General features: G+C 38.6%; 1 protein-coding gene and 1 long non-coding RNA gene across 2 annotated transcripts; both read left to right on the top strand.

Annotated features, from left to right (window-relative positions):
* Window positions 1-249: 249 nt before the first annotated feature.
* Window positions 250-4146, top strand: igf2a (insulin-like growth factor 2a). The gene is made up of 4 exons (XM_051115386.1): window positions 250-445; window positions 770-902; window positions 1649-1824; window positions 2625-4146. The coding sequence occupies exons 1-4, from the start codon at window positions 386-388 to the stop codon at window positions 2856-2858; spliced, it is 603 nt and encodes a 200-aa protein (XP_050971343.1). The 5' UTR covers window positions 250-385; the 3' UTR covers window positions 2859-4146.
* Window positions 4147-13856: 9710 nt separating this feature from the next.
* Window positions 13857-26917, top strand: LOC127167788 (uncharacterized). Its single transcript, XR_007828025.1, has 4 exons — window positions 13857-13891; window positions 14196-14452; window positions 23078-23223; window positions 26092-26917. It is a non-coding gene; the product is annotated as an uncharacterized LOC127167788 (long non-coding RNA).
* The last annotated feature ends 45172 nt before the right edge of the window (window positions 26918-72089 follow it).

The following is a 72089-nucleotide window of genomic DNA, read 5'->3' as shown; positions in this document are numbered from 1 at the left end:
AATAGTAAAATCCATTTGAATCTCGGCTGAAAGGCTGTTTGTTTATTTATAAAACTGTCACAAAACAAGTTCTCGTTCAATGAGTCGGCGAGTTGTTGACTCGAGAACCGTTCTTACTAATTCAGCGTACTGATTCTGCAGCGGTTAAAAAAAAAGATCCGACTCAAAAGAACCATTCGTGCACGAATCGGACACCGCTACTGGGCTGGGGGTGCGAGGGGCGGGTGTTAGTATAAATTACCTCTCACTACATATGCCTTGCCTGTCCTCTGAACTTTGAGACAGCCACAAGCATCACTCAGAGAGATGCAACAGACTGGAAATTAAACAAAGCAACTCTTTAGTACAACAGCTAGTAAACGTCGCTTTCCACAAACCGCCTACCATGGATGATTACCATCTATTCTGTGCATCGTGCCGAAAAACGGGGGAAAGACAAGCAATGGTAAGAGAAAGTGGCAATGACATGACTGAGGTTGCAGTGCTGTGTTTCAGCATGTTTACGTATTCGCATAGCTTCATCGTTTCTACGTGATTACAATTGCATGTTTACGAAGTTAGGAGAAAAGTTTGGAGAATCATCATTGTTGTAAGCGCAGCCTTTGCTTGATTGTATCACCGATAAGGATAATAGCGTCTCCACGGTTACTTTGAACTTTTTTGTATCACTCTTTGCGTGATTGCAATCAGCACAATCACATCAGTAAGCTCTGTTAAACGATACGGGTCTATGAACTGACTCATACTCGAATCTGTTTTCATTTCACAGATGCGCTCACTGATACTCTTCATTCTGTCATTGTTCATGGTCACATCCTCCGTAGCAACCGGGGAGACTCTTTGCGGTGGAGAACTAGTGGATACTCTTCAGTTCGTGTGTGGAGCAGATGGGTTTTATATCAGTAAGTGTACCTCTTACAGTGCTGTGTGATGGTTGTCAGGAAATGTAAACATTTACATAGCCATTTGTCTTGTAGAAGTAATCACAGTATGGCATTGTCATCTGTCTTTTCTTTCAAACTGCTGTTTGTATAGTTACATGTGCACTAATGCCTGTCACAATGAGGGTGTTTATTAATGAGGAAACGCGCCTTTTCTAGCAAGTATTCTAGGCTATTAGTGCTGTTAATTGCTGTTAAATGCCATTACTTGGGGGAAGCAAGGAATTTGTGTCTGTAAGTTATTTAGTTATTTGCAAAAGATTTCTCTTTCTGTCTTTCTGTCTCCCGTCCCCTGTATTCCTATCAGATGACGGTGGACTTCCCCCTTTTGTACCTCTCCTGCTGTTCTTTATCTTTTATCTCTGTTTAGTAGGCAAATGGCAAGGTTAAAGGATCTATTTTGCTAGCTATTCACACATCCCTGGGAACACAGAACAATATTTGTTTTTCTGTGTACTGTTCTTTGTGACATTTTAAAGTCCTTATCAAATCGGTTGGTGCCAGAAATAAAAAGGCAGAGTCACAAACAACAGGAAAGACAGAGAGGTTCTGTTGATGCAGTCTCCGATTTCAGAAATCCTAGGAACATGCCAGCAGCCACATGTGGGATTTGGTGAAATATAAACAATAGGGTGTGAATTGGTAGCGTTGGTCGCTTTCCAGGGGAACCCCGGAGTTGATCGCTTACCTTCTCTTCCCCCACCCAGGCAGGCCGAACAGATCAAACAGCCGCCGTCCTCAGAGAGGAATAGTGGAGGAATGCTGCTTTCGGAGTTGCGAGCTGCGTCTGCTGCAGCAGTACTGCGCGAAACCGGTGAAGTCCGAGCGAGATGTTTCCTCCAGCTCGCTGCAGGCCTACCCAGCATCGCAGGCTCTTCGCAAGGTACATGGAGCTGCTTATCTCCCCCTCCCCCCGTCGAAAGCCCAGTACAATGATTTTGCTGAACCCACAAACACAGACTCAGACTAGACAGGCCAGTCAGACACGCAGCCTGTTTTTATCACGCCAAAATCAATATTAACCATGTCTCCTCTCTCACAATCGCTGAGCGACGGAGAAAATGACACAGATCATCAGAAATCTGTAGAGTGCATTAAAGATGATGGACGCACAGCCCCGCGGGAGATAGTTAGCCACACAAACAAAAGCCCATGGTAACACCATAAAACTCTATTGGACAGCATGTGCAATGATGTCATTATTCCAAGCACCAAAACAAGTACAAGTGTTATGTCGCATTCTGGCAAATTTTTGTGCCATGTGCTCTTGGCATGGAAATATGTTAAGCGTTGGCAAGACAGTTGGCCAGCTGGCCATGGCTTGGATTTGAAAATAACAAAAACAAACAACCCAACAACAACACAATAGTCAGCCCCACTTGAGAACAGTACATTCACACTGTAAGTTGAGGAGGGGAATGTTTCTCTCACACCGTTCAACAAATAATCATTCTGTCTGTAGAGTCTGACCTTGGTCAGTCAGTCGCTGGAATGTGTTAAATGTACTGGGTTTTTCAGACACTTTAATCCAAAGCCATTTACATTTCATCAGTTCATGCATTCCCTGGGAATCAAACCCATGACCTTTCTGTTCAGCTGAGTTTCAAAACCCCAAAGTCGTTCGATAACACGACAACAAATCAATGAATTACAGAATCCACAGCGAGTTCTTCTGTTTTGCAGGACATCCCAGGAGCGTCTCTTGTGAAGTATTCCAAATATGAAGTATGGCAAAAAAAGGCTGCCCAGAGGTTAAGGAGAGGGGTCCCATCCATCCTGCTTGCCAGAAAGTTTAGGAGGCAGGTGGAAAGAATCCAAGAACAGGAGCAAGCCAGTTTCCACCGGCCCCTCATGACCCTCCCCGACAGACACCCTGCCATCCTTCCACACATCCAGATCAACACGTCCCACAAATGATGGCCAGCTTTCCCAAACAGGAGCAAACAAGGGATTATAGCCAAGTCTTGGTCAGTAGAGGCACTTTTTTCATGAATCATACCACTCGCCCACCGTCTTTCTCAAATCCAGATTATGAACACTCTGTGTGTTATCAGCCTTCGAAACACTAGAAGTTAACGTTGAAAGTGAATGTAATGGGACAGGAGAGATGCCCATAACTGATGCTGAGGAAGCTGCCAAAACGCAAATGTCAAAAGTCTGCCATCTGCAAAAGCGTTTATGGTTCTGTCTTGCTTGCACCATATTGTACGTGTCATATTATAAGGAATGAATTGATCGAGATTAGAGTCCTTTACCTGCACCTTTAAAATGCCACACCTGTGGCATAAAGACAGAAGAAGAGTGAGGAAAATGTTGGCTGGCTGTGCAAAGCCAAGGACTGATGTTAACAGCACTATTTTTTATGGACTGCTAAATATGATAACGTTACGGTGCTAACTTGGACTCAAACAGAGTTTGCTAAAGAGTTTTTCCGTTTTAGGAAAAAAAAAAAAAAAAAAAACGAGATTGTATTCAAAAGACAATTCAGTAAGACTGGTTGTTTGGAGATGAGCTCAACCAGGAAAAACTGTATGCTTGGCTGTTCAAGATCCATAATCTGTGCCCTGGAGAATGAAGGTGAAGCCTTTGCTATCAAACGACATAGCGTTGCAATGGAAGGCAGAAAACATTACAAAAATATCTGATATCATATCTGAGGACATCTGCAATCAAGTCATCTTGGACTTTGGGCAAGAGCAGTCGTACTTGCTGTGAGGTGTCACATATTGTATCCATAACATTCCCGTTTCCAGTTTCTGCCATTTTATCTTTGCAAATTGTCTTCACTGTTATTTAGACAGTATTTTACACATGTACACAAAAGAATCAATCTTTTTAAAGGGAAAATCAGCAATAACCTCTTGCATATTTTCAACATACAATCATAGTATTCCAGTGCTTTTGCTTTAAAAAAAAAATACTTGAATATGTATGAATAGTCTCATTAGATGTTGTCATTGACCCTAGTATGACCAGTCTTGCAAATTGAGCCACCAAACATTTCCTTAAAGTAACGGCACTGTATCAAGGCATTATTTATTTTGATGAAACCCATAAAATTCAGTCCCAACGAAAGAATACATGCACAACTGGCAGTTGGTTTTTTGTATATTATCTTTTTTTTAGTTGTTCTGCTTATGTATGTAGATGCTATGTACCAAAAAATTTTATGTCTCCTTTTTTAAGTAAAGTCAATGGAAGCTTCTGAAGTCGTCCTGACTCACTTTTTTAATAGCTTGTTTTACTGCATGTTGCTTAATCTGAAATAGGTGGATGAGTCGATAGCTTTTGGAATGCATTTGGAGCGGCAAAACAAGTGCATACGTACACTGGCAGTGACCTGGCTGCCCTAAGGGAAGGGTGAAGGCTGGGGAACACTAATCTTGATGATTTGCTGACTAACCTTGACGAAATGCCATAGGTCAGCTTAGAAACACACAGGCTATATATCACCTGTGCAGCATGAAAAGGTGAGCCTCATTTTCAGTGCCCTTAAGGTTTACATGTAGGTGTCTTATTTTCGTTCCAAGGTCTGTTCATGAAGATATTGCAATTCACAAATGAATCACAAATCAGTAAGTTCTTATCAACTGGAGCATACAGTGCATCCGGAATGGGAATAGTCTCTTGTAAGTGTGAAGAACATGGTTAAAAGTGTTTAAAAGTGGGATTTACCAACACCTTTATCAATACAGCATGAGAATTAAAAAGTAGTTCATGCAAAAATAAAAATTCTGAGATCATTCAGTCACTCTAATGCCAATTCAAACCTGTGTGACTTCCTTTCTTTTGTGGAACATAGATATGTCCTATGAATGTTTCAGTTGTTTTGTCTGTATAATTAAACTCAATGGGGTCCAAAACAATATTATATATAGACAAAAGAGGGAGTAAATAAATAAAAAGTCTTATTTTGTACAAAGCCCCACATATAACAGGGGAAAAAAAGATATTGTGAGCATGAAATAAGAATTCCCACAAAAGAAGATATTTTCCTTATGTCACCTGCAGAGCTTCATAGGTTTGCAACGACATGAGGGTTAGTAAATGTTCATTTTGGGTTCATTTAACAAATAGTCTGCTTGTATTTGGTCATCAGGTGATTAAAGGGTCATCAAAAACTATTAAAAATCTCCTATGAACAGTTTGAGTGTTCAGGTGTCATACAGGAGCAGCAGCACTTTCTGTGGTTACCCCGTTTATCCACACACCTCGCTCCACCCCAAACCCCAGGAAATTCTACACGCCCGAACCTGTTCCTCACAGTCTTCTTCATACCTTATGAATATTTGCAAAAGCTAAACGCCAGATATTAATTTGCCTGACTTTGTGCCTTGGGGATGTTTATGTAAGACTTGGAGGGTTTGCGATGTGATTTAAGGACAGGCCTGTTTTCTCCAAAGCCGTGGAGCTATTAACAATATGGGGGAAAGAACAGGAATGATACCTGAAGGCTGAACTTCAAAGGCTGCGATGTTCTTCGGTTTACTCTCTGGCAGCTGAAACGATCCTTCAATCTATCAGCGATCCGCTTTGTCGTTTATCTGTTGTGCTACTCTTGTTCGTGTATGTGTTGAATCGTGGGAACCTAAGGATGTTTTTGTGTACATAAGTGAGATGATTTATATTCTTTGTGGTTGCTGTGTATAAAAACTGTGTACAAAATCAGGTTAATGGTGGAGTGGATGATGGTGCTTGTGTCTGAGATCATCGCAAGCTTCTGTTCAAAAGATGTCTGGAGGAACAGATTCACACTGACACAGTGTGCCTGTTGTTCGGTCTATTGTGTGAAGCGAAGGCTGCAACTATCGACGTCCCACTGAGCAAAATATCTGCTCTCGAATGTGAAGGCTAAGCCAGAAATCAGTCACAAGCAAACAAACGACCGCTAAATAGCTGTGAAATGTTTTACAAGTACACACAATTGTAAATATAGCTATTCCAAAAATATAGCAAAACAGACATTTACCTTTCATCAGTTCTCATCACCATCTGTTGATGGGTTGTGACGTCTTTCACAGCTTATGTACCGTGCAAATCTTGCAAATATGACTCCATGATCCAACCAGTTTAACATATGATTAAAGTATATACACTGGCATTCAAAAGTTTGGGGTCAGCAAGTTTTTTTTTTTGTTTTTTTTTAAATGAAACATTCATTTAGCAAGACTGAATTACATGCATCAAAAATGACAGTAAAGACATTTATAATTTTACAAAAAAAAAAACCAAAAACAAACAAACCTTACCTATATATTAAGCACTTACAAGCACTGAATCAGTAAATTAAAACGATTTCTTGAAAGGGGTCATTGAATGCCCTTTTTCCACAAGTTGATATGATTCTTTAGGGTCTTAATGAAAAGTCTATAATATACTTTGGTTAAAAATTCTCAGTGGTTGTGTAAAACAACACCCTTTTTACCTGGCCAAAATTAGCTCTGCAAATATCATCCTGTTCTGGTCGAGGCTGCTTTAAATGTTAATGAGCTCTGCTCGCCCCGCCCTCTCTTCTCTCTGTGGAGTGACGAGCCTGTTTACTCTAGCCGCATTTAGCCGCTAAACTTGCTAACTAGCACGTTATTCAAAAAGCTGATTGCAGAGATTCATTAAAAAAAAACCTTATACTCACTTCTGCTGTAGGTGAAGCTGGATCACGAATGATTTGCATGAACATAGACGCATTCATGTAGATCGGGAGGCACATTCCCTTCACAAACAAATGTAATCTACTGCATCTTCAGCGGCTCAGATGTCGGGAGTAAATGACGACCACTATGTTCATTATTACATCCAGCAACACAACACCTCAATCGCTCAATCAGAGATATTCTTGTCTAACTTACATCCCTGTTCCAGCATCGAAACAATGGAGGTTGAACTGTGACAGCTGATCTGAGGTAAGGTGCTCATGTCAATCAACTATCGTGGGAGCGGCCTCTGTCGGTGTGATGCCACAACTACAGGCATCTGAGAATGGCTCGATTTGAAAAAGGGAATATTATTTTTTACAGATTAATTAAAAATCACTGCATGGATTTTTATTATTATAGGGTAAATTTGTACATTCACTGCCAACACACATTAATTTTCAAACAACATGAAAAAGTGAACTTTGCATCCGATGACCCCTTTAAAGATCGTGTAAAACTGGAGTAATTGCTGCAGAAAATTCAACCTTTCTACAAAAAAGTAGGGCTGTCAAATGATTAATCGCAATTAATTGCATACAAAATAAAAGTTTGAGTTTGTTTAATAAATGTGTGTGTACTGTGTGTAATTATTATGTATATATAAATACACACAAATTAATGTATATATCCCTCTGATGCATTGTGGACACTACAGTGGACAGCTATTTGGAGGCCATTTTGAACCATTTAAGATGTAGCATCATACACCAAACACCAACTGGTGAACCCCCAAAGTGCTGTCTACAATTCCAGTTAATGTTATCTTTGTATCTTTATTTTGTTTTGAGATATTACATAATATGTATATTACTTATACAAAATGGCGGCAGGAAAAGGAGATGCACCATGTGCCTCAGGAATAAGTGTTAAATTCTTTTATTCTCAGAAAACCAGACAGGTTCAAAAAATATTTTTCAGCTAAATAGGATCCCTGGTGAAAAAAACAGCATATGCTGGTTAGGTATGTTTTGATGCTGGTTTAAAGCTGGTCCTTTGCTAGTTTATGCTGTTCCTTGACCAGCAACATGACCAGCATAAACCAGCAAAGGACCATCATAAACCAGCATCAAAACATACCTACCAGCATATGCTGTTTTTTTCACCAGGGTTGTCTGAAATACTTTCATCCACTTTTTAAGAATATTTTTCTTCTCCATTTCTTCTCCATCATGCACTAACATATAATTCTGCCTATGGGCCCATATATAGATTTAGGCTTATTTTTTTATATATTTTATTAAAATTATGATATAATTTACACATGAATGGTTTTTTGAACAGCAATATTAAATAGCCTATTTGTGCTCACTTGTGTATAAATAGCCCACCACCCCAATAATAAAAATGCATATTACTAATCAAAAATTAAGTTTTGACATATTTACATTAGGAAATTTTTATAAATACCTTCATGGAACATGATCTTTACTTAATTTTCTAATGATTTTTGGCATAAAATTAAAAACAATAATTTTGACCCATACAGTGTATTTTTGGCTATTGCTACAAATATACCCCAGCGACTTAAGACTGATTTTGTGGTCCAGGGTCACATATTAATCAAACTCGAATTTTTATTTTGTATGCGATTAATCATTTGACAGCCCTGAAAAATAGATTTTAATATGTAATAATATTTCATTATTTTATTTTATTTTATTTTATTTTATTTATTTATAATAAAAATTATAAAGTAAATATCTGGGGTTTTGCCATTATGTTGTTTACAGGAAACTAGGTGGTCAACATGAAAGTCATTGCACTGGATTCTTAAATTCCGGAAACCAATGGAAAGTCATACCAATTACCCTTTTTGTTCATTTTTTTTAGACATACAGTAATATTTTCCTTCTTTTGTCTTACAGGGCTTTTGAGATTTCATCTGTTGATTCTGCAGTGAATGAAACTGCTTATTGACAGCATATGTCATCAAAGGCATTACACAAATACATACCTATTGTATTTGATTGAATTGTCCATGTGAACCTTTCTTGTGAATGAATATTGTTACTCCAAATGCCATACTGTGACAAAGACAGTCTTTGTATTGTATTGCACATACTCAGATCTCTTCATCAACGCACTGGGATGAGTGCATTTACCTTCGTCATGGTCTTGCGTAACCCTATTACGCAAAAAGGCCAAATGTGTTCAAAAGCATGCGGGATATTCAATGTGACATCCTGTCTACTCAAACAGGTGGAGATCTCAGCAGCACGAGGCAAGCTGCCATGATGCTGCGTGCATGAGAAAATGTGCATAGAGTAGACAGAGATAGAAAAGGGCAAGGTTTGAACTTTCACACACAAATATACATGTACACACTTGTATACACATGTATACAACAGACTTGGTAACAAACAGACACTCATAAAAGCATGCACACACTCTCACTAATAATGATCTGTGGGATTTCGGTTCTGGGTTCAATATTAGGTCACGAAAAGGCCAAATGTAAATGCCCTTCAAGATGCAGTCACTCAGTAGTTGAAGGTACATGCAAAATGAATGCATTATCAATCATTCCTGTAGCTCAAATGGTAGAGCAATGCCAGTGTCATGGGTTCAATCCCAAACGGAATGTGAGAAACAGGTATGTATGCCATGGAAGCAAATTTACATGTATGCGTGATATACGGAAACAGATATATATAAGAAACAGATACTCCGGCCATGAATTAAGAATTTCTTCCCACAACATATTAATTCTTAGCAGTGCTTTCTTAATTTGTTCCATTTTTTGCGGAACACGTTGTATTCCCTTTGTTGTATTCTTTCCCTCATTCTGGTTAAAGCTACATTAAAAATAAAGGTGCTTTAAAAGGTTCTTCACAGCAATGCCACAGAAGAACTATTTTTGGTTCCACAAAGAACCATTCAGCCGAACGTTCTTTAAAGAATCATCTTTCTTACCTTTTTATAATCTGAAGAACCTTCTTTTGCCACAAAGAACCTTTTGTGAGACAGAAAGGTTCTTCAGATGTTAAAGGTTCATTATGAAACAATTTGGACAAAAAAAGGTGCTTCTATGGCACCTTTATTTTTAAAAGTGTACACTATAGCTTTTTTAAAAATTCCAAGCATGCATCCTCTGAAGGCTGCATTCCAAGAAGGGTCCTCCAAATGCTGCTTTAAAATGTGTTGTTTGTTTCTTAGAACATGTAGGATACAACAAATGGATCATACCCAAAATTCATTGAAGAGAGAGAGATAGAATGCTGTATTAAACTTAAAAGTAAGTATTGGGTGTCAATTTACTCCAATATCTAACGATACAAATGTTAAAAAATAAACACCTTGGTTTTACAGTGCCTCCATTTTCAAGATGTGATTTATAGAGAGTTTCTGTTTTTACTATGTACATAAATGGACCAAAGTGAACATATTTACACAGGTTGTGAAGTCTGGTTTGTTTTGGTTGTGCTACATGGATGAATATGGTTCAAGCAAGCAGAGTACAGGAGACTGAACTGGAAAAATAATGGTTTCTTTCTCATTTGTTAATCGTTTCGCGCTTCTCCCACACCAAGCACTGTAGTAGCCAAAGCTAATATTCTCTGTGTATATGATGTGACATATGCTCAGTTTCCCGCAAAATATGTCCTAACCTGAAAGACTTTCTTTTTTCAAAAGATATTTTGAAGAGTGTTGGTAACCAAGCAGTTTAGTTCCTATCGACTTCTACTGTGTTGTTTGGCTACCAGCATTCTTTAAAATATCTTCATGTTCCACGAAAAAAATGAAAGTCATACAGGTTCGGAAAGATATTATGGCGAGTGGCAGAATCTCTTTGATGACATGATTTAATTTAAACAAGGGAACAAATTCTTAAATCGTAGCTTTGACATTTTTTTCCAGCATGTCATTTAGAGGGCTTCATATAAATGCATCTGGTTGTTTAGGCTACATATGTAAACTTTTCCTTCCCAAACAGAACTACATCGTCATACAATATTGTGGGAGCACTGTAATCCACATGTGAGCAATCATGAATAAGACACATGGGCTATATCCAAAAACTGGAAATGCTGCCTACAACAAGGTATGTCAGAACCAGAGACTGCGTTAACCGACAATTCTCTGTCATTGACAGAATTTTTTTTATCAGTGATAGAAAAATCTGATGGCCGTCCGTCATTTTGACAGATTACACTGAGGGTGATCTATTGTAAATTGTAGCTGTAATCCCACCCCTGTCCAGCTGGTGGCAAGTGCACTCCAGTCTGGCCACAGAGCATGGGATACAGAACAAAAACAAAACTGTCACAAATGTTTTCCTATGCGTTTGATTACGCACAGGCGAGTACACAGCTATAATGATCTATTACGCCACATTCAAGAGTGCCAAAATGGTATTTATTGCTTGAATTTCCTAAGGAAATTGGCAGAATTTGAAATCTGAGACTTTCTTTCATATTAAAAGTAACACAAAGCCTAGGCTATTGCTATTTACTGGAGGGAAGACGCACTATGTACTGTCCATTCATCAACTGAAAACAGCATAGACCAAAAGGTCAACTGTGATTTAAGAATCTATATTGGTTCATTAAAAATGAGGATGTATTAAAATCGATAAATCGATTTTTTTTTTTACCCAGCCCTGGTGTATTTTGTTGTTTTTGCTGTCTTTGCTGTCGTCCTGTATGTTCATGATTAAAAACAGAAATGTGAACAAAATTAAAAGCAATTAAATGTGTTATTCTAATTAAAAATATGAAAATTAAAATGACAGGTAATAATAGATTATGACAGAATTTTTACGACCCTGTCATGTTGAAGTCTAGCACAACCTCAGGTCAGAACATAACACAGTCTAAATATCTACTAAAATAATATCCCACAATCCTGTGCTTGAGGTTTGGCATTTGGGTTTCTTTCTTTCTTTCTTTTCAGTTTAGGATTAATCATTGTAGTCACTAAATATGGTATGAATATCGCTGAAGTTGTCTTTAATTTGTTCTAGATCATTAAACAACATTATGTGGTTTATTTTGGGACATATGGAGCATTATTTTTTCCTACTTGGCATTAGTGAACTATATTTGTAAACACTGTCTCAGCAGTGTGAGTGTAGTACATCAGGGGTGCGTTTCCCAAAAGCATCGTTAGCTAACTATGGTGGTTAGGTCCTTTGAACTCTATTGGTAATGACAGAACTTGCCACCATAGTTGGTTTTGGGAAACGCACCCCAGATCTGCTTATATCCACTGAATCTATGCAAGAAGCAACTATTTTGCAGTGTAAATGGGATGTGCATATCTAATTGTTTAGAAACTGATTGATCAGGAAGCCTTAAGCAAGCTAAGTATAAATAGGCCACCTGATAAATCCAATATCCAATCATTTTGGCAGCTCTGAATAGATGTAGAGCCAGCTGGATCATTTCCTTCTGTATGCAAAACACCAAAACTAAACAGATAGTGGGCGCATTAATCATCTTTTCTGTGACAGGCATGGAGTTTTAAACTTTGAAATAGAAGCGCCGTTTATGGATGTTTAAAAGAAAGCACATTACTCAACAAAATGTATGTGTATACCAAATGGTTACCATCTGCATTACATCTAGTTAGTTTATACAGCTAGTCATGTTTTGTGTTTCTTAAGAGTTTCACCACATCCTTAACTTTTCTCTTCATTGTGATTTATATTTAACTTGTTTACATACAAGTCACACACACACACTCTATTAATAAGTTTATTAAATTCTAATAATTTTCCACAATATCAACGTTTTACTTTATTTTTGATCAAACATCAAATGCAGCCTTGTCAACCATAAGAAAAAAAAAAACCTTACCATCCCCAAACTTTTGAACGCATGTCTGCATTTTTCATAAACTTATCATAGCCATCCGAACAGCAACACAGCAAATATTCAAACATTGTGTGTGTGTGTTGAATGTGATTTACAGCAGCTGGTGTAAACACAGTAACCATTACAATAATCTATAGGTTTGGATTTAGCTCAAATACCGCATGTATTATGTCAAACATATTTTCATCTAAGGAAGAATTGCCTTTATCTTTACAAATTCGCTTCTAGATCTCAAAAAATGACTTTGACCATTTTCTTTTTCCTTGGTATCTCTCAGAAAACAACTCGTGTGCTGTCCATGGTCCTGAAAAATGCCTCGTTGAGGTCGTATAATAGAAGTTTCTTATAACATTGTTAAGTAAAGATTTGATTAAGATACGTACGATGAATGAACTAAGCTTAGTGGTGAAGGAAATTGTTCTTTAATGTTTTTCTGACACTGATTTACCAACAAACAGATCTTCCAGAGCTCTGCAGATTATACAAGACTGTGAAAGGAAAAGTTTTCAGACGGGAAGATATTCATATTAAGTAACACAGATAAACAAAAGGCAATAAGCAAATTTCTTAACCAATAGAGCAGAACCTAATGCTTTTTAACTTAACTGATCACAAATGTCCCGTACAAATACCACAGCTTAGCAGGGAGTGAATTCCCTTACAAATAAATAATTGTTATGGCATGTAGTAGAAAGTAGCTGACCATTATTCTAAGTCAGGGGTGGCAAACTCCGGACCCAAATATAAGCTCACTTTCCTGTAGCTTCCTAGAAACTCTTTAGACCTTGATTAGCTTGTTCAGGTGTGTTTGATTAGGGTTGAACAAAACTCTCCAGGACAGACGTTTGCCACCGCTGTTCTAAGTAAACAATCAAAATTCTAATAATGATGCATCATTTTTAAGTATTACTACAATATAAGCCAAGCCCCCACTCAAACCCCTCACATACCCCCCAAGGCATTGATTTAAAAGCTAACAAGACAAATTCAAATATTGACCTGTCCTTTTCAAACATCCCAGTTCCCAGGCCTTCTCTGCTTTTTGGCAGCATTATCCAGCAACCCTAGAGTTCATCTTTCCACATTAGTTAATGTTAAACTTAATTTAAGGTAGTCCAGACAGTCACCGAAGAAAGTCAAATGTAAAAACCACAATTTGTTTATTTTAAACCGGATTTATGAAGGCAAGCGATACAACAAAAAACTGTTTTCCTCGTTGTGATCACTTCTAAATGGTTTTAATGATTCTTAATGTAGCAGAACTCAACAATTTTGATGAGAGACTGAAAATATCTGCTTAACAAGACATAAAGTAGGTCAGTGAACTCAGTGAGATAATTCATGCCTTATGCAAACATACTGCTATGATGCTCTAGGCCACAGACGCAGTCTGAACAGAAACAGGATGTAATCAGTCTATACTGGACAGAATTCAGCTGCTGTAAGTTGATTTGTGTTTTTAGGAACAGTATATGGTTTTGACTTTCTTTAGTTAATAAAAACAAAATTGTTATTTAAAGGGGTCATCGGAGCTCTGCAAAAATCATCCCATTCTGAGGGATTGTTCCTTTAAATGCAAATGAGCTCTGCTCACCCCGCCCCTCTCTTCTCTCTGCTGCTCTGAAGGATTGTTTACTTTAGCTGCATTTGGCGTGTTTAGCCGTGAAACTTGCTAACTAGCACATTATTAGGAAAGGCGATTGCAGAGATTCATAAAAAAACCCTAATACTCACTTCTGCTGTAGGTGAAGCTGGATCACGAATGATTTGTGCGAACATAGACACATTTATGTAGACCGGGAGGTGCATTCCCTTCACAAACAAATGCAAATCACTGCATCTTCAGTGGCTCAGATGTTGGGAGTAAATGACGACCACTATGTTCATTATTACATCCAGCAACACAACACCTCAATCGCTCAATCGGAGATATTCTTGTCTAACTTACATCCCTGTTCCGGCATCGAAACAATGAAGGTCGGACTGTTACAGCTGATCTGAGGTAAGACGCTCATGTCAATCAACAATCATGGGAGCGGCCTCTGTCGGTGTGATGCCACAACGACAGGCATCTGAGAATGGCTCGATTTGAAAAAGGGGATATTATTTTACAGATTAATTAAAAACCACTGCATGGATTTTTATCATTATAGGGTAGATTTGTACATACACTGCCAACACACATTAATGTTCAAACAAGATGAAAAAGTGAAGTTTGCATTCGATGACCCCTTTAAATTATTATTATTTATTTTTTTAAATGTCCAACAATCTTTATGGGAACAAGTTGCATCTAATTGGCTTTTTAAAACTGTCTTTGTCAAATTGTCTTCAACTGTGCTTTGATTAAAGCATCTATAATGTTTACTTTTAAAGCATTTTTAGTCTTCACAGTTCATTTAAAGCACTTGCATAGTGCAAAATGTTAATCGTTTTGTATATATTTGCATTTTTATAGCTGATTAACCCTTTTCCATCCAGGAACAAAATATTTTTGCTTAACCTTTCAGATGAAATATACATATTTTATTTTATGGCAACTAGTACTCTTTTTTTCCATTTTATTTATTTATTTATGTATTTATTTTTTAAATGTTTTTTCCTTCTCTTCCCAACCTGGATGTATCATAAAAAAAATCTAAATAATTAAAAAAACTCCTGAATAGAATCAATCGATTCTTTCCAGGAATTTTGCTAGATTTCCACCTAAGATAGGGGCCAGCTAAATTGGCGACTTTCGCAGTATTGATGGGCTAGACTGTGATACACAGAATTCATGAGCAGATTAGACTTTGGCATTATTGCGGCATTTCTAAGCAGAACACAGAAGTCAGGTTTTACATTTTCTGTGAAATTTTAGTAGTTCATCAAAGGTACCTGTATCTAGATATCGATTAATATAATATGTGACCCTGGACCACAAAACCAGTCTTAAGGAACACGGGTATATTCGTAGCAATAGCCAAAAATACATTGTATGGGTCAAAATTATCGATTTTTCTTCTCTGTCAAAAATCATTAGGATATTAAGTAAAGATCATGTTCCATGAAGATATTTTGTAAATTTTCTTACCGTAAATATATAAAAACTTAATTTTTGATTAGTATTATGCATTGCTAAGAACTTCATCTGGACAATTTTAAAGGTGATTTTCTCAATATTTGGATTTTTTTGCACCCTCAGATTCCAGATTTTCAAATAGTTTTATCTCGGCCAAATATTGTCCTATTCTAACAAACCATACATCAACAAATAGCTTTAATCAGCTTTCAGATGAAGTATAAAACTCAGTTTCAAAACTGACCCTTATGACTGGTTTTGTGGTGCAAGATATCACATATTGCTTTTTTAATTCATATCTTAAAAAAAACACCCGAGAGGAACATTATATTATTCTGTGTGACATAGCACAGTAGTCGTGATGGCTTTAAGAAGTCTGATCTCATGGATCACAATATGCAAAAAGTAAAAAGACAAAATTGCACATATTGCTTTTCTTTTCATTCTAGCAGAATATGTGGTCAAATATGCACATGTTAGTATTTTGCAATGACACAGAGGCACACATATTCTTTGCACACTGCGAAAGATCACAAACACTGAGCATGAGCATTATAAAAAAAAAACCCTGCATAAATACAAATCTGCTCCCCCCCTTATATAATATGTAATCTCTGAATCATTGTCAGTGCAAAAAACAATGTCATTATACCACAAGAGTAAGCAATAAAGTATGACGAAGGCCCTCAAAGTATGTAAACCTACACAAAACTGGCACAAGTTAAAAGTGCACAATAAGAGGGTCAGCCAGATGTCTGATAGCACGTAACGTTTTGGTTCTAGGCAGCGATTGACCCACAGCATCGAGTTGGGAAATGTTATCCAAAATAATAAAACACTGCAGTCATCTCTGCACCGCAAATACATGTAAATCCACATTCAGATGTGTTTATTTAGCTGTTCAAAGAAACATGCTTAGCAGTAATACGCACGGAGTAAAAGGAAAGAAACTTTGCTCTGAAACTGGCCTTGAAAAGATAGGACTATTTAATCATGTGGTGCACAGACCTGACGGACAGAGCTGAAACATGGGTCACATGGGAAAACAATGAGGCGGTGATGTCACTGATCACAGAACTGACTAGAAGCTTTCCTTTAAACCATCCTTCAAACTTAATCACTTTTCACCCACTAAATTCGGTCATAAACCATACACCATGTGTGTTACGTTATAGTTACATTTAAACTAAAACATTATTATATGTTTTTTCAGTGATTGAGACAAATTGGCCTTTTTTGTCATTTTATGTGCTTTTCCCCACCGCTTCATTTGTTTTTCTCATACGATGGTGCACATGTTCTGAATAAAGGTCCCTTGTTATTTTGTGGTGTAACGCATCTGCTAATTGTCTGCAACCTTTTCTCCGTTCGGGACAATGCGCTAAAAAAAGTGAGCGTGTCGGATGTCTTGACCTGTACTGGAACTCCATGACAAAAACAAGTCCTGTGGCCTGACCTAGTTGAGCTATTTTCTGCCATTCTCTTCCATAAAAACAACACGGTATGAGGTCAGGGAGATGCTGGGCTAGAGCGCAGTAGTACGGGATGCAGTTTGTTGTTTGGATGCCTGGTGGATGACATCAACTCACACAGAGCTTTCCCCTCAGCCCTCACAGCGGGAACAGTGGTTTTCCATACTATTACTTCTGCCTCGAAGGAAAGTCCCACTGATTCTGCACTGCCGCACCACCTCCTTTTACCTTAAGAGCTCTCTCTAAACGGCAAATAAATCACACTCGACCGCGTGTAGCTGAGTCTCGACGTCGACATTTATGTCTCTGGAAGGAATAGCAGCAGTTGTCAGGACAGAAGCGTAAGAGCCAAAATAACCACAGCAGCTGATGGAGAGCTGATTAGCGAGATAACTTCATTCGATATACGACAGCACGCATGAAACATACGCAATTATGTACATTCATAACATGTAATATATAACTTCACGATAATCGCTCCCTTCCTGTGTGGTGCAAAACGACTTTATTTCAGTGGCAGCTTTCCAAAGTTTAAGGTAAGGCTCTCCGCCTCTATAATGGATCACTGCAGGATGACAATCAGTCCTCCTATACAGTTCGTAGGAAGAAAGCAGTCCTCATTCTTGGCTCATGGCGGTTGTTTATAAGCCTGTCCTGTTTTATGAAAAAAATACCAAGATGACATTTGGCATGACACAGGCTGTTTTGCAGGGACAAGAGCAGGCAGACGTATGAGCAGCAGACATTCGCACAGTTTGCAAGGTCAGGTTCTGTGAAACCAAAACACATCGATACGTGCACCACATGCTGTATGGTAAGACTCTAATGTCTGTGTTGTGCGGTAGACTCAGCCTCACACACACCCACCATGTTTGTAGTTCTAAACCAAAATATGAATCTTGTTCCAAAGTGCAAAGGGTTGTGGACATTTTTAGCCATGGATCTGCACTTTGCACATGAACAGGAAATTTTGGACCATCTGTGTATCTTTGGGGTACTAATGTCAACACATTATCATTTGGCACACACCGATTCTAATCTGGGATACTATTTATGGCAGATAAGTTGGGATAAGAAGTTAAAGTTCCCTATTATAGTTCCCTATTTTAAGGGTGTTAATATTGTTTTTGGAGTCTCCTACAATAGGTTTACATACTTGCGAGGTAAAACAACCCTTTTGTTTTTTTCAGAATAAGCATTTGATATCACCTCACTTTTCAGTGATTCTTAAACGATTTGTTCGAAGCTGTTCAAAGATTCAGTCTCTGTAAATCCCTCTTTTCTGTGAGCCTACTCTGCTTTGACTGGTCAGATAGCCCAGTCTGTTGTGATCGGTTTACTGCGTACAGCATGTGGCATAAAGTTCTGTAATTTGAATGCTCGATAGAAAATATAAACATGCTGTGATTCACTGGTGCCAGCTGGTCCAAATAAACTGGGTACTGAGCCATCTTTCCCCCGTTGAACTCCTCAAGAGAAGCCGTCATCAGTAAAGTGATGTGTTTGAGGGCGGAGTCAAGATGTTTGTGGAACATAGGCGTGCATTATGCAAATTACCTAATGATGTGTAGATGTCATGGAAGTGAGATTTGAATTACTAATGACTTGTTTAGGCTGTTCAGAGTCGATTCTTTCTTTTGGGAGACAATATCTTTCTTTTCTTTTCTTTTTTCTTTTTTTTACGTTTATTTATACAGCGCTTTTTAACAAAACCGGTTGTGTCAAAGCAACCGTATTAAATAGGACAATAGTGTGTCAATAATGCAAAAAAAATTTATTTATCGTGCACTTGTGGCTTTACAACTTAGCAGATTGTTTACATTCACATACAGCTACATTACACACTATTTAAAAGGCAATATTCAAAATGGCAGGGGCACTTTAAGGCTGAAAGATGAACACACACACACACACACACACACACACATGCACGAATAGCAACACTTTAGTTTAGGGACTTATTCTCACTATTAACTCTTTGCTTATTACCATGCATATTACTAGCATATTGGCTGTTTATTAGTTATTATAAAGCACATATTAATGCCTTATTCTGCATGATCATATTTTAGATCCCTTAAAGGAGTAGTTCACTTCTAGAACAAAAATTTACAGATAATGTATTCACCTCCTTGTCATCCAAGATGTTCATGTCTTTATTTCTTCAGTTGTAAAGAAATTGTAAGTCGTAAACAATATATTTTTGAGTAAAACATTTCAGGATTTCTCTTCATATAATGGACTTGATTCGTGCCCCGATTTTGAAGTTCCAAAATGCAGTTTAAATGTGGCTTCAAAGGGCTCTAAATGATCCCAGCCAAGGAAGAAGAGTCTTATCTCTGTAAAAAGAAAAAAAATACAATTTATATGTTTTAACCACAAACACTCGTCTTGGTCTAGCTCAGCATGAACTATGTGTATTTCTGTTTATGACAGTTAGGGTGTGTCAAAAACTCCTATCTCATTTTCTCCTCCAACTTCAAAATTGTCACGGAAAGATCACGTGTGATTAGTTCTTCATCTGTGTATTTTGGTTGAAAAAGGTATAGGGGAGTACGAAAAACTCGATCTCATTTTCTCCAACTTCTGTGACTTTTTTTTTTGCATGTTTGCTTTGTAAACACTGGGTCTGTATTTCTGCCTACGTCACGCATGACCTTTCCGAAGTGATTACGTAATGTGTGAAGTCAAGCTAGTGCAAGACAAGCATTTTTAGTTAAAAAGTATATGCTTCAGAAAAATCCTCCAGGTCCTGCAGATTCTTTGGTTTTCCAGCATCTTTTACATATTTGAACCCTTTCAGGCAATGACTATGATTTTGAGATCAATCTTTTCAACACTGAGGACGACTGAGGGACTCAATAAAAACACAACTATTAAAAAAGGTTCAAAGATTCACTGATACTCCAAAAGGAAACACAATGTATTAAGAGCCGGGGAGTGAAAACTTTTTCCATTTAGTACTGCCCTTCAGAAGCAACAGAAGATACTTACATGTTTCCTGGGAAAACAAATTAAGCACAATTTACCTTCAAGTCCCTCAATTGTCCTCAATTTTACACAGTTGACCTGCGTGGAAAGATGGATCTCAAAATCACACAGTCACTGCTGGAAAGGGTTCAGATATCCAAAAGATGCTGAAAAATCAAAGAATCTGCAGGACATGGAGGATTTTCTGAAAAACAGTTCTCAGTTTAACTGTTCAGAACAAACAATGGACTCATGAACAGCCATCACAAATAAAATAAATAAATAAATAATCTAGGTGACCACACACAGTATTAAGATCCAAGGGTTCCCAAATGTTTAAAGGTGCTTATTTTAAGAATTTCAGCTATTCTTTTGTCTTATGGACTATATGTGAACATATTTTATGTAAAATATCTTACTGAGGACAGTAATAAAAAAAATAAATTTTGTATGATGTATATATATATATATATATATATATATATATATTTATATATACAGTGGCATGCGAAAGTTTGGGACACACATTTATATACACTACCGTTCAAAAGTTTGGGGTCAGTAAGACTTGTAATAGTCTTTAAAGAAGTCTCTTATGCTCATGAAGGCTGCATTTATTTGATTAAAAATATAGAAAAAAAACAGTAATATTGCAAAATGTTTTTACAATATAAAATAATGTTTTTTTATTTTAACATACTTTAAAATAGAATTTATTCCTGTGATGAAAAGCTGAATTTTTATCAGCTGTTACTCCAGTCTTAAGTGTCACACGATCCTTCAGAAATCATTCTAATATGCGGATTTATTATTAGAATGATCAGTGTTGGATAATATCAACAGTTGTGCTGCCAAATATTTTTTGGAAACTGTGATTTTTTTTTTTCAGGATTCTTTCATGAATAACAAGTTTAAAAAGTACAGTGTTTATTCAAAATATAAATATTTTATAACAATGTAAATTATTTATTATTAACTTTTAATAAACTTTTAATTATTAACTTAATACATCCTTGGTGAATAAAAGTATTAATTTCTTTTTCTTTCTATATAATTTTTTTTTTTGTTTAGATATTTGTACCTGTAAATGAGTCCAAAAAACGAAGTAAGAAAGTCATTTTTGCAGTGCTTTGGCTATATTTGGTCGAGAAGAAAAATGGATGAGAAAGCCAGTAAATTTTGTATTATAATGTTCCAGAAAACGACATCACTACATGTAGGAAATACCAGCATGAGGCGAGCTGACTGTAAAGATCAAACAGGCTCCCTGGCTTATTTCATGCCTTTTAATTCCCTTCAGTCACGTTACTCTCTAAAACTGGAGGTTCCCTATTTTTATGTTTCTAATACAGATGAACAGTTGTCTCACATAACTTGATGGATGATGATTGCTAACTTATGTTCATAATGACCCTTATACTGCAGAACTACACTCAGTACATGCTGTTACTACACGCCACGCTAAAAGACTCTCTGGAGAAGCTGAGAGTGATAAATCCTTAAACAGTCACGCTGAGTACAGTGGCTTATAACTCAATAGGTCATGGTGAATTCATCCGTCACTAAACCTCCTGCTATGGCTTTTTAACCTAGTCCAAAACTTGGTTCTGTGCAAAGTCCAACAAAAGTGAGATAACAATGTGCTTTTTTGGAGAGGGTAACAGGACCACTCATTGCAGTTGGCTGTAGTTGACAGGAATGTGGCCATGGGACTTTTTAGCACATTAAGTCTGTGTTCTAGTCTAACAGCACTTCTTTGTCCAGTTTTGGTTGGAGGGACAAGACAACAGGGTAACCACTGTAATGCAGTTTCAGGAGGCATCAGGGCAGCTGTTGTCCAGAGCATGACCACTGGCTTCTTCTCAGCCTAAATAAGAGCTTGCAACACAACAGGCCCAAGGATTTTCCCATGGATACAAGCCCACTGTTTACCATAACTGTATTAGGAAGTCCAGCTGTTGTGCATCAATGCTAAGTTAGACTATGTTTACAATCAGGTTAAAGGCCCGTTTGCTTGGTTTTATTGATTTGATTGCGTTCAAAACCTCAAGGGTATTCAGAGCCCCTTCGTGAACTGGATGAAAACCTCAACAATGTTGCAGTTAAACTGATGGTGTTTGATGTGTTGATTCAACAGTAAAATAGTTATAAAAGGTGTATAAAAATATGGAGATGATTGCATGTATTAAATATTTCATGGAAAGAAGGAAAAAAGAAGCTAGTAAAACACTCACATGTTTATAAGACATTTGTTTTTCAGCAAAGTTCACACTGTTCTCAGAAAACTTGCCGAATGAACATGTTACTCCTACCTACTGCTGTATTCACACTAAAAATAACATGATTGAAGGTGTTTTTCTGCTTAGTGCCTGACAGTGAAATACCTCCACTGTTTTAAATCAGTCCAAGAGCAACTAGCAGGAGATTTCCTTTTTGATGTAACCTTCCCAGTTAATGACCTTCTCATGGCCTTAACGTACTAAACAAAAGTAATGTTAGTCACCCTCGACCTTCTAAATACCACCCACCTAATCCCTGTCAGCTTTTCATTTTCTCCACAAAACAGTTTCTTGTGTACACTCTAATGGAGAAGATGACAGACTTTTGCCTCAAACTGTGCATGAGTATCCTTTTTTAGGAAATGGAAACAAGTGCAGGATACCCAGATTGATTTGAAATGGAACTACTTTTGAAGGGGTCATCGGATGCCCATTTTCCACAAACTGCTATGATTCTGTAGGATCTTAATGAGAAGTCTATAACATACTTTGGTTAAAATTTCTCAGTGGTAGTGTAAAAAAAACTTTTTCACCTTGTCAAAATCAGCCCTGTTCAGAGCGAGCCACTTTATTACATGTTTCTTTAAACGCTAATGAGCTCTGCTCACCCTGCCCCTTTCTTCTGTGGGGTGACAAGCTGGTCTGTTTACCTTATCTGCATTTAGCAGTGAAACTTGCTATCTAGCACAATATTAAGAAAGTTGATTTGCAAAGATGCATAACCCTTATACTCACTTCTGCTGTAGGTGAAGCTGCATCACAAATAATTTGCGCAAACACAGATGTATTTATGTTGATCACCGGGTGCATTTTCTTCTAAAATGTTAATTCTTTTGCATCTTCAGTGGCTCAGATGTCGGGAGTAAATGACGACTGCTATGATGATTATTACATCCAACAACAGAACACCTCAATCGCTCAATGGGACTTTCTTGTCTTCGCCTGCACCGGAGTAGACACAATGTCAGGGCTCAGTCAGGGCGGGTCTAAGGTAAGACGGTCATGTCAATCAACTATCGTGGAAGTGGCCTTGATCAGTGTGATGTCAATGGTGTGAGTTTTGCAATCCGATGACCCCTTATAAAGATATAGTTCACTCAAAAATAAACATTCTGTCATTAATTACAGGTAGGACCTTTGTTCATCTACGTAACACAAATTAAGATGTTTTTGATGAAATCTGAGAACTTTCTGATTCTGTGTACCCTTACGAAAATTAAGCATAGTTTTACTACAGTAACCATGGTTTAACTATGGTTTTTGTAGTAAAACCATAGTAACCACAAAATACACCATAGATTTACTATAGGATTTGCAGTAAAACCATAGTACCTACAAAATTAACTGTGGTTTTACTACAGTAAGCATGATTTAACTATGTTTTTGTAATAAAATCACAGGAACTACAAAATTAACCATGGTTTTACTACAAGAACCGTGGTTTAACTACCGTTTTTGTAGTAAACCATAGTAACCACAAAATTAACCATGGTTTTAGCATAGCATTTGCAGTAAAAACATAGTAACTACAAAATTAACTGTGGTTTAACTACAGTAATCATGGTTTAACTATGTTTTTATAATAAAATCACAGTAACTACAAAATTAACCATGGTTTTACTACAAGAACCGTGGTTTAACTACCGTTTTTGTAGTACACCATAGTAACCACAAAATTAACCATGGTTTTACCATAGCATTTGCAGTAAAACCATAGTACCTACAAAATTAACTGTGGTTTTACTACAGTAATCATGGTTTAACTATGTTTTTGTAATAAAATCACAGTAACTACAAAATTGACCATGGTTTTACTACAAGAACCGTGGTTTAACTACCGTTTTTGTAGTACACCATAGTAACCACAAAATTAACCATGGTTTTACCATAGCATTTGCAGTAAGACCATAGTACCTACAAAATTAACTGTGGTTTTACTACAGTAATCATGGTTTAACTATGTTTTTGTAATAAAATCACAGTAACTACAAAATTAACCATGGTTTTACCACAAGAACCGTGGTTTAACTACCGTTTTGTAGTAAACCATAGTAACCAAAAAATTAACCATGGTTTTAGCATTGCATTTGCAGTAAAAATATAGTGACTACAAAATTAACTGTGGTTTTACTACAGTAACCATGGTTTAACTATGTTTTTGTAATAAAATTACAGTAACTACAAAATTAACTATGGTTTTACTACAGTATTGACAGTGAAATCATAGTAACTACAAAATAAACCATGGTTTTAGTACAGTATTTACAGTATGACAGTGAAATCATAGTAACTACAAAAATTAACCATACAGCAGCAGTCCTACCATGTTCAAAGCCCAGAAACCCAGATAGCACACATACGTCTGTAAGATGTCTGTTAAAAATCACTTGATCTGGAGTGTAAAAACATCTGGCAGATGTCACCTTTACATTCTAAATCCTACACATCTTAAAGACATCTAATAAACGTCTATGTGACATCTGGTATGAAATTGTTGAATTAAGTCGTTATTTTTGCACACAAAAAGTATTTTCGAAACTTCATAACAATACGGATGAACCACTGATGTCACATGGAATGTTTTATCGATGTCCTTACTATATTTCTGGGACTTGAAAGTGTCAAAAATATCAAAAATATCTTAATTTGTGTTCCGAAGAGGAACAAAGACCTTAGGGTTTGGAACGACATGAGAGTGAGTAATTAATGACAATTTTTGAGTAAACTAACAATTTAACTTCTTTAAAAGCGGCACTCATGCACGAGAAGCTGAAAACAAAAATGAGAGGCGTTGCATTGTTCGAAAGAGCTGTTTGCATTCCACTGCATTGCAAGATGAATGTGTCTGACTATTGCATCTTGCATCTTCTGTAACTTCTCATGTATAACACTCCATTCTGAAAATTTGCTGCTTAAGTTCAAGTAAGTTTCACTTTTAAAAAACATGTTAATTTAATTTTTTTATTCCTATATAAGTTCCTATATTTTTTATTCCACTGCCCTGCATCTCGCAAAAATGCATCCTATGCGGATGGCCCCAAAGATGTCCATCTAGCTCATATTTACAAAAATATTGGACTGAATAGATTTATAACTGTTTTTTAATAGTGTCTTGACACCCCACATTCTTGTTGCATTACGCTGTGGTGCCTCTTGCAATTTAATTGCACGGCATTTTCTGCTGCACTGTTTTGCTACTTTTTAAGTATCTTGCACCATGGGTTAAGTTTAAAGAAGTTCAACTTTTAAAAATGTGTTTTGAGACCTGCTGTTGTTTTTTTATTCCACTGTATGTTCTGCATGAACCGGCACATCGTCTTGTTTCCCTCTCGGGGAGAAGAGGGCCCTTTTAATTTGTTTAGTTTGTGTTCTCAACTTGATGATTTTTGCACGCACAAGCTTTTAGTGGAGGATGTGGACAACATATAGCTTTTAATTATGGTAAATGTGTTCATGCTATTTGCATGCAAATGCTTCAAAACTTGTTTGTTGAGTCTTGTGAAGAGGTCTTTAATTATAAGAAAGAGACACATGCCAAAAGCTGTTGATACAATTCATACAATTCAGCATTTGTTTGCACATGCTTTGTGGTCTCAGAAGCACTAATAACCTCACTGCTACACTAGTAATTATAATCTTTTACCAACTTCTTGCTTGTGTGAAGGAATTATGAAGATTTATTGGATAAGAGGTGTGAATAATTTTTAAATATAATATTAGGAAATAATAAATCCAAAGCATCTTGCATGTATGATGATGGGTACCATCAGAAACGCCTTAACTGAGACATCATTCATGTATTTTTTTTCCTCTTTTACAGCTGACTCATCTATTCATAAATATCTCCCTCTTATTATAGCTGTTTTACTTCCTGTCTGCCCCTCTCTGGCTTCCTGTGATGTGTCAGGACTGATGTACCTCCAGTCAGGCTACTGACCTCTCTGGCTAAACGCCCGTTAAGCAGGTCAAGCAGGCAAGGGTCCCTCGTGGGCCTGGCACTGGCACAGGGCACCATCCTGTTTCTGTGCAGCTCATTGTTTTCCCGCTCATCTGCAGGGTGAGGTCTCACTGACTGCACGCGAGCCATCCACGCATCCTGCTTTCATTGCACGGCATGAAGAAAAACAGATTGGGTTTACTGCAGTTTTTAAGGCCTAGAGCTAATGAAACTATCTTTATGCTTATATATTTCATTTTGCCTGAAGCTTTCAGACCAAAGTCACCCAGATAAAGACCATAGTGTACATTGTTTAAATATAAAATGATTAAAAGGAAAAGCAGATAAGTCTGACTACAAATAACAGAAAACACACACACTCACACACACACACACAGACAGCATACAAAGAACAGAGAGAGTTACACAAGTTTGGAACAAGCAAATGTTGAGAGAAATTTCATTTGTGGGTGAACTATGCCTGTATTCATTCTAGGGGCGGTGTCGTCGGATTGGTTGAATTTTACAGGATTTCAGGGAGATGTGTGTCATGTTCTTTTACTTTCCACCTTAAAACAAAGATGTCGTAATGCCAAACCCCCTCATGAAAGAAGAAAGACGTCATGTTTACAACTGGGACTATGAGCACTTACTGTTTTAGGATCCACTTAAATGCTGGATTTTCAAAAGTATGTGAAATATTTAAAGTCTGCGGCACAGAATCTTTAAAATATGTTCAAGAGTTTTACACACCGGCCTGTTATTGTGGGGACAAACAAAGCGTGATTAATTGCTTTACCTGTCAGTCATATGGTCTCATGAGCAGGCCTTGGCCATTCAAAGTGGCCAAGGTTCCCAGACCTTCTGTCATCAGTCTGAAGGCCTGGCTACGCGAGACTAGCCATACCCTAGCATTCAGAGTTCACACAAAACATCATGATCATGCTTGTTAAAGAGAATCCATATATTTTAGGAAAACAGACCTGAACATTCTAGGTTGATGTTCCTAATTGTGACAATTCATGGTAGCGGGGTGTGTCACAATGAGCGATGCATGGTTGCCAGGTTTTCATAACAAAACCCACCCAACTGCTAATTAAATCCATCGCAAATCCGAATCGCATTTCAGGGGGTAAAATACATGTGTTCCCCGGGTAAAATTCCATGGGCTAAATATCACGTGATTGGGGTCGCTTCAACTCGTGGACATGAAAAACAACCCGTGGCAACCATGTTAAAGTCAGTATAAAGGCAATTCAGAGAATTGTTTCTAAACACATTATAAATGCTAGAAATGTATTGCTGAAACACGTTACAAAGACTGTAAACTATGTAGTACTGAATTGTGGAGTTAGACCGTTAAATAGTTTTCCCCATTTTTCTGTTCAGGATTTTTTGGGCAGGCCTGAAATCGTGTCACTGAGAGGTGAGTTTGACTTGAAGCAGCGCTGTGCAGACCAATCACTCTAGGACATCAAAGAACAATGAGAGCTATAAGGGGCTTTTTCACCAGAGGAATCTTTTCATAGTTCCTAGAACTATTGGCGGAAGTACCCACTTTTTGGCGTGTTCGCACCACAGGAACTAGGAATGTATTTAGTTCTAGGAACTCAGTTTGGAGGAACTAAATTAACTCCTACTTCAGAGTTGGGTCAAAAACAGTTCTATAGGAATTATCAATGACGTAAGTATATGCTGATTGGCTAAATGCATACGAAACTCCGGCTACCTGGCATTTTTAAAAAGCCATGTAAAAATATTTACTCCACGAACATGGAAAACAGTGATAATGCCATTTAGCTACTTGTTGTCTGCAGCGTTTGTGTTCTTTTCTCAGCCTTGATGATATGTACCACTGCAAGTTGTCATAGGAGATCTAGTCAGATTTTCATGCTTTTTCAATCACGTAAATTGTGCGTTTACATTCCATCTCCGTTATCATGAAACCCGCGACACACAACAACAGCAGCTCCAATCACGGCTTCCTCCATTCACCAGTTGTTGATCTTTGTAAATGATGCGAATAATGACTCACTGTCGCCCGCTTCAGAATTCGTGCTGCCGGTGCGAATACAACCCACGGGGGAAAATGGTTCTCTAGGAACCACCCTGCTGGCTAATTCCTGTAGAGCTGTGCGGTTCGATAGCTTCTGTACAGAGCTCCTATCGAATCGCTCTCACTGTATTTTGATGTCATACACTGAATGTTCTGCACAGCACTGCTTTAAGTCGAACACCTAATAACTAGAGCTCATTAGCATCAATGGTTCGCCCACTCAATCGTGAGTTACTATCATTGCCGTTAGTTACTACATCCTACAGTTTGCTTGCTGGCTATGCCTTTGTCATGTAAATGCATTATTACTAGGTTGCGAGTATCCGTTCATGTTGTAGCGGTATTTGACAGTTCAAAGAGGTGGCAGCTTTTCTGCAAGTGGGCGTGGCTTTAGCGCAAACAATGGACACGTTTTTTCTGTGGTGTGACAAACCCAGAATACATATTTAATATTGCTTTACACAGACTTTTTATAGCCAACATTTTTGGCAACGCTGTCTTTTATGATAATGATGACTTCTCTGATTGGACACTGCTTCAGGTGTCATTAGCCTAGTTTTTACCTGTTTTCATTTTTAAAAATTTTCTTTTTAACAACATAGAAATCATTTTACAAAGTCATATAAATGTATACATGCAGTTTGACATTGGAGATATTCGGATGTAAACAACAGCATAGATTGCAGAGTTGCACAATGTACTACTGAATACATTGTTCTGCTAATTTATGCTGTCTAAACCACTGAAAAAATGGGGAAAAGCTGCTAAATCATATACAGAAGGACTTAGTAAGGAGGAAAGGGTGCAATATTTTGACAAACGAAAGTTAATGGTTGGTAAAGATACCTACGAGCAGTATTAATTAAGATGTTAGCCTAATATTTTACCTACCTGACCGAAAATGATAAGAACAAACACGAATGTTGTTAAGTTTCTTTCCCTGGAGATCCTGGTTCCGTTCATTTTAGTGACATTGTTTAAATTCTGGTTTTCGTACCCTTTAGTACCCTAGGTTTTCGTAAAATGCCAGCATAATGCAACTATATATCACTGATAAAAGATACAGTACAGTTAGAGTTGTTGTGTTAGTAACAGGCAGGATTAATACTAAAGTCTTTCATGGATGTTTATCTACATGGGGACAGAGATGATCCATAAATCTTAAGTCAGAAAAAAAAAACCCTAATCAACAAAATTCGTTGGATGATGCATTCTAGAAAAGCAGTCCAGTATTTGGTAACTATGTAACCTCGCTGAGGTAAACAGAGAGCGCAGCCTCATTTGAACCCCAAGCAACCCCTTCATCCATCTGACATGCACAGACTTGGCACATTTGTTATATGGGCCACATGGAGGGAAACTCCTTGGGAAGTGTGATGAGAGCAAGAGACCTTTTCAAGGCGGGCTATTATTCTTTGATAACCAGGCTTTTGCATTTGGCCTCCCTAGTGCTTTTCATTAAGAAAGGAATCACCTTGGCTTTGCCAGGATTTAATCAGAAACAGCCCGCTGCAACAGCTAATTGAAACAAGCTGGACCTCCATGCTCTATACAATACACAATAAGTGACAAATTTGACCACAAGCTGCAGTGTATATTAAAAAAAAAGTCATCGCAATACAAGACTCCCTGCTTGTCAAAACCATGGCATATAAAAACATGTTTTTGGCAACTTGCTGGAAAGACTGGGAAGTTTATGCCACTGATGATCTGACTTTCAGTTACTTCATTAAAGGGGAACGACATACTTTAAATGTGTTGATGCTAAGCTTTACTGTGATGAGAGGTTTTATTCCAAACCGACGCTTTATGTAAACTGAGCCGCTTTATGCAACATTGTGATGAGTTGTTTTGCAGCCTGAAGTAGAACAGCACGCAGCTATGCTGTAAAATCTGACAAAACAAAGAAATTGGTGGAATATTATAATAAAAATGCCAGTTAACTTTATAGTTCAGAGCATTTCTCTTGGTACGGTATAATTACAAACAAGTCAGAATAAAGATGTCATTTCAGTGTAGAAATGTCATAATGCTGCTTCAGGCTACATTTTGTGTATTGTCATCCAAACTCAGTTGACACAGTGTTCTTATTTCATTTTTTTTATATATTGTAATCAGAGAGGAGGATACTGTTAACATTATACTATACAGTGCATCCACCTTCCGTTGACCAAAGAAAAAAGAGTGTACTACAATGACACACGTAACCGTATCAGCAGAAAACAAACCCAAACTCTGGCTCATACAGGATAACTTGTGCCAACCACCATTAAAACACATAAACAGCTATTAGCCTGGTACTTTACACAAAATATTTCATTTTTGAATCATTTGTGCAAAATGATTCATCTAGAGCCCACTGTATTCAAATTCCAGTTGTTTGTTTCGATGAATCAGCAAACTGGAATGGGTACTGACTTAAAATAACAAAAAGGGAAAATGATGAAAATAGTTGGTTAACGTCTGGAGAATATGGAATTGGAGAGCTACGTTGGGACTGCTGGTTTGTTATGGAGTTTTGTGTTTGAAGTGGGCCTGAATTCTTGGATCAGATTCGCCAAAATATTGATTCATTTACTTTTCTTCAAGATATATTGTATTTTCAGTAGTTGGTTGTAAAAGTCTCATTTTTTTGACCTTCAGTAAAACCAAACTAGGTCTGAAATATGCTTTTTAGGATTTTATAAATCACTAGAAATCACTAGATTTGGGTGTATTTTGAGCCTACGCAATACTGTTTTCCTACACTTTATTCTCCAAAGTAAATGTTTGCATATATGTGATACATTTCTTGTTTGCTTACTTTTTAAACATTAAATGACAGAAATGAAGGACGAAGTAAAGAATGAAAGGCCATATTGGAACAGGAAAGTGGTAGTGATCATGTACATTTTCTCAGTTTTTAGGTCCCCCTTGCATGCACATGCACGACATTTCGTTTCAGTGTTTGATTTAGATATTCGATTTTCCATGCCCACTGTACTACTGGTGCCTACTAAAAGGTAATTTCCATCCTCAAATAATTTGGAATGGTTTGAATGCTTGTCAAAGTTAATAATTCCTGAGTCAAATTACCTTTTATTTATTCATATGGCAAGTGCTGTCATATCAGAGTTGGTAATGCTGTATGACTGTTATTCAGCCTGAGTGTTATTTCTGGTCTGTGGCTTGTGGCTGCAAGACTGTAAAACTAAATCAAAAACATGTGATGAGAGAGTGACAAAATAACCACATATTCAGAGTCAAACTTAGTGCAGTGAGGTCTAGCTATGTAAAAGACTACTGAAATGGGACCCAAAGCCATGCGTGCACAGTTGTTGAGAGGTAAAACGTCTATTCACAGTCATTAATTAAGCAAGGCTGCCACCAGACTAGAATTTATGTATCTGAATTTCAGATTTTTGCAGTCTTGCGAGTGGGACTTTTAACTGTTGAGCTATCAATGGGACTTGGATCGCGTGAGCATTTTTTTTTTTTTTTTTTTGCATTTTATTTTTTCCCCAAGGTCCACTTAAAGCGTAAACAGTCGTAGTTTTGTATTTGTTTTTCTTTGCCATTTCCACCTCTCTATGACCCTTAAACAGGCTGTTTTTTAAACCATGTCTTTAATAAACATCCTCTTCACATTAGAAATGAGCAACAGCAATTCTAGCTTGTGGGTTTGCTGTTGTGTCCAATATAGTTTTGAACTCCCAATCCTTCAATAACAGCCTAGTATGGAAGCCTTTTTTCGCCACTGAATAAAAAATAATAAAAGGTAATTGCGACTTTTTTATCTCCCAATCACAAATTACATCTCACAATTCTGACTTTTTTCTCAGAATTGCGTGATATAAACTTGTAATTGCAAGTTATAAAATCCCAGTTCTGAGAAATAAAGTCGCAATGATGAAAAACAAAGTCAGAATTGCAAGATATAAACTTCTGTTCAATTCTGACTTATTTCTTAGAATTGCAAGTTTACATCTCACAATTCTGACTTTATAACATGCAGTTGCGAGTTATTAGTCGCAATTGTGAGATATAAACTCACAATTCTGACAATATATGTCTTTTTTCCCCCCTCAGAACTGGAGTTTGTAACTCGCAATTGTGAGTTATATCTCACAATTCTGAAAAAAATAGGTAACACTTTCTATGAAGTCCATATTTATGATACATTATAAGGGTATTCTTAAGGCATTATAATGAATGCATAATGCATTATAAAAAAACCTTATAATATGTTATATCTTCTTATAAATAATTATAACAACAATTATGATACAATTATAATGCTTACGCATTTATGGTTATACATTTTAAGATTATGATTATTTATAACACACAATGAACACCATATTAAATCTTATTACATTTATAATGGGCTATATATCTTGACATTGTTTATTTAAGATCTGCACAGTATCTTACTACATCTTTTAAGTGGTTTGGTGTGAAGTGTTATCTGAATGTTCCCTGTGAGGCTAATATTAATTTTGATGTGAGCTAGACAATAATTTCAACTGAAAAAGTGTTTATATGTTAGGTTACATTTTATTTTGATGCTCCCCTTAGTCTACTGACTATAGTCGACTACAAGCAACTTTGCAACTACATGTCAACTCACTCTCAGAGTATTAGTAGGCTTATGTTAATGTTAGGGGAAGGTAGAATGTTGACATACTTGCAAAGTTACTTATAGTCAGTTTATCTGTTGGAGAACCATCAAAATAAGTGTTAGCATATATTTAGCAGACATGCTAATACTCCTATGACTGCTAGTTGACATAGTTGCAGAGTTACTAATCAACAGGTGACTAAAGGGTACCATCAAAATAATTAAACTGATATTACAGTAAAAATAGTTCAAGGCAAATGTGTCATATTACACATTCATCTGATCTAATATCTGATCTTATGGCTGTTTGAGAAGACAAAATATTATTATAACTATACTAATAAGTAGTCATTGACTGCTTTAAGTAAAGTAGCATATGAAAGATGGCATGTTTTGAGACTTATAATACATTATAACTATGAGAAATATAATCCATTGTAACTTAAGTGAATGCAACATGTTCAGCATGTTCATTGTGTTATAAATCATCATACTCTTAAGCTATAACTACAAATAAGTAAATATTATAATACAACGAATGACGTCATTGATCAGGAAGCTTAAAAGCATGTGCGCCGGAACTGACATTAGCTTCGAGACAGAAGCAAGCGCTCGCAGGGATGCCAGAAGTATGACCTGAGATGCATCTCGTTCCCTCGGAGAATCATGGTTACATACGTAACCTGGGATGTTCCCCTTCAGGAACTCAAGCTGCATCGAAATGCTAGGGGAACGAGATGCCCACGCCACCAGAGTTCCTGCCTAGTGTGTGCTAGGGCTAAGGACAGATGAGCCAGGAACGGCTCGCAGGTCTAGGTCATAGAACCTGACGAAGGTCAGGGGCGTGGACCATCCTACAGTGTTGCAGATGTCCTGCATAGGGACGCCTGCCAGGAAGGCCTTGGAGGCAGCAATGCCTCGGGTAGAGTGGGCCTTGACTCCCAAGGGGTAAAGGAAGGCCCGAGGAATCATAAACGCAAGTGATGGTATCCACAATCCAGCAGCTGAGGGTCTGTTTAGATGCTGGAAGACATTTCTTAGGGGGACAATAGCAGACAAACAACTGGTCCGCCATTCTCCACATGGCAGCTCTGTGGACGTATACAGTTAAGCTTCTTTTGGTCAGGCTCCCGAAAGGGAGGAGGACAGAAGGCCTGAAGTACAACAGGTCGTGGTGCTGAGGAGGGGACCTTCGGAATATACTCAGCACGAGGGTAAAGGAAGGCTTTGGCCAGACCGGGCGCAAAGTCCAAGTAGGAAGGGGCCACAGAGAGAGCCTGAAGATTCCCTACTCTCTTTAGTGAAGTCAAAGCGAGGAGGAGCCACACCCAAAACCCCTCAGGGGCCACACCCAAAACTTCCTCAGCTCCGGGTGGGGGTGGAGGATGGTGCCCCCTGCCTAAGAGAGGAGATCCCTCCTGATGAGAATCTGCCATGGAGAGCCGTCGAGAAGGGAAATCAGGTCCGAGAACCATACTCTGGCCAGCCAGTACAGTGCTACTAGGAGTAGACGGACCCCGTCTCGGTGCACTCTCTCCAGAACTCCCAGGAGCAGAACGAACTAAGCCTCGGCCACGTCTGTACCATGGCATCCAGCCCCAGGGGAGCTGGATGAGTCAGAGAGAACCAGAGAGGACATTGCGGTGTCTCCTGAGTCGCAGGTTTATCCACCTGAGCCTGGATAAACACTCTCCAAATCTGCTTCACCACCTCAGGGTGAAGCATCCATTCCCCGGGCCTCTGTCCCCTGCCTCGACAGGATGTCTGCTCCCATGTTGAGATGCCCAGGGACATGAACTGCCCTTAGTGAGAGCAGTTTGTCCTGGGACCACACAAGGATCTGGTGCACCAGCTTGTACAAGGGGCGTGAACGCAGACCTCCCTGGTGGTTGATGTAGTAGACCACCGCTGTGTTGTCTCCCTGTCGCGAGGAGGGACCACCTCGATGGCCTCCTTTCTCAAGAGAGTGTCTACTTCCTGTTCCATTACCAGACCCTGCTCGGGGCCCACCAGAGTGGGAAAAAGGATGCCGCGGCGCCGAATTGAATGTGATAGTCTCACTCTAAGGTGCGAAGGACCCAAACAGATACATTTGGCAGTAGTTTCCACGCTGCCAAATAATCTACTAATGGTGTTGATTGAGCTGCTAGCTTGGTGTCCTGTAGCAGATAACCGGCAGGAAGCAACCAAACTAGCGTTTCTTGAGAACCCTGTGGGGGTAGCGGGCTCTCGAGCTTCACAACGTTTCCGGGTGGAAAAAGCTGAGAGGTGGGCTCGCTGGAGACCGTGGCGCCCTGGAACACCGGCAGGGTCGGCAGGCTGATCTCCTGAGGGCACCAAGGACAGACAGACACCGTAGATTGCGGTGCACTCTGCTCTTCCCTGGTAGGGTCTGCCTACAGCTGCTTTGTTGAGGACTTCCTTGACTGCAGCACGACTCTCAGGTCGGCTTAGTCTTGGAAGCCCCCAACTTACAGCGCCGCTGGTCCCGGTCCCGTTGCGGGGGAGCACGAGAGGTTTTTGAGATGCCCTGTACAAGGAGCTGGTACACGGGTGGTACACTCCCGCCCAGCAGCCCCAGGAGCTAGAGAGTGGCGAGGGAGATATTGCTGAAATGCCGGCACTTGTTTACAGGCCTCCTGGTACCTGTCGACGACAGAATTGATGACGTCGCCGAACAGGCCAGAAGGAGCAAGCGGGGGCGTCCAGGAGGAAGACCCTGTCCTTTTCTTTCATGACGGACAGGGTCAACCAGAGATGCCTCTCCGCTGCCACCAAAGCTGCCATAGACCGGGCTGTCTCCTTGGTGGCGCAGAGAGACAAATCAGTCGTTCTCCTGAGCTCAGTGATGTCATCTTTCTTGATCTCCTCGCCCTCATCTAGCTCTTTGAGCAGGTCAGCCTGGTATGCCTGTAACACCGACATGGTATGCAGACAAACACCAGCCTGACTCGTTGCCGTGTACCCCTTACCCACCAGCGCTGTTCGCAGTGGCTAGGAGGGTAAGGTCGGAGCCTTTAGAGACGATGCCGGGGGACAGATAGCTCACAAGTGTTCGTTCCACCCGAGGCATCATTCTATATCTGCTCTCAGTCATCCCTACCACATTGCCGTAGCAGTCAGAGGCAAGGATGAAGAGGCAGGCAGAGAATGGTCTACCCCACGACCTCCTTCTCTGCGGTTCGGCGTGTTTTCCGGTGGTCCAGTCGATCCAGAGCTCCAGAAGCTCCTCATACTGGGGCGAATGAGGGACCTCATCAACGCTCTCGATATCAACCTCTTGGAGGAAGCATCAAGCCCGTTCCACGGGGGGAAGAAACTGCAGAGCAGGCTTTCGATCCCAGAGAACAGACTGTGGATCTGTCACCCGTCTCCATTCCCTCCAGCAGATCCAGCTGCAAACCCCACACGAGTGCAGCTGCCGCTCCACTTTGGTGGAACCGGGGCCAGACCCACGAGGAACGCGGCTTAAAGAGAGCCTTACGGGAGCGGAGATCACGCAGGTGGAGACGGTCCCAAGCAGACCACGCACAGACTGTGTGTATCCCCGCTCAAGATGTAGCGTGAGCAGGGAGGAACACACTGTCTGTAATGTGATCCGCTATATTCTTTGCCTCTTTAGATGTCGTGCTCTCAAAATAATGGAGTGCGAACTGGCACTAAAAACAGAGCATGACAAACACACACACTGAGCACTTCGCTGAATGGCAGAAAGCTAATGCTAATTCTGGCACACGTGCTTTTAAGCTTCCTGGTCGATGATGTCACCTGCCTGTGACATCTCACCTCTCCATTGGACTGATTGCACATGTGATTCAGAGCGTGGTCACACTGAAGGCGTTCCCCTAGCGTTTCGACGCAGCTCAAGTTCCTGAAGAGGAACAACGACTTTTTAAGATGAAAATCATATGAAGTTACCCTTATAACCAGAAGATGGCAGTAGAGGATCACTCATTGGCATTTTAACTCCCTAGTAGTTTTTTCAGTCCTGCTTTTCGTATATTTTTACATTCGCATTTGTCATTGTTGAAACGGTATACATGGATGTTTGGTCCTCTTAGACAAACAAAACTTTTATTTGAATTGTGAATGGATTATGTAAAGAAAACAAGCAAAGGACACTCCTATTACGGCACAGTATAGGTGACCAGAAATGACTGAGCTGGCTTGTCTAAAACAAGGAAGTAATCCGTGCATATGGTCAACTGCGAGAGAAAAATAATTGTGAGATATAACATTGCATTTGTAAGAAAACTTTTTATCTCACAAGTTTGACTTTTTTCTCACTAATGCAAGTTATTTCTCGCAATTGTGAGTTCATATCACACAATTCTGAGAAAAAAAGTCAGAAATGTGATTATATCTTGCAATTCTGACTTTATCAATTGCAACTGTGAGTTTATATCACGCAATTTTGAGAATTACAAGTTTATATCTCACAATTAATAACTTGCAGCTTGCAAGAATTGTAAGTTTGTATCATGCAATTCTGAGAAAAAAAGTCATAATTGTGAGAAATATTTACAATTGCGAAAAAACGTCAGAATTGCAATACAATTTTCATTTGTTTTCACCTCGCAAATGCAAGTTATTTCTTGCAATTGTGCGTTTATATCATACAAATCTGAGAAAAAAAGTAAGATATATGACTTTATATCTCACAATTCTGACTTTATTTCTCACAACTGCGAATTTATATTTCACAACTCTGAGAAAAAAGTAAGAAATATAACTATATCTCGCAATTGCAAGTTTATATCACGCAATTCTGAGAAAAACGTCAGAATTGTGACTTTATATCTCGCAATTCTGACTTTATAACTTGCAGTTGTGAGTTTATATTACACAATTCTGAGAAAAAAGTAAGAATTGTGAGATAAAAAGTCACAATAACATTTTTAAAAATTTGTATTCAGTGGCGGAAACGGGATTCCATAACCTAGTTTTTCTGTAGTGCTTAGAACCAATTGCATATTGCCTGCATGTATTATAAGGTGTGAAGTTTTGTCTGGTTAACATAGTCCCATTAGGCCTTGCTGGTAGATGTTATAACTACACTATCCAGAAACAACTTTCTCAATTGACTGTCAAATAAAGAATAATGTTTCAAAGCAGCTTCACAGTAATAAACAGGTAAATAATAGAATCAATGATGGAAACTTCATCAGATATGAAGCAAATTCTGTGGTAAAGCAGCTCTATTAGCACAATAGTGTCATTGTTTAGCTCCAGTCAGTTCAGTGTTGATTCAATTTAGTTCAATAATTTGTTTGCATGTTTTGTTTTGTTTTCCTTTTACACAAAAATGATCACTCAATAAAATATATTTGACATTTTGGAAATGTCTCCAGCAATCTGTATGGCGCAGCTGTCAAATAAATGGTCAAATAGGGGATTGCAGACCAAAAGAGCCAAGAACAAACTGCACTGGGAAATAGTACATTATATGTGAACTTCATTGGAGGGCCTTTGAGATCAAGGGTGAACACACTGAGAGTTTCTCACAGTCTTTCCCATATGTTTTCTCTGAAGCAGCTAAAGCTGATTGTTTAGGGCAGTCTAATCTGCCTCGATCATTTCTGCCGTGAGAGCAACATGGACGCCTCAGCGAGCAAAATCAAACATATACGTCAGAGGAGGCCATTTTGGTAGCTAATCCCATCCCAGAGGAAAGCCCATTAAAATGATGTGTACATTCTCTTCCCTTCTCGTTTTTTTTTTTTTTTTTTTTTTTTTTACAGGACTGAACCATTATTACTTTTACAGTAAACATGTATATTTTAAAGATTTTTTTTCCCTTTTTTTTTGGAGTCAGACTGTACAGTTGGAGAGTAAACAAGAAGCAAAGTGGGAGAGAAAAACCAAATCAGAAAAGTGCAACTGTACACTGTAAAAAACAAAAAACACAATTTGTTGAGTCAGCTTAAAATAATTTGTTACCCTGCTGCCTTAAAATTTTAAGTTCAGTCAACTAAAATAAGTTTATTCAACTTGAAATGTTAAGTTGTACTAAGTAACAACTTGGATAATTGTGTTTGCTAAACTTAACAGATGGGTAAGTAACCCAGCTGCCTTAAAATTTTAAGTTGATTCAACTCAAATATCTAAGTTGTCACTTAGTTTAATTTAACATTTCAAGTTGAATAAACTTTTTTTGAGTTGACTAAACTTAAAATTTTAAGGCAGCCAGGTTACAAATTATTTTAAGTTAACTCAACAAATTGTTTTTTACAGTGTACTGCATGTGATTTTGAATATTAATCGTGCTATGAAACTACATGCTCCAGGGATAAATCTCGCTTAACAATAAATATATTTGTGTTTTTGTGTGTCGACCCATCATCACTAACATCCAGAGTCGTCGCTGTTACACAATCCGGTGCATTTGGTGCTGCTAAGGTGCTAAAAGCTGCATGAAAATGACATTCAGAAGGACAGTCAGAAAAGTCAAAGAAAAAGACCTGTGAGTTGTTCACATATTTTATACACACCTTTGTCCTGTGTAAGACACACGATTTCCTCCCATTAATGTTCTTTTGTCTTTATTCTGCATACATTTACATTCTTACGAGCATCTCTTAGCCCCATTCACAAAGTCTTTTACATTTGTATGTTTCACTTTGCATAAGATATTGTACATTTTTATTTTATAAAACTGGGTTAACCAACAGTAAAACTGTTTTTTTTATGGAGTATCACACTAGTGTTTAACACGAAAAGGCCTCTTTCAAAGTAGAGGTTGCAAAAGCTCATACATACATTTGTTTGTTGCCATCAGTTCAAAACATATCTCTGACAGTGGTCATTTAAACACATTTCACACGAGTTCAAAGGAACTCATTGCTTGATTATAGAGACGAATCAGAGTGAGAGGGATCTAGGCCCAACGTTCCTTTAATTACTCCAAATTGCAGTAGATGTTGTCACATTACGTAGGGCAGCAAGCTGAAATAGTTAACTCAAGGACCAAAATTAAATGCAAGAGCTATTTGTTACCTTTACTTTTCTCTCATGGGCCACATGGGTTCTTCAGTGCCAGCAGCCAAGGGTAAACTCATTGTTTTTCCACATTTCTTCAGTGCAGTGAGAAAGCCTCTGTCACACACTTCTTTTCTGCACTTCCTCAAATCTGCCTGAAGTAGAGCAAGATGTTAAGTTCATTAAACAGCAAAACCACAACATTCTCAGACATTTAAGAGTCTCCAAATGCAATCTTGAACCATTTTAAAGTGTTGCAGCTCCCAGTGGGCCATATTTAACCTGGCCTCCTATTTTATAATGTACCTATCCAATAAACCTTCATATTCTCTTACTTGCTCGGTAGATCGGCTCGGCACTCGAAACAAAGTTATAGCAGGGGGAACGAGGTCCCAGAAAGCCTCTTTACCGATCCAGATCTCATCAAGAAAAAGGGTTGTGTTTATATCGCAATAGTTCATCAAAACACAACTGTTGTGTGCTCCTCTCTATCGAAAACATTTTCTGTAAGGCCCGAACATTAATATTCTCGCGCTGCCTTGTTTTTCTCGTCCTCAGTTTTTCCTTCATTATACTGTTTAAACATTCGCAACCATTAGTATTCATTAGCAGATTTTTCGTATTTGCCACCTAGTATGCTTTTCACCTAAACAGTATGTCGTGCCTGCATCACCGATGGAGTTGTAAAACCGTTGGACCTGGTCCATCATGTTCTTTTGTTGACCTACGATCTCTCATTCTGCTGGAATGCCTCCCCACCTCATATCACCGCCTGGGGATCTAAGCACCGCAAATAAACATTTTCTTCCTTTTATCCTCACTTTCTCCACGTTTTCTGCCGAACCAGAGGACTTGATGATTCCAAATAAGGCGTGTGGCCTCACACCGAATTCCATCTCTCAGGACTTGCCTATCGTCAAGTTGTCTGGCTCCGTATGTGAGCGTGAGCACTGACATATGCAGTTGCCCTGCAACAGCACATACTCCTCTCCGCGTTCTCTGTAAACAGCTTTCCCCTTTAATGGATTAAATATGTCATCGTCACTTTCCCGCTTTTCCCGGAGAAGGAAGAGAAAGGGGACGGCGTTAGTACATCTGTCAGGCCAGTCTGACCTAAACTGGTCGCAAAACATCTGAGGAGATCTGAAACAAAACAGCCTGGACGGAGGCCACGAGCGACCGAGACGATGCACGAGGCGATAGGCAGCTAATCGACCCGACCGTGGTTGTCGGGGTCATGTGAGGTGAAGCGTCTTGCCAAAACCTGAGGAGAACTCTGCTTATCTTCTGCACGTCTGCAAATCTCTTCTTTCACACCGGCCCATCCCATCTCCGTACACGAGACGCTTTCGTCACACATCGGTCGCCCGAGTCGCTCTCGGCCTGTACTCTGTGACCTACCGCTGCTCTCCTTCACTTCCTTCCCCCTCCTTTCTGCCGTCTGAGAATTAGGTCAGGGAGGGGAAGCGCAGGCCTAAGGGTGTATGTACATTACAAGGGTAAGAAAAACAGAGCACCAGAGTCTCTGTGATCACTTTACACTCCCATCGCCTAATCTCATGCAAGGCTCCTCTTTCAGAGTGGGAAAAACAGCTATTATTATTTTTGCTGCCCTGCAATTCCATAGCGGAGGTTGCTGTTGGAAAGGAACTTGGTGATTAGGGACATGGAGGATGGAAGCCCTGCTGGCCGGCTGCTCTCGGGTTGTTGGGACGACGGGTCAACCAGTCCACGCCCTGCCGCCTGATCCGAGTGGCTTTACCTCACAACGAGGGTAAGCACAGCTGTACAAGCTGGCTCAGGGCCAGATGGATTCTGGATACTCCAACTTTCTGAGTAGTCCACATGCATTCATTTTCATAACAGTTTGGCAAAAGAAATTCACACCCATTCGCAATTTTTCGATGAAGGAACGCTCAGGAATGCTTTGGTGAACTGCACCCGACTTGACCTTTCTCCAACTCCGGCTCTTATTCAGCGTCATAATGTTTTACATTTTAACGATGTGGTAAGAACTGAAAATGTGCAACATTTGGATCATTCCAGGTCTGTGACAGATATGACCGATTTTTATTTATTGTGGCTGCTTTAAAAAAGGAATTTGTTCTCAAGGGTGTGAGGCAAGCAAACCAAACTTGAGATAAAATCAAGATAAGGTTTCATTTGTTAACTTTTTGGACTGCAAATCCAGTGGTAACACACATAGTTTGAAATTAACACCCGCCAACCTGCCAAACGTGGGTGAAAATCAATGGTGGCGGGTTACGCATAACAACGTGCTAGCCAATTAGGTGGGTTGTGATTCATAAATTATGTTCTATCACTTTGCATGCCGTTGCTGTCATGGCCCTTCCCCTGAAAGGAAGCCTTAAACATTAGCAAAACAAAGCATAAAGAGGGTTGCACACTGAGAGAAGTGCTGCGTCACGTCTTCAAAATTCGAACACATTCTTTAGCAAGATTATACACACGCCGGTGCATCGGCACTTATGACTATGGCACGCAGTTTTGATAGTTTTCATGTTCAAAGCTTTTGTGCGAAAAGTGTCCCAGTATCTTTATTGCTACGTGCAAGCAAACTCATGGCTTTCACTGAGAAACATTTGCCATCAATACTGACACAAAGAGTATGGGGATTTTACCATCATGAAATTATGCTGGAGTATTACTGTTATCATGATTTTTTGGTGCATAATTTTCATTATCATTATCGACACCTTTGGAATAAGAACATATTGGCTTTTTGGATGGATGGCCCTGCCCCAAATGCCCCTTGCAGACTAACAATGGCGGCAGCATTCTGTTAAGTCCATGGAACTGTTGGGTATCCCATTCGTCATTTTAGCTTTCAGAAGGGTGTTTGCAAGTACCCCCTTTGTGGCAGCTATGTTCACTTCTGCCGAGCACTGAGGCGAGATCTGCAGCAGACTTCTATCCAACAGTCAAAGCGGCATTACATCACGCAAGTGTGGACTCAAGGGTTTAGGGTGCCATTTGGGACAAGACCGATATAAGCAAAAGAGGCTTCAGGAGGTTGACTTTTGTGAAGAAACGGATAATCACTTTATGAACTGACAGCTTTCTGCTAAACTGCACCATGTTTACCATTAAACATTCTATTTGGAATAAGCTATATTTGTAGTTTACAACATCATAAATGCTATTAGAATTATAAGACAAGTCACAGAGAATTTTGTTTTCATTTGATTAGATTTTAATTGTATCCACAAACACTGATTGACTGACCTAAAGCTGATAACGATTCAGGCCCTGTTTACACTAGTAGGTTTTCATTTTAAAATGGCATTTTAAAATGAAAACAATCCTCATCTACACTGGCGTTTTCACTGCGTTTAGAAACGATCTTTGTCTACACTACACACCCAAAAACGCATGTCACATGATCATTCATAATGAGCATGATGTTATTGTTTACACGGTCGTTAAGGATACACAGAGCAAATGTGGGCAGCCACGGCATCATTTTCAAAAGTCATTTTGTGTTTACATTTACACACACTCCCGGGGTTTTCAAACTAAAACAGGGTTTGCAGCGATTTAGAAAGTTTCTGTTTTCGAAAATGCCGGAGTAGTGTAAACGACATGGGTAACAATATCAAAAGTTATGCGTTTTAAAACGAAAACGCACTAGAGTAAATGTAGCATCAGTTATTCAGAAACAGATTTAACATTATAAAATGGTTAGTTCCTGTCCTTGATTCTGATTGGTCAGCAACTGTGTTTTATAACAGCTTCACCCAGTGGTTCACTGCGCAATACCCTTAGAAACATAAACAACCAAAAATATAATGTCAAAACTGTTCCATGTATTATGTTTTTCAGCAAAACAGGAGTTTTCTCATATTGAGGGGTAAGTTGATGTACGTGTATGAGAAAAAATAATATATATTGTGTAATCATATATGGAGTTCCTATTCTCTGTTTTTATTTGTTCTCCATAAGATGAGGCACGTAACGTCTGAACTTTCTCTTGCCCTTTACTGATGCTGTCAGAAACTATTTTTTAGCGGAATGGCAGCATTTAATGAACTTACTTTAAAAAAGTAACATTAATACATACATTTTTGGTTTTAACATTTTTATTGCGTGGTTACCATTTTATAAATGGTAATGCTTTGCATCGTGCCTAACAATGCCCTTCAGCCATGATTTATTTACAATAGGGGAGCGTGGGACACAACCTAACACTTTTTGAATTTCTCAGTTTGTGTAAATCCACGTGGGGTTTAGAGTATAATTTTTATCTACATTAATTTCACACTTGTCTAGTACAAATATGTTGCTTTGTTTCATAATTACAGTGTGTACTTTTTTTGTTATTTACCTATTTACCTTAAAAGAAAGGAAGTGAAATCTGACAACATGCCCTGTAGGTGGGGCACATTGTAACATGACCATATGACAGCTTAAAATGTTAATAAAATGAAATAAATAAATTATTAACCTTTTCAAATAAAATAAAGGTGTTTTTTAAGAATTAAAAATAATCTAATTTTGGAGTTTGACAGTAAACACATCGCAACCATACTTGGGACGGACCTGATCTCAAAACACAGCCATACAGTATAGCTCAAACCAATGTGTGCAAATAGATGAAAAAAATTCAGACATTTAGAGACACTCCCCTCCCTCCAAACACAGCTCTCATAGAACACGAGACACATAAATGAGCTAAAATGCTTTATGTTTCTTGAAATAATAATTTCTGAACAATAAACATCGATTGCCAGCCTTTATTCACCTGTTTCTTGTGGTTTCTCTTTAAAATACATAAAAGTAAATAGTGTAAATTACATCGGTAATGTCAGAGAATAGCATATAGTTTAATAATAGCGGGGCATATAGTAACGCAGTGTTACAACATTTCCCATCTGCGCGACTGGAGTTTAAAATCTGGTTAGTCATGCCGAATGTGAAAAATTGTTAATTTGTTATTTAAACCTTATTGTAAAGTGTTAGGATGTGAAATCTGATTTTGACTTTCTAGTGTGAGAACACAAAAAGCAAACTGGTGTGGCACTTAGAACAGATCAAAATGTTCAAATGATCAAAGGAAACGGAACGGCATAAGACAGAAGAACAGCAGGATCTGAGGTGGTCTGAATTAGATAAATCCCGCTCTCTACACAAGGATATAAGTGCACATGTTGTTATTATTCCCTCTCTCTGGGATTACTGCCCCCCTTCACCCCCCTTCGCCTTCTCCAAGAACCCCTCCCTCACCCCCAGACGCTCGTGGAAGCCAAACAGGGAGGCAGCGCTGTAACCCAGGGCTAATGAGAGGCCTGGCCTCCCCAGACACACGCTTCCAAGAAGCAGACCAGTGGGGCTTTTGAAGAGAACCTGTCCTTCTCCTCAGAGGATTTTCTTTAAAAAGAATTTTAAAGAAACAAACCTCTTGCTCCCAAGCATGGGGCACCGACTACTAGGAATGGCAAAGCTCACACTCTAAACAGAAACGAGAGACAATTATTGGAATAATATCAGAACCATTACAGCTGAACCGAAGAAGACGTTCGCACAGCTCAAACATAAACAACGTCTGTTCGATGCCGTCATTAGCGAAAAGCAAGGGAATAACACTCATGTTCTCGCATTCATAAATGCCATAATCAAATGGGGCCTGAAACTAGTTTGAAACCTCTGTAAACAAACAAAACCAAATTGACAAAATATGCCTCGTGATGCAAAAGCCTTTGAGGTTCAGGTTACCAAAACATTTACGCACATTTGATGAATTTCTTTCTGTTGGCATCAGCAGGCTTCCACCAACATTTCGTGCGATGTGTACAAACTCTGCCCGCAGTTGTTGAGGAACGTTCTAGAGCATGATAGCATGTTTGTATGAACTTTTAACGTCATATTTGGGCTGTATACATTGGGCAGAACGGTCTGAGTCAGTTACTCTGAATCACAGTGATACGTGTGACCTTTAAAGCAGGAGAACAGAGCTGCTGGAAACCTACTCGCTTCAAGGGGCACTCACACTGCACAATATCCACGGCATTAGTGTCAACAGCTACTGCTTTGCATTAGCTCAAGAACTTTCTTGCTAAAAGATCAATCTTTTCATTTTTCGTAGACCTTTCCCAACAAGCCTATTACCCATGGTCCGTCCTACTGCAAGCAATGATGTTTTCTTCTTCTTCTTCTTCTTCTCAATGTAAGCACAGAGAGTGGAAAAAGGGCAAACGGTGAAGACTAATGTTATAGTTGGCCTCAACCCAAGCTTCCTCTCCTCTCATTTGGCTCATTAAAGTCAAATACAGCCTCCTTGCAATGCAAATGTTACAGGCCCTCTGCTCTCCACACTGACCTGCTCATCAGCATGAAAACCCATATATGCTACATTTACATTCATACATTTGACAGACTCGCATTGCATTTATATAGTCTGGGAATCATGGCTTTTGACCTGCTGGTGCTATGCACTACTAATTCAGCTACAGGAACACAGTGCAGTGATGTTTATCTTAAAGTCATCACAAGCTCAGATCGTTGGATAAGCTAAAACGTGATTGTTACCTTTTTTGTTTGATTTTTTTCACACCATTTCCTTAAATGACCTCTCCTGGCTCTCAAATGGGGCAAGCAGCCAACATGCTGCCAAAGGCGAGTATCAGCCTTTCTTCAGCGTTCCTCTGTTTATTTATTTCACCCTTCAACAATTCATTTGGCTGTAGACACTAATCTGGAAATAAGGGTGCGTTCGTCAAAGCGTGTTGTGTCTGAAAATGTGTACGTTCATGTGGTGCAAAGGTTAGAGAACATGACACGCTGTGCGGCTGGCAGCAGAAGACAGACCCAGCCGCAGTAAATTGAAACTATTAAATTGAATCAATACATTCCACCCTGACAAGCAGCGGGAGGAAATGCCACTGGCGATCTGGCAGTGACAGTCAAGTATGTCCTCAAAGAGTTGTTCAAACCTATGTTGCATAATAGAAGCTCCCTGCCGCCAAGTGCTGTGCTTGCCTCTCGCCGCGGTGGAGGTGTGCAAGCTGACACCGTGAGGTTGTATGGCAAAAGTAAAGAAAATAATTTCATCCATGCCTTTGCTTTGACGTTCAGCACTTATATGAAAGGCGAGGACTGAAAAAAGAGGGAAGTGTCCTCACTGCCACACACTTTGGGTGGGATCGGTTGTGTCTTCCTCAGCCTTGCAAAATCAAATTGAAGAAGCCACAGACATTTGGCCCTTGTCATGCACATTATATCTCTCACTCTTTTTGATCACGATATAAATTCTGCTGAATTGCACAATCACTTGGGTCTTTCACAGCAGCTCATCTCTCAGAAGTGCTGTGGTCTGTGGTTGCCACTGCCGGACACTTTTTGAACATAATCTTACAGACCCCATCAAATTTTTAACCGCTGCTGGATGATATGTTTGTGTGTTATGTTACTGTCATGGTTACTGTAATATTTCACAAAAATGATTGCTAAAATGGTCATTTATCATCTAAATGTCTTTGGAAACAAATCTGTTATCTAACATCAATGTTTGACTGTACCTTGTGCCTCATCTTAGTGGACTTTGGAAAAAAAAAAAAAAATCTCGTGACAGTAAACACATGCTGATGTGTTTCAAAAGATTGTTGGACACTTTACTACAAGTTGTAGTATAGGGCCCAAAGTAGTGTTGTCACGATACTGGAATTTATAACTTCAATACGATACTGTAAAAAATATTGATATTTGATACCACAGCATTAAGGGCATACAGTCGGAACTGTATCTAAATGTGAAATTTTATCATTTTAAACGCTTGTGCATCAATAAAAAAAATAAAAATAAAAAAAATAAAAATTACACATAGGTCCTTATTGGACAAAAATGTCAAAAAACTGTCATAAAAATTTGGGAGCACAGACTTAAGTTTGGTCTTATTTTAAAGAAGACCCATGGCAGATTATTGTTGATGTAGAAAAAGTTTAAAAAGTAAAAAAAAAAAAAAAGTTATAGAGATTTAAATTTATGAAAATGCTTTAGGAACAATATTTTACATGAAATATATATTTTATGAAACATGTTGAACTCTAAACTTGCTAGAAAATCAAAGCCATAAATCTAAACAAGTTGTGTTCCAAATTTGAGGTTTATATCTCAAAAAATGAGCTTTCAGGAAGCTTTTGTTTGGGCATAGTACCGAAATTTCCCCATTAGATGCCAGCAAAATGCCACTGGTGCACACAGTGGTTGGATTTGTGATTTGCAGTAGAGTTTTTCTCTATCAAATATTACAAGAAAACACACGCACACACATTTTATTTTTAATGACACACATACAAACCACACTCTGACATCCATACCAACACACCCACACAATTATAGCTTATTTATTATTATAAATATAAATATATTTATCCAATTGGCTCTGTAATATGAAGAAAACATGAATAAAGCAAGTATTTGCTTTATAGGCCAAACCTGATAAAAATGGCACCATCTGGTAAAAACAAATAGTAAAAAATTACATTTTAAAGCCTTGCCAACAGAATGAAAGCTTGTTAACAAAAATTGTATCATTTTACAGTGAAATGGCGCTGCGATTAAAAATTGCAGTTTTAATGGGTTTCAGAGGGGAAATTTTTGTCCTTGAGGTCCTAAGAGGAACTATTTTGTGTACCTACTGCATAAAAAATTGAAACTTGGGAACACAGAGTTAAGTTTGGTCTCATTTTAAAGAAGACCCATGGCAGATTATTGTTGAAGTAAAAGAAGTTTTTTAAGTTAATGAAAATGCTTTACGAACAATATTTTATATAAACTCTAAGCCATAACTCTAAACAAGTTGTGTTTTAAATTTGAGGTTGATATGTCAAAAAATGAGCTTTCAGGAAGATTTTGTTTGGGCACAGTACCAAATTTTCCCCATTAGATGCCAGCAAAACTCCACTGGTGCACACAGTGGTTGAATTTGTGATTTGCAGTTGAGTTTTTCTCTCTCAAATAGTAAAAGCACACTTTTTTTTGTCTTTTTTTTTTTGACACGCATACAAGCCACACTCTGACATCCATACCAACACACCTACACAATTATAGCTGCATTATTTATCCAATTGGCTCTATAATATACAGAAGCAGAAAACAGGAATGAAGCGAGTATTTGCTTTATTGGCCAAATCTGAAAATATCACTCTATCTAAAAAATGGTAAAAAAAAAAAAATTGCATCATTTTACAGCTAAATGGCACTGTGAATAAAAATATCAGTTTTAATGGGTTTCAGTGGGGACATTTTTGTCCTTAAGGTCCTGAGAAGAACTATTTTTTGTACCTAGTGCAAAATAGATTAATTAAAGGAAATGGGGGTGAAATAGTAAAATTACAAAATAGACACCTGTGCCAAAATTTATGCAGCTGGAAATAACACAGGCAAAATGATTAAAAAAAAAAAAACTGAAAAGGACAAAAATGTCTGAAAGGTCGCACAAGGGTTAAATGCAAATCAATCTGGTGCACCTTTTGTTGTAATAGTGTCTCAGTAAAATTACAATATTTATGTCTTCATTAAAACCCTCAACCATGGCTCAATGGGCTGCCAATTTGAGAGAACATAACTCTCCCATACCAGCAGGTGGCAGTAGTCTGTATTCGGGATGCAAACAGGAACTTCTGTTAGAAGTAAGAGCTGTAAGAGCTAGAAATGTGGACAAGCTCCACCACCAAGTCGACTTGCAGAATTAACTGAAAAACGGCTGACAGCGTCTAACTACAGCCAATGGTGGGGAATACAGTAAAAAAAACTAAAGCCGACAAAGCTCAAAAACAACCCGAGATTGCCTGGTGGCCAACCGTTAGATTGGCTCTGTCGCACGGTCTTCCGCTTCACTGTTTAATCTGACAATTATGCTAAAATGCACAATCACTTGGGTCTTTCACAGCAGTCCATCTCTCAGAAGTGCTGTGGTGTGTGGTTGCCACTGCCGGACACTTTTTGAACAATCTTACAGACCCCACTGAATTTTAATCGCAGCTGGATGATATGTTTGTGTGTTCAATTACTGTCATAGTTACTGTAATATTTCAAAAAAAAAAAAAAAATTACATTAAAATGGTCATTCATTATCTAAATGTCTCTGGAAACGAATCTGTTATCCAACATGAATATTTGACGTTCTTTATCTTAGACAAGAAAGACTCATGGACTGCATCCATACTCTGGTATGAGTATGGATGCAGATTTGGTAATGCAGGATATATAATATTTTTATTTGCCTATCTAATTTTGCAATATATTGCACTGTCTACAGCTATTACACCCATTTATCTTAGGAGCTTCTTGTCATAGAATACAAGTCATCTTGGAAAATACCACTGAATCACTATCGGTCCATATTGGATGTCACATCCCAATGTCTCCCTCACTTTGTATACTAGGTGACATATTTATAGTCAATTTAGATGATATAAACAGTCACTCACTTACTCCTAGTGGCATCACCTATCACCGAGAAAACTATTCTCACGAACTTGAAATTAAGAAACTCTATACATATTGCATCCTGGAAAAATTTACTGATAGATTTCAATGGAAAGTCTATCCAAAATAATACACTAGAGCCACACCCTTCCTGGTCATATTTCATTACCTGCCAACAGTCATAAATCTGCTGACCCTGTAGGCCATGACATTCCAGTCCCTATCTGGTATGGTGGAGTTCAGATATGGATGGGTGGATGCGATGTGGGGCTTGGGCCCTGTGCCCCGCAGTGTCTTTCCCTGGCACCACATTGTGGTGTGACATGGGCTGGGGATTAACTTACTGTATGTTGTATGTAGCCACAGAGGGATCAGATGCAACCCTAGTATTATTATTATTTGCCCTTTTTCTCTTCCTCAACCCCTCCCCAATCTTAAAGGCATAGTTCACCCAAAAATGAAAATGACCCCATGATCTACTCACCCTCCAGCCATCCTAGGTGTATATGACTTTCTTCTTTCAGACAAATACAACTGTAGCTATATTTAAAAAAAATGTCCTGGCTCTTCCAAGCTTTGTAATGGCAGTAAATGAGATTTTGAAGTCCAATGAAGTGCATCCATCCATCATAAAATATGCTCCACACTGCTCCAGGAGGTTAAAAAGGCCTTCTGAAGCAAATAGATTCATTTGTGTAAGAAAAATATGCATATTTAAAACTTTATAAACCATAATTTCTAGCTTCCGCTAACTGTCGTACGCGTGAGAGAGTGGCGTTCCAGAGGATGACGTAGGTGAATGCGGTGATGAACGTGGAAGTGAAGTGGAAAGAGCAAAACAACACACCAGTCACAAATTAGAAGTACCAAACAAGGATTTTTAAACAAAACCTAAACAGAGCATAAACGTGACATTATCTACAGACGAGGGCCTGGTGAAGGGCAGGGAACCCAATGAGAGGGTACTTGCAGGAGAAACTAAGGAAGAAGGAAGGAGGGAAGGAGAGAAGACAGAAGGAAGGTGACCCACGTAGGAACTGATGGAGGGAGGAGCCATGGTGGAGAAAGTGGCCGATGCAACCCAGGGACAGCCAGGAAGACGGTGACCCATGGCAGAACTGAGGGAGGGAGGAGCCATGGTGGAGCCTTGGTGGGGATGTTAGGAAAAAACAGGAAGATGACTGTGATGGTACAGGTGATGGTGGAGACCCAGGCAGAGCTGAAGAGCCGCTGAGACCAAGCGACACTGTAGGTATTGGAGACTGAGGTGAAGCTGAATGGGTGGAAGGATGAATTCCAGACAAGTACCCGTAAGTCCATGATGCTGGCAAAGCGATGACTGACCAATGTGGAGCCGGAAGGATGAGGAAGCCCAGGCAGAGCCAACTGGTTGACAGACTCGGAGGATCGTTGGACTTGGAGGATCAAGGCGGAACTAACAGATCAACTCTCCAGGGCGGAGCTGGGGACCGGAAGCCAGAAGGTGGATTAGGGCAGCCTGAGTCGAGGGAATGGCTGGCTTTGGTGGAGTAAACAGGAGAGGAAAACAGGCTTGGAAGCAGGCTTAGATGATAATGAATTGATATACCGTGTGAAAAAATTATCACTTTTCAAAATCATCATGGTGAAATGAGCAAATTGTTAAAAAGTGTCTTGTGTCTTTTTGATCACAGTATAAATTCTGCTGAATTGCACAGTCACTTGGGTCTTTCGCATCAGTTCATCTCTCAGAAGTGCTGTGGTTTGTGGTTGCCACTGCCGGACACTTTTTGAACATAATCTTACCCCACTAAATTTTAACCGCTGCTGGATGATGTTTGTGTGTTCAGTTACTGTCATAGTTACTGTTTTATAAAAAAAGATTGCTAAAATGGTGATTTATTATCTAAATGTCTTTGGAAACAAATCTGTTATCCGACATGAATGTTTGATCTTTATTTGTTCTTCATCTTAGTGGACCTAACAAGAAAGACCCGTGTGAGTAAACACAATCTGATAATTTGAACCAAAGTATAGATGCAGATTTGGTAATGCAACATTTATGATATTTATTTGGATATCTAATTTTGCAATTATTGCACTGTAGTCTACAGCTATTACATCCATTTAACTTGTGAGCTTTTTATCATCGTAGTGAATGCAAGTCATTTTCATAATGTGGTTTGAAAGCAGTGAAATTGGACAAAATTCAGCAAACGTGGTTTAATTTCAACAGTTAACATTTTATTTAAAATTGTTTCCATAAATTCTGCTTTTGCATGCTTGTCATATTAAATTGTTTATAATCCTTCAGTTAAAAGTAGATTAGGTTGGAGTTTTATCATATTATCTGAGTGCAATATTAACAATCATTAGCTTGTTTTGACAGATAGTAAACATGTTTTTCTTACTTTATGAGCATGATATTTTTTGATGCTGAACTGATAAAGCATGATAAAAAGATCACTTTTCATGAGTAAATTACAGAAAGTATCTTAATAAATTTTGTAGTGTGACTACCATTCTCAGAATTTCAGTCAGGGAAATACACTAAATTACCCCACTTGTTCAGTTCAAATCCAGGGATGGATCTTTAATTATGCATGTCTTCATTTAGAATGGAAATTTTGAAATCACAATGCTTCTCTCCAATTAGATTCAGGGAAAAGAATATTAACCTAAAACACACCTAAGCCTTACTGTGGAGAGCAGGGCCGATTCCAGGATTTCAGTTATAGTTGTGCTTAACCCCCCCTTGTGACCATGAGCTGAAGTGGCTCAGAGGATATTTCTTGTCTTTAGTTTGAGGTTCTGATGTTGAATCTTACTTAACTGACAACCTTCTTAGTACATGATGACCAGTAGGGGTAGCTTAGGGGGACTGAGAAGCAGGACAAAATGGTTAGACTGAAAAGCTAATTTTCTAAAAGGCATATGTTAATAACACTCAGCCACTGGTACATGCAATCAGTGCTGGGCAAGTAATTAGTTATAGTTACTAGTTACTTTTCACAAATAGTAATTGAGTTACATCATTATAAAAGTAACTAATTACCAGGGAAAGTAACTATTGTGTAACTTAAAAAAAAAAAAGAAAGAAAAAGTTCAAATATGTCAAATAACTTGGATGCCCTCAATATTAAATATGTTGAATGAAATTTGTAGTTTACTCACCAGATAAAGCTTATTGGCACAGTTTTTAACAGCCTTGGCTCGATTGAAAACCAACTCTGGACCGATTCGGTTGTAGTGAGAAAGCTATCCGATCCAACAGACCAACGAACCAGGCTATATCACATTATAATGGGTAATTACAGTTCAGTGAACAGAAGTAGCTTTGTTGTTTTGCTAATAACGCTTAAAATGAACCTGTCAATGTCTGTGTGGGCACGTCTTCGCCATACAAAAGCGTGCATTTTCATTTTATAATGCCGTCTTATTGCTCTCTTTGTAGTAAGTGTATTTTAAAAATGTTTTCCCGACGAAACCTGGAAACCTGCTCAAAATTATAAATTAATATAACGACAACTACAAAAAAAAAAAAAAAAAAATCTAACAATAAGCCCACAAAGCTGTTGTTGTTCCATCCTGACAGCTGACAGCTGAGCAGAATCCCAGAAAATAAACCAACTTTGACCAATGAGAGGACGGTTTACTCGCGCATGACTTGTATTAACACATTTGGCCCGTTTAGAAACTTTTCTGTGTGAAAGCAAACCACACCAAGAATAAAAAGCAACACTGTAATAATTTTAATTCCTGTTTCGAAACAAAGCGGTCGATCTACAGGTGTGAAAGCACCCTAAGACTCTCTCACTTTGTGTCTTTCTTTGCGTGTGTGTGAGACAAAGCGACGGCTAGCAGTGTTGCCAACTTCTTTCAATGGAAAGTAACTAAACCCTGCTTGAAAAGTCACTAAATGTCACTAGATTACGTCATACACTAATTAGCATATTCATGAAGTAGGTGTGTCCTATTGTCTTGCCTCTCTGCGCTCAGATATGGCATTTTAATGCAGCCGAATTCTCAATAAAACTGTTTTCATCTATATATTTTACTGTTTCTGTTATCAGACAACCAGATGAATGTGAAATAGTGACTGAAACGCGGCCCATTAAGACTACACAAGCAGCTCTCGAAGATATTACTATGCACTAAAATCCTGATTCATAAACACAACATTGTCTAATGAAATTTCCACGCCGGGAAAGCAACAACTCGTGCCCGTGCGGCAGTACCGGAAAGTCTCAGAAACTGCATAAGGTTTGACCAAGAAGTCGCTAGATTTGTCGCTAGGCGCTTTTTTGGAAAAAAGTCACCAAGGAGGTCTGAAAAGTCACTAAATCTAGCGACAAAGTCGCTAAGCTGGCAACACTGACGGCTAGTCGTGTGTCTTCACAATAGAGTTTACGGTTCGTCAAATACAGGTACGCTGCACATCCATTCAGATGAACTGAAAAATAAAATTAGAATAATATCATAATAAATTATACTCTGTAACGCCGCATTTTATTGTCAGTAACTGTAACAGCGTTGTAACAGGGGAACAGTAATTAGTTGAATTACTCGTTACTGAAAAAAATAACGCTGTTAGTAACCCCGTTTATTTATAACGGCATTATTCCCATCACTGCATGCAATACAAAGCATTCCAAATCAATAGTCTCATTGACTGTGGTGTAAAGGTCTGTGGTTAATCATTTCCCAAAGCCTTTTTTGAGTTGGGTGAACTATCACCACCATAAATTAGACATCCTTAGCTCAGCAGAACCCATGCATTATATTTAATGGTACAAGGAGATTAAAACTGACATCAGCCATTTGCTCCTCATTGCATACCATCACTTTCACCTAGTGGTGTCCTTCCACACCTTAAAAAAAGATTGCATTTGGATGGTAAAATACTTGGTCAACTGGGCCACCATGTCCCAGAGCTGTTGCATTTCCTCCTCCATTTTCTAAACAAAAAATAACAAACTGAGGGGGAGAAGACAGCAAATATACAAAAATAAATTAATTGCAGGTTGTTACCAACAGATCAGCTGCTATTGTGTTTTTTTTTTTTAACTAATCTAGCAACAAGTTTGAATACAATAGGCCAAGACAAAAGTGGAACACTGTTCACTATCAGAAAATGACAGTATTCTAATTTTAATTCTTGCAGACCCAGAACACACTAGCGAGGTTATCTGACTATGTACTTTCTCCAAGACACAGTTTGTTGAAACAGCCTCAAATTAATCTAGCTGATAAATAGTTCGGGCAGACATACTTCTGGAATACTGACAGCATCTTCAAGACAATTATTGAGCAAAATCACAAAACACTTTATTGTGGTAGTTGAGTTGACTAGCATTCATCTCATTCACATACCACCTACAATCCAGTTTAACCAGGTGCAGTCTGTGCTGGTATATTGCTGTGCTATGTCAAATGAAGTAATTGTCATTCGTTTCAGTGCAAACATGCCTTTCTGTGTCACTGAGGCTCATTATAGGAGGCACCAGGTTCACTAAGGTCAGCGCTATTTGACTGGTACAATTAACATGGCATTATAAAAGTTTATTTAAACGGGATGTTTGTGTACAGTCTCTGGTATTCATGGAAGCAGTAGCTGGATCAACTGTGTGTTTGAGTGTGTGTGTGTGTGTGTGTGTACTGGTTTAGAGGTAAGGTTAGAGTAACAGGATAGAAAATATGGTTTTTATAATACAAAAAGCATTATGCCTATTTAATGTCACCATAATGATAGGAATACCAGTGTGTGTGTTTCATAAAATGGTCTGATACTTGCTCAAATATGAAAAAAAAGACTAAAAATTGCATGTCTGCATGTCTGAGTACATATGTCTTTTTGTTTTTATGTGTGATCTATCTTTAACTACCATTCAAATGAATATGTCACTTGAGTATATCTGAGTATTAAAGTCCTAAAAAATGATAACCCTATGCTTCTTGACTGGTCTGTGAGTTCACGCTTTAGCTAAGAGTGATTTACTGTTCAAATTTTTCACTGATGAGAGAAAAAGAGGCCTGATTACACACAAATACAGAAGCTTTTAGTGTCTGACAAATAACAATTTGTAAATGTCTAAATCGTGACAAATACCACACATGAATAATGTGAAATCACTAGTGAGCTCTCAGTCAAAACAAGGCCAGCACTTAGTCAGAGGCTTGTCTGCTGTTTTCAGAAAGGATCAGTGCTGTTTTTCCAGTTTGTACTGCAATGGTCCAAAGAATAATAGGAAGATCTACTGACAAATATATAACCACATCTCATACCGGCAGACCATTTCCTAAGCTTTCCTTCCCTTCTCATATGTGTGCTGTATGAAAAATGAAAGAGTCACGAGGTTGTTTTTATGCAAAGCAAAATCATGTACCACATATTTTGGCATATTATTGCTGGACAAACATAATTTTTCCCTTCCCTGTGATAGAATACGGGAGGAAAGACACCAGGTGACTATGAATCAAACAATGACTAAATAATAAAATTCCACAGTGATAGCAGGATTTCCATTTAGATCAGCTTTGCTGACAACACATTCAGTCTCCTGGGGCATTCAGGGCTTCCTTTTTGCCCCGGACTTGCCGTTGACCTCTACAAGGGCGAGAATTCAGCTGATTATTGAAGGGATGCAGGCCTTGAGCATGTTCAAATAAGTCTATGCAACAACAACAGTAAGAAATAAATAACTCTGATTATTTAAATCAAATGACTTTCATTCTGCTCCATCAAATTACGGTGGTTGCCAAAGTGTCAGTATGCTTTAAGGTATCACATTAGAAAAGAGAGGAAATGATTAGAGGAAAAATGGCATCAAGTCTTTCCAACAATCACGTTAAACTGACTTTTGTTTGCAACCAAGTTAACCATGGCTATAACTTGAGGCACAACACCTTGATCTGATCTTACATACAACTCGCTCACAGTTCAAGCAGTATTCAACTGTTATTTTTATATTTATAATATTATGTTGTAATATTATTAGTATTAGACTTTATTTATATCTCTTTTGTCCACTTAGACTACATTTGTCCTGATTTCTTTAAGGGAAGAGTGTATGGGTAGGTAAATGCATGGGCTTTTTCAGATTTTTCTATCTAATATTGTGAAATCTTGTGCAATTTATCATTTCCACTTGTGATAAGATCGACAAAAGTGCATCTTAATATCGCTTGTAAACAGGGCCTTATTCACTCACTTACTCATAGACATTGATGTGGATCGTAAAGTTTTTTATAATTATCGGCCCATTTCCAACCTTCCTTTTATTTAAAAAATTGTTAAAAAAGAACAGTAGCACTCGACTCGACTCAACTTGAATTACATCTTCAACCTCTGTAAGCACTTTCAATTGGGCTTTAAAGCTAAACATAGTACAGAAACAGCTCTTGCTAAAATTAGAAAGGATTGTCGGCGCCAATAACCTACCGGGCAGTGCGCTGACAAATAACGTTGTTGCATTACGAGCATCCCGAGTTCAAGTCTCGGCTGGAGGACCTTTCCCGATCCCACCCCCCTCTCTCTCTCCCACTTCATTTCCCGTCTGAAAAATTACAAAGGATCTTCTTCTTGCAGCAGATTCCGGCCTTCTGTCTATTTTTATTCTTTTAGATATTAGTGCTGCATTTGATACTATTGGTCATTCAGTATTATTAGGGTCAGTGTCGCCATAGAGTGCCCTCACAATACTCGAAAAAACTGGTCTTAATTTCCCATTCGCTTTATGTTATGTCATAAATAGTAGACACTCAAGTGCTATAGAAACATATTCGCTGAGCTCCCACACATTTTTTTAGATAATTATGGGCCACAGTTCGAAGCATAAACCATAAGCTATGTCCACACTGTCATGGACATATATTTACATTTTCATTCAAATATTAAGATGCAAATTATATTTTCTGAAAGGTAAAATGTCCCTCTCCTAAACAGGGTTTTTTGTTTGCATTCAAATTATAAATACATATGTAAACCATGTGTTTTTAAAGAAACTCATACAATTGTATTTTTTCTTATTTGTAGAAGACTATAAGAATGCTATGTCCACCTTGTCATGTGTATGTCCACCCCATCAAGTCTAAGTGTCCGACAGGGTGGACATTTTGGAACAATGACAGGGTGGACATTTTGAGCTTTAATTAGCATATTAGCTTACAACAAACTCTGACTAGCTAAATAGTTAGTCCAGTTGAGAATTTGGTATATTTAAGCTTACATATTTTGAAAATGCTGTATTCTAATCACTTCCGGCACATTTTTTGCTGACAGGGTGGACATGTTAAGCTAAGGAATAGCAAGTAAGCAAATTGGTTAATTTAAAAATCACCAACTTACTCACCGCAGCCATTGAAATTCCCACTGAAGAGACAAAAAATCTGTTGTCCAGATGTCACAAAACAGGTTGGCCTTTTCTTAAAGGGGCAGATTCCCCAATATGACAGGGTGGACAACCATTCAAGGGACATGGACAAACTCTTCTTTTTTATATTGTTAACAAATATATCGTATATTGCTTTTTTATGTTGTATACAAATTTTATATTGTATAACAAAATATTGTTTTTATTACCAAATGGCTGATGCACTCAAACTGAGTAATCTATTATTTACCAAAATATTAACAAAAATGTTATGATTTGACTATATTCTACTCTCATTTAATAAGTAGTGCATGGGACATAGCAAAATAACATGCATTCTCCTACACAAAACTTGAATGAATATAAAAACTTAACCTAATATAACACACCCTTTCATAGTCATTTTTATATTAACTTATCATGGCAAATAAGTTATTTATGTACAGGACACCAAAAGGCACCCTACAGTGATATTGACCCACTATCGATTGACTTGAACTGGGGTAGCTGATGTACTACTTTGGTTTTCATCTTATTTAACTGATAGAAAACACTTTAGGAATGTTCAATCTGAGCCCATTTCAGTTACTCTGAAGTCCTTCTTGTTGGGTCTAGATCTACTTTATCCCAAATTTAAATCTTTTTCTTTGCCTATTCATAGCTGCTCAGGTAATATTTCTACCCAAGTTAAAAATTCAGACATCACTAATTTAAAAAAATTAACGTAATGCATTTTTTCATAATGTTCTCAGCATAGCACTTAAGTTCTTATTCATGCTTTTGTAGCATCAAGGTTTGATTATTGTAACTTTCTTTTACTTGATGTCCCTGAATAACAACTTCGCAGATAATACGGAATTTACCCATTCACATACTTCTGACCACATAACACCTATTTTTTTTTCAGCTACACTGGCTTCCTGACTGTATTATATCGTCTTCATTACAAAATTTTGTTGCTCACCTACAAAGCTCTTCATAAATTGGCTCCTCCTTATTTATCTGACCTCCTTCAACCATAGATTCCTTCACGTTCTTTGAGATCACCTTATTTACTCTTTCAAATTTCAAGTTAAGTTCCTTTGGTGGTAGGGCCTTTATTTGTGGAATTCTTTACCATTGCTTATCTGCCAGATAGGTTCTGTTTCCCAGTTTAAAACTCTGATTAAAACGTATTTGTTTAGAGTAACTTTTAGTGATTTGATTGTTTGTCTTTGTGTTGCATTGATTGTATTTTATTGATTCTTGTTGTAAGGTTTCTTTGAGTGTTGTGAAAGGCACCTATAAATAAAAGGTATTATTATTATTACCTGGAGTTGTCAATACCATTTTTTGTGTAAGAAATGCAATTACACATCACAATACACATGCATCTGGGAGGCATGAAACCATCAAATACAGCAGGGATCATCAGGGTCATTGCCTCTGCTTCAGACAACAGGCTAATAGTCAGACGAAGTGCCTCACTGAAATAGAATGCACAACAGACGAGGATTATCTTAGAGACTCACCAACATTGCTTTCCAGATTTGCCGTTGCCTTCAGGTTTAACTTGTCAAAGGCCTGACAAAGTCTTTTTCATTTAGTCTCCCCATCTCCAGACCTCCCAGTTCTGGCCAACAGCCACCATGCCCCCAGCTACCTCCCAACCTGCATCTGCGCAGGGTACGCTGGGCCAGAGAAAGCAGATACAGTCACCCTCCCCTGGCCTGGTGTGTGTTAGGGGGGGCAGGGGGTTTGGGGAAGAGGGCCCTTACATCAGTACTATGATATTAGCTGACGGATGGCTTGTCCAGGGGTACTGACTGTGAGTAACAGACCGCCTCCCCCCCCCCATGCACAAGCACATGTGGTGTCAATTACAAAAAAAAAAAAATTGTTTTTACCCACCGCCGGATGGAGAGGAAGGCTCTCTGGGCCGTTGTTTTTTTGGCAGGACAAGTAGGCAGCAATTCAATTTCGTATCAGCGTTATGGCATTTCGATCACACCACTGTTTACTCACTTATAAACAAACAGTACATTAGAGGCTCTATGACGAACAACAAAAAGATGATAGTAATCGGAACGATCAAACTTCTCTCTTCTGAATATATGTGTATACAATGTATACTTTGGTTGATTTCTGATTTTCAGTACGCTTCAATGTGTTTATACATAATAAACATGCTACACATGTTCATTTTAGTTCTGATTGGAGAAAAAAAAATGGGGAAATGAATTTGTCTGAAAATTCATGATACTAAGCGGATTGACAACAACTGCCGTAAACACATGAATCAGTAATCAGGTAATCGTGTGAAAAATAGTCAGTATGTAGCATACGAACTATTAGCTTTATATTTTTAAATGCAAAAATGAGAGAGGAGAAGCTTATATAAGCTTACTATATAGTGACTAATAAACCACAATTATATTATACTGTATAATGCAAATGTATACGGCATACAAATTGGATGTAGACCAAGCGGCAACCTCCCGCTCTCTATTTTGAAACCAACACAGAAGTGACTTGAACTGCAATTCATCAGCTGGCCACTAGAGACTGACTCCAAAAGGGAGTCAAACCCATAGACTCCTCTGATTTACAGCAGAAAAAAATATGTTTACAGCCTGGTACAAAAAGTGATTTTGGTCTATTTAGCTAATTGTGCCCTTCATGTCAACTGTGAGGGGGATGAATTTTTTTTATAACTCCGTTTAAATTATATTAAGCCTTAAAGTTCTGAATAATTTAGGGCAAGGCCACTTGAGTGACAGGTGGATTGCCACTGCTGTCACCACCGTCATGGTAGGCGGGCGTGGTTTCAGCAACCAGCTCCACCCGTGTCCCGCCTCTTTGCCCATTTTCGATTATCTGGGAGTGACGTGCAGTGACGTGATTCCAAGATGGCGACGGCCGACTCCCGCCCACTAAGAGCTTCAAAAATGCTCTTTAGAAACCTGCGGGTGACGTCATGGACACTACGTCCATATTTTTAACAGTCTATGATGTAGACCAAATCGGTGTTTCAGTACTGCCACGCCCCTTGCCAAACTGTGAGTGTAAGATAGATTAAAGTGATTGTTACATTTTACATTTTAAATATGGAAATTTTTCTTACAAAAATGCATCGATTTGCTACAGGAGGCCCCCTGGCACTTTTTATTATGGATGGATGCACTTTATTGGACTTGTTTTGGACGGATGAAGAGAAACACCCGTCAATGTTGTTCTAAAGCTTGGGAGTGCCAGGATAATTTTTAATATAACTCCGATTGTATTCATCTGAAAGGAGGAAGTCATATACACCTAGGATGCATGGAGGGTGAGTAAATAATACGCTACAGTAGTGTTGGGTCCTATCGTCAGCCTGCGAGATCGTCAATGCATGATATTATTGTGCTAATTTATTTAATTATTTACATACCTAGTTTTATTGCCCGAAACCAGCTCCAGCATAAGGCTAAAAGCAGCCTAATGTTTTTAATATGGTTGAATCATTTGTATTTAACACGACAACAACTGAATAAAAACATAGTAAGTTACTAATTATAATGCTTACATTTCCTTAGTTATTCAAAAAGTAGCTACAAAAAATGAGCAAAGAACATTATCAGAGAACATCATCACTGATTAGCCTAGCCTAGTCTAGTGCAAGTTTATGCATTTAAAAAAAAAAACACTTGCATTGTAAGTGAAGCTATCTACACTGTATGATGAATAAATCTCTTACCACAGCTGCAAGCTTATCCCCAAACTCGTCCCTGCCCACCCCCTAACCATTCGAATTTCTGTAGGCGGGATTTATTTTAATGATATTCTAATGGACTGCGTTGGGACATCACAGCACCCGAAAACAAAACAACAACAAAAAAATGTTGTAGTCCAAAGGAGCCGTTTGTTGTAGTTCTAGAAAAGGGATTTTTTAAAATCTCCATTTGAAGTGGACTTTGAGATTTGTAACTTTTTTTGTAGATCTTTTTTATGCCCAAACATACACCACACACTGACTAAAATTCAAAAACTGAAAAAGCATAATAGAACTTTAATGTGTCGTGACAGATTGCTGTAGTGCCTCAGTTGAAGTGGCATGTGAACAGATCATCTTTTCATATTTACTAAGCACAAAATAAACATGAATTACATTAGAAGTTATTTTATTTCAACCATGGAAAGACGTCAGCACACTTAATTTTTCAAGTTTAAGTCATCCAATGTTAAGCTACTCTCCTGTCTGATTTTTTTGACGGACAAAAGGCGGATTGGTATTTTTGATAATTATCACTTTGTATGTCACAATTTTGACCGTTTATGTCATAATTTTGACTTCATACTTGTCATGGTTATGTCAATTAAAATTCACCATACTTTTCCTATGTGGCTTTAATTGGCTTTCATGGGGAAACTGAAGCAAACTAGGATGAAATGATTTTTGTCAGACAGTACTGCTAGTTTAGGGGTTCCAGCATTGTGATTAGCAGTACCTCACATAGTACAGTAAATCATGTGAAAGCATGAACAGCATGATGGTTTGTTAAATTATGGATCCTAGATGACTTTCGCTCAGCTTTTGCAGTTAAAGGGCATTTTTATAATCGTTTGACATTTGTGTAATTACTGAAGGCTATGGAGACCAATACTCAGGCTCAGTAGAGCGTTCTAAAATTATAGAAATCCTTTCAAGTCTGACACCCCAAAACAAATTACTAGTGATTCTTCCAAAAGCAACTGATTCATCATTTTCCATAATTGCTGATCTTTTCAATGGCCTTTTCATACTCAATAAAAAGTGAGAAACATTCCCGCCCACTGAGTCACCGCTTTTCACATGTGCAACTAATAGCACCTGTAAACATCGGGGGAAGTCCTTTACGCAGTTGTTAAACGAACCCCCTCTTTTACTTCACGGAGGCCTCGACAGGGGCTCGAGTGTTTGGGAAACACTTCTGTCTTGTTGATACTTAACGTATCACAACACATTGTAAGTTCAGCGTGTTATTTGCGAGGTTCGGTTACAGAAATCCGATATGGAAACAGCCTCATGTTCTCCACTGTGGGTGAGTGAGTGAGCCAAGCTCATGGAAAGCACAGTTCTGCTCAGGAGCTTGTGCTGGTAATGAACTGAACCTTCAGGGCACAGTTTATTGCGCTGACTACCAAATCACATCGAGCAAATTTTATGTGGCAAATTAAGACAAAACTGAGCGTAAACATTTCCGGAAAACTCTTTTTGTCCCGCGGTATGCGCGGCGTTACGGCAGCGAGGTCTTTTCGGATAAGCGAAATTAAGCCTGTCTCCTACGTAGTTGAGCATGAGCAAAAAAGTAGCTTAATTGGAGAGGCTAATAGTAAGCAATTTGTTTGCTTTGGAAACTCTGAAATATGTTTGTCGAGGCTGTTCTTTCTTGGTTTTTAAACGCCGTTACGCATCTCCAATGGGAAAATATGATCACCGCAAACCATGTCAAATCACAGAAGTCTTAAAGTTACAGCAAAGCTGGACCCGAATCTAAGCAGACAGCGTTTTTCGAGTGTGTCAGTTAGGTCAAATTCTGAGGTCACAGCTCGAGTCCAACTTCATAACAAAATATTACATACTGCGAACCACAAATCCACACCACTATAGGCCGAGGCACATCAATCAAAGGTCTGGCTCATGAGGTAGGGTGGCTCCTCTGGTGTTCTGAGCATAAGGTAATGGAAACAGCAACCCATGACGCAGACACAAGCGTCCTTGATGTAAGCGAAAGCCAGTTGTTCTGCCGCTTTGAACAGCTTTGCAATGAAAGGGCAGCGAGAGCCCAGTTGTTATTTTCTTGCACCAAAGAGTGATTTGGTCATGGGCTGATAAGATCTTTGGGACACTGAGTTCAGAAGGTTCGAGAAATGCCGAGCTGAGCCGTTTCTTCCACACAGCATTGTGTTGTTCAAAGGCGAACGTTACTCCACGTTGGAAGCCCGGGAGATGGTGGGGCTCTAGTGCTTACTTTCAGACAGCCTTTCTCTGTGAGTGAAAACCCATGACGCAGGTAATAAGACTTTCCCTAACGCAAAACTGTATCCCCTCCCCCCTCACTATGCTTTCCATCTGTTTTTCAGACTCTATTTCAAACTTGTTTAATTCAAGTCTGAGCGCAGGTTCATCAAGGAAAAAGTTCATGACCATTTCAGATCTTCCAAGGCATGGTATATTTCTAGCAGCCTGAGCTTCATCTCCAAGTAAAACCAGGTTTGTGATGAATTAAAGCAAATTGAAGAAAACATTTTAAAGGTTATTGAACATCCACTCCCTTTATTTATCATGTGCAGGTCATTTGCAACTAAATAGACTTTGAAAACAGATGTAATGTGAAGGTCAGAGCAATCTTTTATGAAACATATTTCAAACATCTCTTCTATTATAACACAGACGGGGCATTGCTTCAGGAATAAGAACACTGAATAGGTTAAATAAACCAAATTCCCTGATTTAAGGGAAAAAGTATGAATCCAATAAATCCAATGGGTAGTTTCCATGGAAACTGTGTAAATAAGTTCCATTTCATTACCGCTCTATGGCGAGAGAGACTTTCCTAGAGAGCACATGATCGCAGCCGCCAGCTTTTGGTTCAAAAGGACTTACAGAATCTTGTGCCCTTCCCTCCTATGCCAACCGCTCCTGATGACACACTGTTTGTCATGACCTCATATTTTATTGACCACCTTCTTTGTCCAGATCAACAGTCAAATAGTGACGTTCGTGATATTTCTGCCCGCTCCACCTGGCAGTGGGGAAGAGGAAGTCGGGAACTATGGCCTCGATCCGCGTTCATTCATCTAGCGCGCCTTCCTCAGTTAGCTGCGAGCCAGCTCTGGGTCAAGGAAGTGCCCTGAAATCCAGTCTGTCCACCCAGAAAGAATGTAAAAAACAAGGAAAGGCCTCTGTCTAGGAGTGTTTCTGTAACCTCGCTTTGACTCGCTCTGACAATCTCCAGTTGAAAATGATAGACTTCCACAAGCACTGTAGATTACTCAGGTCTTTGTCTCTATGATCACCAAATCAAAACTGTAAAAATACAGTAAATACAGTAAAAAGCCGTAATAATGTGAAATATTATTTTAACTTAAAATATCTGTTTTCTATTTTAATATACTTTAATATTTAATTTATTCCTGTGATGGAAAATCAGGATTCTATGATCAATATAATGTTCAAAATAATATATATATATATATATATATATATTTTTTTTTTTTTAATTTAAATATATTTAATTTATAATTTATATTTTTATAATATTTTTTGTGTCACTTTTGATCAATTTAAGAATGTGAATGCTTTAGTACTTTTTGTTAAAAGCAAATTACCATTAAAGGGGTCATCAGATGCCTATTTTCCACACGCTGATATGATTTGTTAGGGTTTTAATGAGAAGTCTATAACATACTTTGGTTAAAATTTCTCAAAATTAGTGTAAATTAGTTGTTAAAAACGCCCTTTTAGTTAGTGTAAAAAACACCCTTTTTACTTTTTCAAAATCAGCCCTTTTCAAAGCGAGCCATTTTTTTTTTTTTTTTGCATTTGCCTTTAAATGCTAATGAGCTCTGCTCACCCCGTCCCTCTTCTCTGTGGGGTGAGGAGCAGTACTGTTTACTTTGGCCACATTTAGCCTTGAAATTTGTTAACTGCCACAATTTTTGCTGTAGGTGAAGCTGAATCACGAATGATTTGTGCGAACATAGACGCATTTATGTAGATCGCCAGGCGATGTAGATCGCACCTCCTATGTCTTTGAATGGGGAAAAAATTCTCCAAAACTGTTCACGAAGCTTATGATTAAGTTTCATATTTGAAATCACCAATAAAATCTCACAACAGCTGCCTCATAAATATTGTTCCTTATGCTTCAATAGCGTTAAAAAAAGTTTATTTTTCAGGCGAGTTCAGCCAGTGCCAATGCGCAATACTGAGCAGACGTCTGTTTCTATAGCAACCAGGACTTCTAACGGCAGCTGCAGTGACGCGCTGATTTTACCGATTAGCGATTGGCTCATTTATTCCAAAGGTGGGGCTTCACAGCCATAATGAACGTTGCATTTTTCCCCATTCAAAACTATATGAGTGATACGTCTTGGATATTCTATAGTCTTTGTTATTACATCCAACAACAGAACACCTCAACTGCTTCGGAGCCAATCTTGTCTTCCCCTGCACTGGCGTCGAAACAATGGCAGTCGGACTGTTTACAGCTCACTCAGGGCAGGTCTAAGGTAGGACGGCCGTGTCAATCAACTATCATGGGAGCGACCTTGGTCGGTGTGACGTCACACAGACAAGATGCTTAGAATGGCTTGATTTGAAAAAGGGGATATTACTTATAAAGATTAAAAAAATACCACAGAGTGGATTTTTATCATTATAGGGTAGTTGTGTACACACACTGCCAACACACATTCATGTTCAAACAACATTTAAAAGTGAGTTTTGCATCCGATGACCGCTTTAAGATGTTTCTGATACTGCATATAGTGTTGGGGAAAATTCAGATTCGTAGAACTGGCAACATTTTATTTCACTAGCGTAAACAGCTGCTTTAAGGGCAAGCAATTTTATAATAATGGAAGACAGACCTCAGAACACTGAATGAAGTGCTTTTGTGGAAACAGTTTATCATTTAATGAATCGACAGCGTATTGACTAATCTTCAACATGTTTGCCATTACATATTCAATTTGTATCAATCTATTTTTATTGGGTACACCGGAAAAAAAAATGCAGTTTTAAAAGAAAGTCACAGACAAGTCAGTTTATCCAGCTTCTCATTTGTTTCTATGGTATCCATAAACAGTGACTGTAGCACAAGAGACAAGATCAATAACATCAAGGCTGTAATGTGATTGGTTGTCAAGGCACACGTGATCCAAGATGAGGTAGAGATGGTAGAGATGAAGACCCTGATATCTCCAAATAATAAGACCATCTCTGGTGTAAATTTGAATTGGCTACACCCACATTAAGTTGAATTCAACACAGGTGAATCTATCTAGTCTGCAATAAGGGATAAGAAGGCAATGCATGGGAAATATATTATGAAGCATGACGTGTGGGCGGGTAAAAAGACAACCCCAGGGGTCATTGACCGCTTGTGCTACTGTACATCTATTCCTTTATCTGTACAGAGCACGTCCTCCTCTGTGCCAAGTCAAACACGGTCTCCCCCACCTCTACATACACATAAAAAGAGAATTGTTCAAGGTCTCCACCTGCACTGCCATTCACTCTCATATTGCATAGGAGGTCTTGGATCACACCATTTCAGAGAAGACGATGAATCCGTCATGGAGGAAAGGAAAAGGGACTGCCTAATAACACTGAATCAGGTTGCAGCGCCTTAGGCTTGTATTGTTCCTACTAAATATAGGCCAATTCATCAATTTTCAATTTGTCTTCTAAAATACTGAACCGACAAAAGCGCCCACTCTCAAATTCTGCTAGCTATTATGACCATGCCCCATTGTCCGCACCCTGAAACACACATTGACACACAAACACGCACACACCCTCGTACAGACACTCTTATTTCCACAACAAATGAAAGGGGACATCTTGCAGGGAAACTCTCGCACACATGTACTGTATGTGTCAGTATAAAGGATATGGAGTCTTGAATGGATTTTCACATCAGAGCTCTTCAATCAAACGAAAAGCGTCATGGTAGAAGTGACGTTTGAAGTGCATAAATAAACAAAAGACATTCACTGAGTTCATAGAAGTCAAACAGGCCACGTGGGATGAAACTAAACCGGACTGTACAAAACAACAGTTAACAGATTAGTTGGGTTGAATCTCTCATTTCAAGACAATCATAGAGGGTCATAAAAGTCTATTATAGGCATACTTCCATTGAATTTATGAACACTATCAGATTTCCAAAAACCCTTTGTAGTACTTAGCAGTTGGGATGGTTGTCATTCGATTAAGAAAAGCCATTCTTCAAACACATCTCAATTCTTTGAAAAAGTAGGCTAAGTAAACCCTGTGACCCAAAGTCATCAGAAAGACTTTAAGTAGTAGCTGAGGAAATATGAAACACAACCTGAACAAATTTCACGGCACACAAAATATTCAGCATGTCCTCAAAACTTGTTCACCATATTTGAATTTTCAAACAGGTCCATGTTGTATCAAATAAACTTTTGACATACTGTATGTGTCCTCTGTGTTCTCATTTTTCTTCTTATTTCATTTACTTTCAGTGTTTTATTTCTGGTGATCTGCTGTTATTTCTCTTTCCCTGAATGGATTTTATATGTATCTTGGATAATACAAGGCAATAAGATACTCAGAAACAGGTAAAAGAACAAAAGAAAAGGCGTAGCCCTTGCCCCCCTCACTCCAGTGCCTTGCTTTTCACCAGAGACAGCAAATCCCCTCAGAAAAACAGACTTACGTAACCGCACGGCGCACCTGCAGTGAGCACAGAAGAAAAAACTTGAAAGCAACAGTGTTTGAATGGCTGGACTTAAAAGACGTCCTACACCAACTGTCATAATATGTAAAGCAATATGGCCATGATTCCTAGAACTTTCATCTGTAATTGTTTAGAACTGACCTCTTCCATCGATTCTGTCATCGGTTTTGAGTTTATTTTAATGACCGTATAAAAAAAAAAAAAACTCCAGATTGTAACCTTGCATGCTTCATTCACTATAAGGGAATGTCTCATCTAGCTATGATGAAAGTAAAGCCAGCATAAACAGAACAGTAGGGAAACACTCATGCAACCCTTTGACCCTTCAGTGTGTCCACATGTTGGACATTGAGGTTATCTGCGGTAATGCTTTTTGCTTGGAATTTCTTGCCACCTAGTGGACAAAAAGGCGTACAGCAAATTCTATGCAAATATGGAGTCATGAGTGAGTGTCATTATTGTTTTGAACCAGTTCAGTTTTAAATTTTTCCCCACTGAGACTGTCCTGTGGACTGTGTTGGACCACATCTATTTAATGTTCTTAAATCAAAAGTTAATTCATAAAAAACTGAATTTACAATGCCTTTTTCATTCTTAGTGGTTTCATCTATTGTTTTTTTGAGCTGCATGTTTAGGGCATTGTCTATGATACAACTACCGAATTGATTGTATTTACTTTTCCACTCCTTTTCCCCATCCTTTGTTACTTATCTACTGTAAGTTTGTTGACATACTGTTAAAAATCCCACGCTTGTTTACATGCGTTTCCTTTCATTGCTCTCTATAACTACCAACATGCGGTAGACTATTTAAAGCATCTTGATAGCAATGAACATACAGTGTTGCTAGCAAATAATGATAATGTATGAATTTATCTCATTGAGTATAAACTCTAAACAATTGCAATTGCCTTTGTCACAACTCGCAGCTGTTTAGGGGACATTACTGTACAGCTCAATCGCAAAACCTAGTTGTTGTGTAATTGCCCAATTAATTGTAGCAATGCATCAGGGCTCTACATTTAAACAGAAAACATTCCATGTCATAGATATTTATGGAATATATGTATGTCTGACAGATTTTGATGGATGATTTTGCATGTGATGGTTCACATAAAGAAAGAATGTTTAATATTATATTGTATAATATTATATAATATTATACTGAGAATCAGCTCATCAGTTTTGAGCAAATGTACTTGTACTTACTCTTTTGCACAAAACATATTTACCTAATAAGAAAGTCAAATCTGCCCTGGTGAAAAAAACAGCATATGCTGGTTAGGTATGTTTTGGTGCTGGTTTAAGCTGGTCCTTTGCTGGTTTATGCTGGTCCTTGACCAGCAACATGACCAGCATAAACCAGCAAAGGACCATCTTAACCCAGCACCAAAACATACCTAACCAGCATCCCAGCATCAAAACATACATACCAGCATATGCTGTTTTTTTCACCAGGGATGCTGGGATGCTGGGTAGGTATGTTTTGGTGCGTGTTTAAGCTGGTCCTTTGCTGGTTTATGCTGGTCCTTTGCTGGTTTTTGCTGGTCCTTTGCTGGTTTATGCTGGTCAAGGACCAGCATCAACCAGCAAAGGACCAGCATAAACCAGCAAAGGACCAGCTTAACCCAGCACCAAAACATACCTAACCAGCATCCGAGCATCAAAACATACATACCAGCATATGCTGTTTTTTTCACCAGGGATGCTGGGTAGGTATGTTTTGGTGCTGGTTTAAGCTGGTCCTTTGCTGGTTTATGCTGGTCCTTTGCTGGTTTATGCTGGTCCTTGACCAGCAACATGACCAGTATAAACCAGCAAAGGACCATCTTAAACCAGCACCAAAACATACCTAACCAGCATCCCAGCATCAAAATATACATACCAGCATATGCTGTTTTTTTTTTCACCAGGGATGCTGGGTAGGTATGTTTTGGTGCTGGTTTAAGCTGGTCCTTTGCTGGTTTATGCTGGTCCTTGACCAGCAACATGACCAGCATAAACCAGCAAAGGACAAAGACCAGCATAAACCAGCACCAAAACATACCTAACCAGCATCCGAGCATCAAAACATACATACCAGCATATGCTGGTTTTTTCACCAAGGATGCTGGGTAGGTATGTTTTGGTGCTGGTTTAAGCTGGTCCTTTGCTGGTTTATGCTGGTCCTTTGCTGGTTTATGCTGGTCCTTGACCAGCAACATGACCAGCATAAACCAGCAAAGGACCAGCTTAAACCAGCACCAAAACATACCTAACCAGCATCAAAATATACATACCAGCATATGCTGTTTTTTTTTTCACCAGGGATGCTGGGATGCTGGGTAGTTATGTTTTGGTGCTGGTTTAAGCTGGTCCTTTGCTGGTTTATGCTGGTCCTTGACCAGCAACATGACCAGCATAAACCAGCAAAGGACAAAGGACCAGCATAAACCAGCACCAAAACATACCTAACCAGCATCCCAGCATCCCAGCATCAAAACATACCTACCAGCATATGCTGTTTTTTTCACCAGGGTGGTGAACAAGAAATTAACTGTTCAGAGATATGGATTCTCAATTCTCTTTTGAGATTTTATAAGAGCAAGCAATATAAAACAGTATTTCAAAAAAAGTTCCTTTATTATTTATTTTATTTTTGTATTTATGTATTTATTTAGGTAGGTAGCTAGCTAGCTAGCGCTAAGTGGGACATTCAGTAGGCCTAAATTACTGTACATCAGTGAACACCGAGAGAGCCTTGCGATGAAATGCAAAACATCACTATTATCGAGCTTTTAAAATAGTAGACTTATTTAAAAACATCGTTCAATATTCTAATAAAACCACTCTATTCTCATCTAAATGATGATTGAAGGAATCACCCAGGAATTTCTTTCAAAACTTGACACCTTTCAACACCATTAGAAACGCGTTGTTGTATCAAACCATAAAATATAGCCCAAATGTGTCGCTCCACCCACCAAGAAGAATGTACTCCGGGTACTTAAGGTCAAACCTACCAGATATCCTACAATATCACGCAATCACCAACAGAGGGCACCATTGCACTATTTC

This window comes from Labeo rohita, chromosome 7, assembly GCF_022985175.1.
Source record: "Labeo rohita strain BAU-BD-2019 chromosome 7, IGBB_LRoh.1.0, whole genome shotgun sequence".
Taxonomy (NCBI): domain Eukaryota; kingdom Metazoa; phylum Chordata; class Actinopteri; order Cypriniformes; family Cyprinidae; genus Labeo; species Labeo rohita.
The sequence above is the reverse complement of the archived record's forward strand: the minus strand, read 5'-3'. Positions and strand labels throughout refer to the sequence as shown.

Coding starts and splice junctions, on each gene's coding strand:
- igf2a (XM_051115386.1), top strand. CDS start 386: ATGGATGATTACCATCTATTCTGTGCATCGTGCCGAAAAACGGGGGAA. Junction 446..769: donor CGGGGGAAAGACAAGCAATG/GTAAGAGAAAGT, acceptor TTCATTTCACAG/ATGCGCTCACTGATACTCTT. Junction 903..1,648: donor AGCAGATGGGTTTTATATCA/GTAAGTGTACCT, acceptor TCCCCCACCCAG/GCAGGCCGAACAGATCAAAC.